The 72,089-nt window shown below is 39.8% G+C and overlaps 1 protein-coding gene across 1 annotated transcript; it reads left to right on the forward strand.

Annotated features, from left to right (window-relative positions):
* Window positions 1-14,704: 14,704 nt before the first annotated feature.
* SPCS3 (signal peptidase complex subunit 3) lies at window positions 14,705-29,950 on the forward strand. The gene is made up of 5 exons (XM_026508550.4): window positions 14,705-18,045; window positions 19,600-19,673; window positions 21,858-21,934; window positions 25,530-25,645; window positions 26,417-29,950. Exons 1-5 carry the CDS (start codon window positions 17,903-17,905, stop codon window positions 26,547-26,549), a joined length of 543 nt encoding a protein of 180 aa, XP_026364335.1. The 5' UTR covers window positions 14,705-17,902; the 3' UTR covers window positions 26,550-29,950.
* The last annotated feature ends 42,139 nt before the right edge of the window (window positions 29,951-72,089 follow it).

Below are 72,089 nucleotides of genomic sequence, written 5' to 3' on the forward strand. Positions count from 1 at the left end.
CAAATATTACACTGTATGTTAACTAATGGAATTTAAATAAAAACTTGAAAAAGAAAAAAAATTGGGGACATCCCACTTTAAATTCTAGAACATTACTAGTGTTTTGTGGGAGCAAAGTTACCCTGCATTCTAAAAGCAATTGATATATTCTGCCTTCTGTGGTCTAAAAGGTCTGTATACAGTAAGGTGTATTTCTCTCTAATGAATCCTCCTTGCAGTGCTTGTCACACTAGCATCCCCTGAGGCCCCACACTCTACAGACGTACCTCCAGGGCAAGCTGCAGCAACCTCTGCCCTGCGATTGTACCTTTGCTGCTGTCCCCATGCCTTTGCTTCCGAAAGATGCTGTCCAAGTGCTGTTTGCTTAGAGCCTTGCACACTTGCAATTCTCCCTTTATTAGGAACAGCCTCTCATCCATGAATGGAATAGAGAGGCCATAAGCTGCATGCACCCAGCAGGATAACATCTCCAAGCCAATTTAACTTAGGCCAGAGCAGTAAAAGCTGACTACACCACTGTGGATGTCTGACCAGTTTAATAAAGGCTTCTCTGGTCCATCAAGCCCGGCTGCATTATGCCCTGTGTGCCCTAGGCACTTCTTTGCCTTCAGGGACCCCTTATAAAATAGAAAAAATATCTTAAAATATCAAAAATTGTATTTTATGACTGCATTGGTAGAAAGACAAATACAAGGTGGATTATATCTATTTATTTTGTTCAGATTTTAAAAGAAGTGAAAACATTTTCAGGGGCCCCTACAAGTATCCTGGCTTTAGGCATTATGCCTACTGTGTCTACTGGGTAAATTGGTCCTGACAACAGGTGAACCCTCCGCACATGAAAACTGAAACCCTAAGCCCAGACTTCGATGACTCCTTGTTAGGTTTTATTCCTTATAACTTATTTCTCTGTTATTCTGGCCAATGCAACCAATGATGAAGTCCTGAGGGGGTCCAATAATGAACACCTTTATCCCTCCCAAGGGAAGAAGACAAATAGCAGTGAAGATGGGGTCAAAATATCACTGCTATTATCAATAAAGCCTAGGTTGGAGAATCCATTGACTCTTATACTTACTACAAGAACTGGGAACCATTTATCTGCCCAGTTGCTGGCAATTCTGGACTGAAGCAGACTGCTCTGTGAAGCAGGGGAGAGCTTGCTCCTGGAGGAACAGCAGAGAATGCCTCCTTCTGGTTAGAAGCTAGTTCCTAAGAGGTAGAACATAGAACGGAGGTGAGCATGTCTAGATTCTTTTCCCCACCCTTGACAATCAGATTAGTCACTCAGTGCAGGGACGGGAAAGAGGGGGAAGTCAACAAAGCATTGCGGGGAGAGATCACTTGAGTCCCTACACCTAGGAAAAAGCATCAGGAGAAGTATTCCCCTCCAAAGAGTCAATCACATGTTAAGAATATTTAGGAGTTCTCAAAGGACTGGCAGAATAGGAGAGAAATTATGCTCGGTTTTTTTGTTTGTTTGTTTTTACTTTTTAAGCATATTCTACAAGCAGAAAAATGAAGGACTGAAGCAAAAGCTTTATGTGTTGCAATAAGCCAGTAATAGTTCTTAAAATGGTTATGCCCAAGTCCTCTGAAATAAAGGTAGTTAAAAATACTTGAGGCATTTTGTTTTTCAATAACCACTGGGAATACAGTGATGAACACGGCAGTTCTTTGCCCTCATGGAACCTATGTTCTTGTATCTTAAAACAAAAGGCATTCATTAGGCTCAAACACTAAAAAAAAATTATGCCCAAATTTTGATCCATAGTTTTCTAAGACTAAACAAAAATAAAGGTTAATTGAAGAAAGTCGAGAAGTTAAGAGTAGCCTTTGAGTTCTTGAGACCTCCATGATTAATTAAAAAAGGATATTGATTGGTGATGAGTCACAAAGACTATTGTCAGTTGCTGACCCATTTTTCTCTTCCACATCTGCGTGTAGATAGAAAAGTACATCCTTATAAATCGACAGCAGAGAATTACCATAATCAGGTCACTGTCAAACAGGGAGCGACTTTATTCAATAGTTTAATTGTACTGAGCACAAATTAATTAATTAAATACCCCATAACATTCCATTTTAGAAACTGTCTTATATATAAAGTCTCGAGGCTTTTTCCTTCCTTAGTTTTATCTCATGATAATCCACTTTATCAATTAATGTCCAGCTGGGCCAAGATGCATATAGTTTTAGTGGAGTGTTGATTTGTTTCATCGATACATGTCTGGCAAAGTTTGCTAATCAGATTTATGTTATAGGCCTTGTACAATTGTGTGAGGTGACCTTGTAAGGTTATTATTTAAATTTCCTTCAACCGGGTATGCTTTCCAGTAACCACACACCTACGTATCAAGCTCTGTTTTTAATCATTTCTTTCTTCTTTCTCAATCTCGCCCTTGAACAATTCATTAGTAGGGATAGCTCCATCATTAATTTAGTTATTGTTATTATAATTAATGGCAACAAGATTGTGTATTTCTAGTAAGACAGACACTGTAATAATTCTTATACTAGTAATAATTACTTTAAAGTTGCTTTGATACATTATTAGTATTAATTATTGCTACGATGTCCCTGAAATACACGTCCTACAATTGTCAGTACACATGTAAACACACACACAAATGGAATTGGTGGATGATAACTTGGAAAAGATTCTTGCTGCAAATTCCTTAAACTCAACTGAGGCATATAAAGAAATAATGTCACAAACTGTATTTTCTGGCAACCCAAATGCTAAAAATCATTGTTACAATCCAGCTTTGAGACAAAATTAGGCATTCTTGGAGTAATTTTGCAAATGCATTATAAAAACAGGTTTTGTTTTCCCCGTTGGAACGATTCTCAGCTATCAATGGATTTTCTCAAGTTCCTTAGTTATGTCCATAAATAAATGGATTATACCCCAGTGATGGGTTATGCCAGGTAGGCTCACTTTTGGCCACATGATGGCTTCTCATTAAATATTTTATGTGATGCGCCCAGAGATGTCCTTCATAATGTGACCTTCCAGAGATAAAAATGTAATTTCATCACAAAAGGCAAAACTGCTGCAAACATATTAGATTCCACAGATGTTTTCTTGTGGACATTGTCTCCTTACCCCGTAAGACCAAAGCTAAGTTGGAATCCTTGCTGCCCTGGGCCATCCCCTTCGGACTGCCCTGAATATGTGACTTGCTTTGATCAGTGATATGTGAGCACATGTAGGTCACCTCCAGGAAGAAGCCTGTGGTGTCTGTGCACAATTTATCACGTTCCTTCTTTCTTTCTTTAGCAAATAATGGAAGCAAGAATATAAGCCTTGTGCAGCCTGGGACCTTGAATGAAGACAGCACAGAATGGAGCCTCCCACGTCCCCAGCAGGCACAAATGAAGGGAGCAGTAAAAATCTTTTGCATTTTTAAGTCACTGAAGTTTTAAAATTGTTACCACAGCATTTAGCCTGTCTGACTGAGACACAGTCAATTAGATCAGTCTGAGGTAGGCAATTATGAAACTTCCCTAATGAGAAAACGTGTTGAAGATTCACATTCATTCATTGATTCGGTAAAAATGTATTAAGTGCCTGCTATCAGCCAGCACTAGGTTACATATTAGCAAGACCAGTGTGAGCAAAACAGTGTTCGATTTTGTCATGGAGCTTATTATATTCTTGTGGAGAAGCCAAATAATAATAATTTAAAAGACAAAGACTGTGATGAGAGTAACGTGGGAAATAAACGCAGCTTCGTGACGAAACGTAACCGTGATGACCCACAATTAGGAACGTGAGGGGACACCTTTTGGAGAAAGTGATAGAAGCGGAGAGCTGAAGAACGAGAGAGCTGGCCACGTGGAGAGCGTTCCAGGCACACGAGAGAAGGATTTTGGCTCCCCGGGACCTGTGCCGGGATGAGAGGACACTGACGCGCTCGCTGGGGACAGTCAGCGGTGATGGGCTGCCCAGATCCCCCTTCAGGACGGATGCATCTCCACTCCGGCTGCCCACGCCTGCTGACCGCCCTCCGCTGTATGTCCTCCCGAGAACTGCCCATGAACCTCCCGACTCAACCTCCCTCAGGCGAGGCTCTGGCTCAGAGACTTCTTGAGGACCCCAAACTGCGGCATCGCAGCAAAGTACATGGGATTTTATTCTCAATTCAACGAAAAGTGTTAACCTGAAAGGTAAAACGGCCGGTCGTTTTACCAGCAAAAGATGGGTTAGCCTGGGACAAACAAGCTGCGGTCAAACCGTAGGCAAGTCGGAGGAACCAAATAGGAGCATGCCTTTTTAAGATGAAAGCCGGTAAATCGGGAAGGCTGTTAGGAACTAAAAGTCCACTGGAGTAAGCAGGGAGTTCGAGATGTAGTGGCTTCTCCCTGGCGGAGCTGTTGCCAGGTCAGGGATTTGAAGACAGCATCTCTCCCTTCTGCTGAAGGAGCGGACTGGTATCCACCAGCAAGGTCAAGTCAGTGTGAGGTTAAGTGCATCTATTCCTGTTGGGTCTGCGATGGACACGCAGTGACAGGGCGTGGGAGCGCCCCCTGCCGAGGCCGGGAGGTTTCCCAACTCTGACGGTCACGCAAGCGATTGGAAGGCTTTAATAAAAGCAAGGGAGGATAATTTAAGCTGGTGTGTATAGAATCAGAAAGGGCAAGAGTACAATCGGAGGGCAGTGAGGAAACTATTATAGTCCAGGCGAGATGGGGATGGCCCGAACGAGGGTAATGGAGGTAAAAATTGAGAGAAGTGCATGAACAACACATACATTGAGGGGTACAATTGAGAGAACTTAGTGATTAATTGGATAATGAGAGAAAGGAAGGCATTGAAGAATAACACCCAAACTATGGTGCAACAAAAGTCTGAATGTATAGTACCAGAAAATTGGGGCACCAGAATTCAACACTGCTTTGTGAAGCACGGATACAACTGTGTTAAAAAAAAAAAAAAAAGTACTGAGAAAAGACTCCAGTGCTAAACATCTTGTGAGATATTTGGGCTTCGTTTTAGAAAATTATCCCCATAGAAACACATAATCAGTGTACATTTAAAAACATGGTCACAGATTATAATTTCCCTATTCTAGTTTTGTATATCACGTGGTATTTGCTTAATAAATTGGCAATTAGTTGCCATCTAGCACTTTGAAACTAAGCTGAGCTTAAATACTGTAAAGAGAATTACCATAAAGTGAGAAAACATGGCTCATGTTCATTGTAGTGTATCGGGATAGGTTCAGAAGTCAATAATGACTTGATTCCAGGAAAAAAAGACTTGTACTGATAAGTCTAATGACACAAAATGACATTCTTAAATAGAAATTATATGAGGCCAGCATTTGTGAATGACTAGAATAAAAGAAAGTGAAAATTAAATAGCACAGAAAGAACTGTTAAGGGAGCAGCTAGCTACCTTACCTGACCTCAGACCTATGCTGCTTCTATGGTGATCTAGACTGTACCATTGCCATCAATGACCACCCAAACTACCCTAACTACACTGTGATTCCAGAAGCGGCTTTACTCACCCTCAATCTCAGGGATGCCCACGCCTGCAAGTATGGAGGTCAGTTCCCTGTTTTCTCTTGTCGTCAGTCAAATCAGAGGTTCATCAAGCTCTATCTGATTGGTGAAATCGAAGTCACACATCGGTACCCTGGCAACAAACAGTGCTGGGAAGTGTAGTTTCTTGGATCCTGCACTGGGGAGGCAGAATGCACAGTTTGGACAACTATCTCCATATGGAGAGAACACTGACAAAGATTTGGGTAGACAAGAATGACAGATGTCCGCCATAATTAACAACAAAATCTTCACTCAAGATTAAGCTCTATTGATTCCATCATCAATGTACTCAGTTTTTCACTGAATAGTAAGCACCGACCACTACAGTAAAAAAAAAAAAAAAAAAAAGGAACCAAAGAATTGTGGATGCTCGATTTAGAGTGTTCCCTATGAAAAATGATTATTTGAGAATCTGCACTAATATCTTCAGTAATGGGTCAGCTGTTAACCTGCCTTTTGGCAAAGTCACATATTAGAAAGTTATTTTCTCTCAATAAAAGTATAATTGATCTTTCGAACTCACTAGAGTGGGTCTCTGCTCAAGAGATTTATTTATGGTGTGTCAGATCTAAACATGACTGATAGTCTAATGAAATGCTTCTTTTCTAATTCCACTGGTCTTCAAATAATTTACTTCTAGACCGATCAGGCACAGTGAGGAATTTTTGCATGGGCCATGTTTTGTCACCACCCTCAGCAGGAAAGCTCGGTATGCTGGTGCTATTAGAATCTTCTACTTTCTTTGCTTTTAGAGTCCTCTGTGCATAGAATTTGCAGAAGTAGACTGACTGGCAGCAGTCATTCTAGTATCTTGCAAAGCAGCTTTTGGGGAAAGATCTACTACATACAATTTCTGGTAGGAGGCTCTATGTGAATCCTCTCCATAAAAATGGGGAATTTGCCTGCTATTGTCAGCTTTCTAACAGGTTTTCTTCTTTGTTACCAGACATTATTGTTTTAGTTAGTAATAAAACAGATAATGAACAAGTCTTCATTAAAGCAAGTCTTCTATAGAGACAAAATCCCTCTGGCAAAACAACAATCAGATATTAAAAAAACACAATGGAAATATCAAACCAGTGTTTCATGGCCTATAAAACAGACTACTACTCTTTAACATAGTCAGCTTAACCAAAAACTTATTATGTTTTGTTTTGACCAGTCTAATAAGGTACAGTTATATTTAAGAAAAATAATTCTGTTAGCTTATATTTATATAGAGAGGTATATTGCATTTGGATTTTTATGATGTATTATATATTAATATATATTATATGTATTATAATTATGCTAGATATATATACATATAGAAAATAGTTTCCAAATAATTTAAAAACACATTATCTTATTTAATTTTCATAACGCATTGACGATACGAAAGCATTATGTGGGCTGAATGTAGACTACAAATAAAAATGACAATTTAGCTATTCTTATACTACATTATCTAAAAAGTTCTTCTTCAATCATTTGCTATCATTAAATATTTTGATTTTACTTAGGCAACTATGACAGGCACTAAGAGGTATTTCTCATTTTGAGATCTATACTAAATATAGCTCTACTGAAAATAGTAGTGGTAGTCCACATCTGAAAATGCCTTATGAGAGTGAGCAGCAAAATGCCTCATAAAATGGTAAACATTTGAAGCAACCAAAAACTATCTTAAAAGACTGATAATGGCATACAACAAATTAGAGAATAAGTAGCTATCCCCACTACCTCTTACTCATTCCAGAGTATTTCTTTGGATCCTAAATAACTATTCCATACAGATATTCTATAATATTACATTGATGAACATACTCTGATCATGCCTATTTTCAGTGTGTCACATAATTTGTAGAGAAGTTTAGTGCATTTGTCCAGCTCTAGGTGTAAACTCAGCAATTTTAGTGTTTAAGGCAGTGGGTTGGTTTTCATGAAAGACTATATCTATAAACTACAATTATGGAAAGGACTCAAATTATTTTCCATAAAATTCTTAGAAAATTCAAGAAAATCAGGAGGTATGACTAAATATGATGGGGTATCACCTAAGTACTCACATTGGTGTTTCTGAGCTTTCGCTGTTAACAAAACTAGGACCCTTGCAACAAGTCTGACTTGAGGGAGAAGTCTATAGGATATCATCCTCAGAGCTTTGATTCCATGGGGTCTGGAAATCTATGTTTAAACCATTATATTGGGGGATTCTTTCGTAACCAATTGGTGAAGCAACATTTGGGAACCATTGTTCTAGAATTTCTTGGCTCTGATACTGTACATTGGAAGGCACAAGATTATTTGGAGCGAATCTGTACAAGCAGTTACTATTTAAAACCCAGAGATGATGAAGAAGGTGAATATAGTTTAAAATTAAATAGGAAGATTGTATATATCATAATTGTGTCCGTTGTGTCAAAGTCACAAAGTTAGGCCTCTTTTCTTTTCTGAATCTATAGATCAGGCCAATAATCATGAGTGTTATCACTGCTTGTGCTGGATCATTTTTTCAAATAATACTTACTATGACTTGTGTCAAAGATATTGTTTTCTTCTCAATTAATTTTGTATATAATATTGCCCTCCTCTGCCTTGGTCACAATAAAGCAATTAACTCATATTCTAAGTTTCTGTTTTCTTATAGACATTATAAACTGCAATGTCAAATTTTACATACGAGAATCATTGATTTGGATGAAGAATGACTCATTAAAGTCCATTTGGTACATGATTGTCCCAATAGCTGAGAGTTGGATGTAAGATCCAGTTGAAGAGGAGGGTAGCGATAAAATAAAAAAGTTTAGTCCTAAGAAAAAGGAACCCCAAATAATAACCATAGCAGATAACATTTATTGAGCACTAGAATATACACTTAGGATACATAGAAATCTCTCTATTTTTCTATATCCTAAAATATATTGAAATATTGGATATAAAACTTTATTCCAAGTGCTTTTCATGCAGTATCTCATTTGTTACACACACTACCCCATTATGAACTGAATTGTGTCTCCCCCCAAATTCGTATGTTGAGGCCCTAACCCCCAATGGACTTACTTGAAGATACGGCCGACAGGGAGGTAATAAAGATTAAGGGACATCATAAGGGGGAAGCCTTAGTCTGGTAGGAATGGTGTTCTTACAAGGAGAGGAAGAGACATTCTCTCTCCCTCTCTCTCTCAATCTCTCTTCGCACGCAGGGAAAGGCAGTGGGAGGACACAGCAAGATGACAGCCATCTACATGCCAGGAAGAGGGGCCTTGACCGCACATTGGACTTCAAGGCTTCAGCACTGTGAGAAAACAGATTTCTGCTGCTTGAGTCACCTAGTCTGTACCCATATCACACTTTGTGATAGCTGCTCTAGCGGACTAATACAGCCCCTATTAGGCAATAGTATTAATAACTCCATTTTACAAGTAAATATGGATCTAGGAAAGAAGCCCAGGAAATGTACAGTAACCTGCCTAAGGTCAAAAAGCCGACAGAAGAATTTTCAGCAGGCTGGCTGGCTGTAAGATCAGTCAAAGTCAGTTAGAAAAGATTTGAAAGTAAGTACCATAAGCAGGAATATTTATTTATTATTATTTTTAAATTGAAGTGTAATTGACATTCAATATGCTATTAGTTTCAGGTGTGCATCATAGTGATTAGACATTTTTATACATTACAAAATGGTCCCCATGATAAATCTAGTTACCATCTGTCGCCACACAAAATTATTACAACATTATTGACTAGATTCCCTATGCTGTGCATGACTTACTTATAAATGCAAGTTTATGCCTCTCAATCCCCTTCACCTCTTTTGCCCCCCTCCCCCACCTCTCCCACTCTCCGGTAACCAGCACTTTCCTGTATCTATGAGTCTGTTTCTGCTTTGTTTTGTTTGCTCTTCAGTATGTTTTTTAGATTCCACATACAAGTGAAATCTTACAGTATTTGTCTTTCTTTGTCTGACTTTTGTAACTTAGCATAATACCCTCTAGTTCATCCTTGTCACAAATGACAAGATTTCATTTTTTTATGGCTGAGTAATATTCTGTTGTTATATATATGTATGTATGGCTACCATATCTTCTTTATGATTTTATCTACTTGAATGTATTGAGGTTGCTTCCATCTCTTGGCTACTGTAAATAATGCTGAAATAAACATTGGAGTGCCTACTCTGAATTGGTGTTTTTCTTTTCTTTGGATAAATACCCAGAACTTGAATTGCTAGATTGTATGGTAGTTCTATTTTGAGAAGCAAGAATACTTAAACCATACAAGTATAGTTTACAACAACACAGCGAGATTCCTTATATAATAATTGTACTGCTGGATTAGAAATCTAGCTTGAGAGAAGCAATCTTGTAGGGACTGTCATGTGGTTCAGAAGAGGCAGGAATGGCCTTTTATCAGTTCTTTGAGGCTAGATAACCTTGGCAACTAACTCAGGAAGAATTTTCTAGCTTGACCTAGGGGAACAAACAAGGGAGTAGCTAGAAGATAAAATTTGAAACAACTGTAAAAGCCTGATGTCTTCACTAAGACAAAATGACGATGAAGATTGCATCCCATTGTATTTAGAATAAAGCCCAAATTCCTTAAAATGGGCTGTATTTATAGCATACTCTTAGAATTTATTATCTAAATCAGGACATTTTTGAAAGTTAAAGGAAATACATTACAATTTTTCTAGTTAAACCAGGACAGTCCTAGGCAAACATGGATACAGCTTTGCAACTCCTGCCCTGTCTTATGTTATTTTCCCCCTTCATTTATCATACTGACTTTCTTTCAGTGCTGTGAACACATCCACATCCAAGCTAATTCTTGGTCAGAGACTCAACACATACTTTCATTCTGTCTTACTAAACCCTTCCCTCTTCTCCTGGTTAACCAATCATCTTCAGTAGTGGTCACTGTTGGCCAGTCATTCAGCAACCTTCCCCCTTTCCTCCTTCCTAACTGCTCCTTGATTTCATCCATCCCTTCTTCGGGCAACCTCTGCACCTCAGGAAGTCTTAACCACATCCTTAGTTCAGGGAAGAGCAGGGACCAGAATAAGTCAATCAGCGTATGGCATTCTTCGGTCCAGCCAATGACTTAGGGAGAGTGTATTTTCTGGGGGCTGCAGGTAGCAGAACACGCCTCTAGCTCGTGGCTGCAGAGGCTCGACCATCATATTCACATTCAAGCCGCAGGAAGGAAGAAGGGACAAGGAAAGGCACACTCCCTCCCTGTGAGAATATATCCCAGAAATTACACAAATTACCTTCATTTACATTCCATCGCTAAAACCTGTTCACAAGGCCATATGTAGCTATAAGGAAACGCGAGAAATGTAATCTTCATTCCTGGTGGCTAAGAGCCCTGCTAAAAATTGAGGATAAGGGATGTTGGTGGAGGGGCGCCTGGGTGGCTCAGTCGTTAAGCGTCTGCCTTCGGCTCAGGGCATGATCCCGGAGTCCTGGGATCGAGCCCCACATCAGGCTCGTCCGCTGGGAGCCTGCTTCTTCCTCTCCCACTCCCCCTGCTTGTGTTCCCTCTCTCGCTGGCTGTCTCTCTCTCTGTCAAATAAATAAATAAATCTTTAAAAAGAGAAAAAAAAAAGGGATGTTGGTGGAAAACTAGCAGCTTTTCTACCAAGGTGGCTTCATTAGCCCAAAGGGAAGAACTTCGTCTAGAAGCTTATTTCTCTCATGCTGGATGTGAATAAAAAGCAAGTAATCCCAGTGAAGTGTGAGAAAAATAAGTTTCTATTGTTTGAAACATGACATAAAAAGACCCAGGCTTAAAAGGAAACAGATACTTTGGACAGCAGAGCAGAAAGGAGAACCCAAGCTCCTGATGACCCAGATGGGCCACTGAAACCATCCACCATGAAGCTCTACCTCACACGCCCTCTAGGGCACAGGAGAGACGACCTTACTGCATCAGCACTTTGGTTCTCGTCTTTTTCTTGTAGTTGAAAGCATCTTGCAAGAATTCCCTGCAGGCCTTCCTAAGCCCTCAATCTCTTTTACGGTCTCTCTCAGCAACGGCTTCTTTGCCTTCACAGCCCTACAATTTTGAATCATATATTTATTGTTGAAAGTCTATCTCCTCCGCTAGGCTGTAAGCCCTGAGCTTTGGGACTAGAATTCTTTTGTTCATTATTGCATACCTAGAAATGAAATGAAAAGGTTAACAATGCTAGACACACAGTAGGCCTGTAAATAAATGTACCATGAAGAGGACGCTAGTAAGCCTCACTTGTTCAAAGAGACCACCTTTTTCCCCCCAGAGAGATCACTTCTAAGGGTAGAGTCAGAGCCACCATAAAGTGCTGCGGGAGGACGGTGTTGGGGCATCACCCTTTCCTTTCTTCTTAGGTTTTTGTCATAAGCTATTTAATATTTCCGCTACATCCGACATCTGCTTTAGAGCTTTGGCACGACCTTAGATTTGAATACCGAGCCACTTAGGGCTCCAGCCTGGTCTGGAGAGGAGCGATGGCAGATCTGAGAGCGGCAGCTTCCCGGGCTGTGCGGTGGCTTTTGCTCGGGCGTCACGCGAGCCCTCAGTGCCTAAATGGGACCAGAGGGGTTCTATCCGTCTCTGCTGTCACATTGCAATGGAAGCGGCGCCTTTCCAGGTGCTGGAGAGCTGGATGTCGTATCTGCAGATGGCAGTGCTATTCATATCTAGCTTTTAGATACATGGCTTTCCTGCGGAGGGCGTGAATCAGGATGAGTGCTCTATTTTCTACTCTTCCTCCCTCCCCCAAACCTTCTGTCATTCTTCTACTTCAGGTAATAGCTAATAAATTAAACAATTAATAGGTTTCTATTTACAGGTGATCTCTGAAGTAGTTTACAGCCCACCCTGACATGTTGGTCTAACATCTTCTTTCTGTCTCATACACTCACGTCTTCGTAACACCTGTGGCATCCGTTGTTGATCAATGTTAACTCAGTGCTCTGTTCTATCTAAATGTGATTATTACATAAAAGCTTGGGGAGAAAGTATAACCATGACACTGAAAGAAAGTATTCTTTACTTTCAAAATGTATGTTTAGATAAAACTAACTTTTAGCAGTGCCAATACGAATAGCTATCCTTTTTTGAGTGCCTGTGTGATTCTGGCGTTACGATAGATAGATTATATAATGCAAGAGGCCAAATGTGTTTAATCGATGGGAAAAGATGTACTACAGGCTGCTCCACGTTCTACAGAATGAGTGGTTGGAATAATTTAATAATAGGAAATTATTTGAACTTGAAAATTTTCAAAATTATCTTGCATTAAGATAGTACTTGCCATATGATTATAGAGTAACTTAAATATTATATTCACAAATAAATTGAAAAGTTTCAAACATTTGATAAAGGCCACAGAATAACTGAGTTAAGAACAACTCATTCTTTATTTGTGTGAGTATTTTTTAGTAATTTTTTAGTAATTTTAATTTTTAGTAATTTTTTAGTAAATATCCTTCTATAAAAAGGTTTTGAGATTTGATTCATTGACCTCATATAATCATGGATATTTTGTTTTAAAACAGAAAATCAAAATAGGCATTTAATATCATGACACCCTCCCGCTCCCCATATCTTCTCCCTATGGTCCTCTGTTTCCAAGTGTCTTATGGCAATAACAGATGGCCCTCCCACCTCCCTTCCTGTAACCTACAGGTTCAATTCTGCAGCTGTTTAGTCAATCCTGAGCATGGTAAGAAAGATTATCAACAGTATCAATACCCCGTGCTCTGGAGTGCAGCATAGTTAATCAAAGATCCCCAACTGGAATCTGGGACCCAGCTGTGGCAGCTTTGCTCCTTAAGCCTCCTTAGTGACTTTCTGAGCCATGTTGACCCTCAAATTATAATATTCCCTTCCCATTCTCATCCGCATCTTAGATGGGATTGAAAATCTGCCATTGTCTCTAAGTTCAGCCTGATTATCCAATTTAGTACCTCGGAGTCTTACCTTGAATACCCATGAGCATTCTATAGTCTGCATGGACACACCTGTTTAATTAGCACTTACCTGCCCAACTCCTGAGTACGATTTCTATTACAAGTTCCCCAACATGGGGTTCTTCTCTTACAATCAGAAAATCAAGCCTAATGAGTGCATGTAATATGTCAAGATTATGTGACCAGAAAACCCAACTTGAGAGAAAAGATTAACCAAGAATTATCTCTGAAAGAATTAAAGTCAATGGTCAAGGTATATTCCCAGATATCCATCATCCATATGTTTTATTCCAGCAACTCTCCCCAAACTTTTAAGTAACTTTTAAAAGATGTTACACACAATAATTCTTACTTTAAAACCATCGATTTTAGACTTATAATTCTAGAAGAATTCTAAGTTTAAGCTCTCGAACCAAAGGGAAATAAAAGTGTTACGTACGTCCCTCTCTGGATTCACCTCTATATCCAAAGGCTTAATGAAGGCAGAAAGTGAAGAAACCTAATTTATAGATTGGCTAAAGGTTTGCTTTTTTAAATCTTGTTTGGGAGAAGAAGGAAGATACGATGTAGTCAATGCTTTCTTCTAGGGGTCTTTGTGTCAAGAATCACTTGGTGTCAGGAATCACTTGGGATCTTTCCCAGTAAAGTTGTCAGAAAAATTATCAACTGTTAACTATGGGAACTTAGAGTGAAACATGTCTTAGACAAATGAGCAACGCATGCAGAAAGGCACCTTAAGAGCTCACGTGCAACTCACATCTCGTATGCTGATTGTTTTTTGCATCGCCACTGTCCTGGGAGCACCACTGGGGCAATGCGTCTTGATTGCCTATGTGGTAAAATCAGGGTACATGGCAAGATCATTTTCTCGGCATCTGTTAACAGATCTCAGGCCAGGTCACAAGTCCTTTGCTTCCCCATTTGCTCTAGAAGACCCTACACTTATGACTAACTCTTGCAAAATGACACATGATTAAACCACAGAAGCAGAATTTCTGCTTCAAGAATTTCAGTTTTAGTCGGATGTTCACATCACTTGAATGATACTTCTTACTTCCTTCCAATATAAGGATTCACAGAAGTGTAATAGTGCAAAAAATTTAAACATATTCCAGTATCCAGGAGTTAAAATCTAGTACATTCTCTTGAAACATTTTTTCCCCCTTCGGAATAGACCTTTCAAAGTAAGGATATGAAGAATTCAGATATTTTCTTTTCCTTTTTTGCAAGTTACTAAGGTGGAATAATAGAGTCACATATGGGTTTTTAACTTTTCAGGTATTCTCAGTAGTTAAAAAAATTCTCAGAAAAAAAAAGTAATATCTGGTATTACTCAGAGTTTTTTAACCTTCTCTGTTATATATTGATTTTAAGTTCTGTTCAGCTTACATATATAAATAAGGAGCACGAAAGTAGTAATAAATCCACGCAAAGAATATACTTGACTGAGATAACAGATTTTGCCTGATTTGTTTCCCCCATGAGGTCAGATGAGTGGAAGAAGACAGTGAACAGCTGAATGAGTAAGAATAAGTAGTGAAAACATCTTCTCATCCTGTGCAGTGGACGTGTGTAAAAGCAGGAAACTGTGAAGAGCAATATTAAGTAGGTAATGCAAGGTCAAGAACCAAAAGAAATGTGTCCACATGAGTTAACAGCACAAATAGGACCTGCCACAGGCCTTGGGAACAGAGGGGAGAAGAGAATCTGAAGACAAGGCAGAATAAATGCAAAGCATGATAGGTCAAAATGTGTAAGCAGTACAGCATCCTGAACAAAACACTGGGCCCATTCATAAGACTTAGGATAAAAAAAAATTCCTACTCCTACTACTCCTTCCCTTACAGAATAGAAGTTTTCTTAGATTTTGGTAGAAATCCATAAGGACATTTTTATATTAAAATTTATGAAATGGGAGATGGTCTTTGTGTTGGGGTTCCCCAAGACCCCCTCAGGTTTGGTGATTTGTTATATAAGGACTCACAGGACTTAGTATAGAGTCATACCCACAACCAAGGTTTATTGCAGTAAAAGGATTACAGGGTGATATCAGTAAAGGGAATACATGCACGGGAAGAAGGCTGGAGGAAACCAGGCAGAAGCTTCAAAGACTCCTCTCCCAGTGGAGTCACAGAGGATGTGCTTAATTCCTAGGAAACATTAGACTCTGTGCCAAGGGTTTTCACTTGGGAAGGGTCATGTAGTCCCCCTCTGCCATTCCAAACTTCCAGAAGGAAAGCAGGTGTTTGGCATAAACCACATTGTTTCAATAAACAGTTTAGGTGTAGTTAGTCACTTTTATCATTTAGGAAAAGTTTTATATCAGTGTAGGGAACTGTTTACCAGCCAAATTCCTAGGGGCTCGGGGGAGACGGTGGCTGTGAACATGGTGCTGTCTCGGGTGAACTTGCTGTTTGCCTTCTGGCTGAGCCTGATGGTGGAGCTCACCTTCGGCTGCTTCATTACCACTGTCTTCAAAGACAGGATGCCGGCCAATCTTGCAAGCAGGTACTTCTAAGGATAGAAGTCTCAGACCTGTTATAGTAACCCTTCTACATAGTTCCCTTATTTTTCCCTTTTATTTCCATTCCAGATACAGCTGGCTCTGTTTGCCAATGAGTATCTAGAAACTTTCCTATAATAAGGATTACTCAAATGAGTTAAGGAAGGTAATAAACCTCACCAGGCATGGTCTGAATTTTCAGATCTTACTTATCCTAGAGCTTCAGTGGTCTGAATGTATTATAACAGGGTAATTCCCCAAAGCCAACCTCAAGGTTGATTGCTCAGCTGGGACTAGCATGCCTGGGACGTACATGGGTTCTCCAGTGACCAGATGTTTATCATGGCATGTACAAGACATGGTTTCAACAGTGCATTTCTGAGTGAATCGGAGGAGGCCAGAAAGAGCAAAGGTGATTAGGTTCTCAACCAAGAAAATGCCAAAAACTTCGCTAGCAGCCTTTCACTTTCCTGGGAAGCATAACATCTAGGTGATGTGAGCAAAGAAGTTGGACATTAACTGCCTAAACTATTCAAAGAATCCCAGCAAATGTGGATGTCTTTGATTTGTCTATGGAACATGGAAGGGCCCCTTGATCTGGTAGAGATCCTCAGGAACCAGTGGTCTCTGGTATAATTTCTGATATCCCCTCAAGGATGCTCAATAACTAGTCCGGCATGTCATGAGGAGCCGGTGGCAGTCATCAGATGAGCTAACTTGTCATGCAGGCAAATAGTCAAGTGCACACAGGAACCAAAGACAGTGGACTGAATGGCCAGATTCAAAAAGCAAGCCTGAGACAGGAGGGCCTGGGAATGAAGAACCAGAGTGCAAACCCAAGACACAGGGCCATTATGTATTGATGACTCGCTTATTTAAATTTTTTCTACACTGTGAAAATGTAGAAATTAAAAACTTTCTACAGTTGCTACATTCTACGTAGCAATTCCACAGTAATTATCTCCCTTGATCCTAAGAACCCAGTGAAGCCATCCTTTTAGTTATTGGAAATACCCCATTAAATGCAAAGATTTAAAATTGGTAACATCAATTTTAAAATAAGTTCGGGGCGCCTCGGTGGCGCAGTCCTTAAGCATCTGCCTTCGGCTCAGGGCATGATCCCGGCATTCTGGGATCAAGCCCCACATCAGGCTCCTCTGCTGGGAGCCTGCTTCTTCCTCTCCCACTCCCCCTGCTTGTGTTCCCTCTCTCACCGGCTGTCTCTCTCTCTGTCAAATAAATAAATAAATAAAATCTGTAAAAAAAATTAAAAAAATAAAATAGGTTCAATCTGCAGTTGGAAAGCAAAACATTACTAGGAACTGGACTAAGGTTGGACGTGGAAAGTAAAGTAAAGGCAAACGGCTTTTGGAGAACTGGAAGGCCTCTCTTTTTCCCTGTCCCATACTCTCCAAAAAATTGTTCTTTGACCAGATTTGACAAAGAGCAAGAGTTTTGTGAAGTGCTGCTTCCAAATGCGATGCCTCAGAATACATTCCAAACTACCTTGCCTTGCTGCTGGGTTTAAGTGCAAATTAATGAAATATTAGCACGCAAGAAGCCTCAGGGCTGACCACCAGACCCAAGGACCAAGAAACAAGGGTGGGCAAGCCTAGGGGCCTGTTGGAGAGGAAGCGAAGGCAGGGGGCGGGTCTTCCGTGGAGAAACCCCGCCCCTCCTTCTCGTCCCTGATTGGTGGCGGCGATAGGCCGTGAGGGTGGGTGTGTCCCGGGAGGCGGGTGCGCGCGCGCCCGCCCGCGTCGGAGGACCGGAAAGGAGGCGGGGCCGCGGCTGCGCGCGCTCCCGGAACGCGCGCGGTGCAAGCGGCGCGGATCGCAGGGAGCCGGTCCGCGGCCGGAACGGGGTCCCCGGTGTGCGTGCGGAACGGGGCTCGGGGAGGACGGTCGCGATGAACACGGTGCTGTCGCGGGCGAACTCCTTGTTCGCCTTCTCGCTGAGCGTGATGGCGGCGCTCACCTTCGGCTGCTTCATCACCACCGCCTTCAAAGACAGGAGCGTCCCGGTGCGACTGCACGTCTCGCGGATCATGCTGTGAGTGCGGCCGAGGCCCGGCCGGCGGGGCGGGGCGCTGGGACCGGGCCGGGGTGGGCGCCGAGGCCGGGCAGCCGCGCCGGGGGCAGCGGGCAGGGCGTCCGCGCCACCCCGGGGGCCCCGCTCCTGAGCGGCCGTCGCCCCCAAGGGCGGACGCCCCGGTGGACGTCGCGGGCTTCTCGGCTTCCCCTCGAACTCCCACCCCTCCACGGCGGGTTCCCGGGCTTGCCTTAAATTTTAATTTTGAGTGTTACTCAGGCCAGTGCCTCTGCTTCCTTCCTGTTCCTCACTTCCCCCGCCCACGCCTGGCCAATGAGGGAGCAACACAACAGCAGAGCCGCGCCGCCGCCCGCCCGCCCGGTCCGCCGCGGGCTAGCCCGGCTCCGGGGCCGGCCGCCGCGGCTCGGCTGTGCCATTTATAACCGGACTTGGCCCTGTTTGACGTGCCCTCTGCAGTTCTTGTCCTTCCTCGTTTGGTGGGCGGCACATACTCGCAGCTGCTTTGAAGTTGGCAAGAGAGGTTAGGATGCGCTGAGAGCATTCAACATCCTAGCTCTCTGAATCGCATCGGGTATTTTTTAACAGCCGCTTGAAGAAATCTGCGAAAATGCCCAAAATGGGATTTCAGAATGACGTTGTCATTTCGTTAATGCCTGTTTTATTTTTCCTTGATAATTTTTGTTCGTTAACACTTTTTTTTTTTTTTTTTGGACACATAGCTTTTTTTCTCGGTTCTCACATTCTCTCTATTCCATCTTGCATCAAGTTCACTCTCATTCGTCAACGTTAGTTTTCTTGATTTCTTTGTCGGAGTCGCCGACAAGCCAGCCATCGAATAGCCACCTCTGTTGTGAAGTGCTTCTTCCAAATGCCCCCCATTCCTTTTTTTTTTTTTTCCCTCTATTGCTGCTTGCTAGATACTGTTTTTTAGATTCAAATAGACACAGGCACTGTTAGCTGTTATTAATCTTGAGCAAGTTTCTTACCGTCCTGGGTCTTAATTTCCTTTTGTCTAGAATGGAAATAATACCCAACTCGTAGGCTTGTTGTGAGGATTATTTGAGATAATTATGAAAAATATATTGTTGGACCTGACCCAGACACACAGTAAGCGCTCAATAAATAGCCCTGCTTATCATCTTATCTTAGTTTTCCCTCACCGCCTGCAGTCGTCTGTAACCTCCTACACCTGCTACCAAATTGCTTTACAGCAAGTGTTCACACTCCCTTTGAGCAGTTTTTACACTCCCCGCCTCCCATTTTGCTAGGGATTCTCTTATAAGGTATATGCATATATGCATACAGACCTATGCATATGCTATATGCATAGATACACACCTAATTTTATATTGGATTAAATATTTTAAATTAAATATTGGATTAAAATTTTTATCCTCTCTTCACACAAGTTTCTCTGATTTTTACTTGTTTCTTTGCGGGATTGCCCTTCCACCTGTGCCTCCATCTAGATCCTGTGTTTCACTTTAAGGAACTATGTGAATTGTGTGTGCTGTTATGTTTAAAGGATGGTAAAACTTTTATCTTTATTTTTAGAAAAAATGTAGAAGACTTCACTGGACCTAGAGAAAGAAGTGATCTGGGCTTCATTACATTTGATATAACTGCTGATATCCTTTAAGAAAATATTTTATTGCTTTCTCTGTAGTGATATAATGATATACACATTGTTTAGTGATTTTGGGTGGGGATCTGACTATCCCTTGAATCAACCAAACTTCAGAAGTTTCTATATCTAGGTTGCCATAAGTAAAATAGTCTCAATATCTCCTCATTCACACCTTGAGAAAATTTATTTCTGGATTCTTCGGTTATTATTTTGTGAACCGACTTTAAATTTTTCACAGAAACATTAAATAAATTGGAAGCTTTAACAGAGTTTGAATCTATATTTCAGAAAAAAATAAAATCAGGTCATTTGGATTATAGAAAGGAAAATGTTACCAGTGCTCAGCCTTCCTAGATGGAATATTTCATGTACAATCCCAAGTAATATATCCATATATTGTAATAGCAGAGAGAAACATATGTCAAAAAAGTGAATCGGCATCTATTAAGGTTTAGAATGTCATTATCAAAACGATTATTGGTGAACCACATTAGAATTTTGCCATCATGGTTTTTTTTTTATAAGTACTTTTATAATAAGAGAGAAATCTTAACATTTAAAAGAGTTACTTTAAAATGGGGATGGTTTAATCTTTTTTATCTTGCGTTTCCACCATTTGATAACTGTCCATTTTGGCCAATTTAATCTTTTAGGGTCTTAGATTAATATCTTGGCAGTGTTGTTCCCTGCCACCTCCAGTATGATCACATCTGCCTTTTGAAGACCTCAGGATTAAAATTGGGTATGGTGATTGCACTGTCCGAACTTCTGTAAAGCAACTGTCAGAACAGTTGAAGCAGATAACCGACTCGGGGAGTTTACCTGATACGGCTCTTTACTGCCATGAAATTACTTTAACTTAATTTTTTAGAAATAAAGTGTTGGGTTTAGAAGTAGACTAGAAATTAGTTCTCTAGGCACTTTTTTTTTTTTTTTAGGAAATAGAGTTTAACTGTCAGAAGAGTCCTATGGGAAACTTGGTGTGTCTGCTTTTAAACCTTCAGTGTCGTTTTAAAACAATCTAGTATGAGTTAGTTTGGATCTCTTATGAAAGTAGTAACTTTATCTGGAGAATTACAGTGAAATTTCCTGACATCTCAGCTACTGTATTTATATATTCTCAATCTCATCATTTACAGTCGGATTTTCTTAATGCTGCTGCTGGAACTTGAAATTGGACCTGTTTTTATAAAGAGCTATCCTAGACTTCTCAATTCTACGATAGTGATTCTTAGCAGATACACGAATCTAAAAGCAGAATATAATGAAAGTTGCTATCAGTATGTGTAAATGTGTGTAATAAAGTGACCTAGCCATTTACATGTTATACTTAATAAAATCCAAACCCTAACTCAGTTCATTTTGCAGTGACACTGGTCTTGTAATTAATCCTTGTAAATTTTTTTTTTCACTCTGGTAAGCTGATGAGAACAAATTGATGTTCAGCTGCATATTCTTACAAAGTACATCGTGGCCAGACATTTTGATCTCTACTGGCATAGGTCCAAAAACAACGTGAACAATTTATTATATTTGGTTTAATTACGTGAGCTGTTTCATGTTTGCCTATCCGTAAATTTAAACTGTGATGATTGGCTATACTTTAGAACTTCCATGGAATTGAATGTGCTTGAAAGATTAAATCCTCTTTCTTTTAGACTTAGTTGATGTTACAGAAAGCTAAATTTTGTATTGCTCTGTTACTTTCTTATTAAATCGTGGTTAGAGGCGCAGGGGATGATGCTAATAATCTCATTGATACGTTTTTTTTTTTTTTAAATGAGCTGGATTTTATAATATTATTTGTCTTTTATATATATATATATATATATTTTTTTTAAAGATTTTATTTATTTATTTGACAGAGATAGAGACAGCCAGCGAGAGAGGGAACACAAGCAGGGGGAGTGGGAGAGGAAGAAGCAGACTCATAGTGGAAAGCCTGATGTGGGGCTCGATCCCAGAACGCCAGGATCATGCCCTGAGCCGAAGGCAGACTCTTAACCGCTGTGCCACCCAGGCGCCCCGTCTTTTATATATTTTTATTAAATTAGTGTCTCAGTATGTTTCTGGGCCACCTCTCTTTTTGTTTTTCTATTTTAGTGTTGGTATTGCTGTGGATAATTAAGATTGGTTTAAAAGTTGTATGCTGCTTTATGATTTGTATATTCCTTAATTTGTTTACATCTAGAGAATATATTTGATTGGAATGTTAAGCAGTTGTTTCTTTATTTATCAGCAGAATATTCAACAAAAAATAATGTAAGTATATATATGTGTGTGTATATGTATTTTAATAGATCTTTAAAATCTCATTCTTTATGAAAGGATATAAATCTTATATATTCAGAATATCCGACATGAGTTGTTTGGTAAAAATCACAAGCCTACAGAGAGGTGACTGCTAAGAAAACATCTCCTTTGGTTGGTAGCCTCTGTTTTTTTTCTGTTTCTGTAGCGCTCTAGTATTGTCCCCAGAATGGGGTGAATGTGCGGTAATCCGTAGGTATATAGGAAAATCATTAAGAGCTATTATTTCTTCTCTTACAGAGGTAGCAAGAGTTGCCAGTTTTTCAGTTCGTTGGCTTTTTACTTGATGTTAAGGTGGAGTGGCAGCTTCCAAGCTCCTGACATGTCATACTGGAAACGAGGAGTCTAGCTTTATATGTTTAAAATAAAAGGGAAAGAAGTTAAACTTTATGAATACTTGCAATATGGACTGACATGAATACACTCAGTCCCATGGTCAGATGGTCACATGTCTCCAACACATGCAGATTCTCTGGGGGAAGAGGAGGAATTCTGCAGGGCACAAGGTTGACCATGCTGCATGCATTTATTCATTCAAGTTCGGCATTTTGTAAAGTTGTGCAGTGTAATTCAGTTCAGTGGGTGATGTTACCTAGTTTTGTTTTTTTTTTTTTTTTTTTTTTTAAAGATTTTATTTATTTGACAGAGATAGAGACAGCCAGCGAGAGAGGGAACACAAGCAGGGGGAGTGGGAGAGGAAGAAACAGGCTCCTAGCGGCGGAGCCTGATGTGGGGCTCGATCCCATAACGCCAGGATCACGCCCTGAGCCGAAGGCAGACGCTTTAACCGATGTGCCACCCAGGCGCCCCAGATGTTACCTAGTTTTAAATAAGTGAATCCTCACAAAATTGGAAACATGCCTTTAAAAGATTCCTGCAAAGACATTACACATTGAAAATAATGCAAATGGTTCAACCACATGTAAGCAACAGGAACTCGGCAGAGCTGATGTGCGTGTTCCTCTTTGGAGCTGCTGAGCCACATTAATGGATTAGAAAAAGAGAGAACCTTGGGGCGCCTGGGTGGCTCAGTCGTTAAGAGTCTGCCTTTGGCTCAGGGCGTGATCCCAGGGTCCTGGGATCGAGCCCCACATCAGGCTCCCGGCTCTGCTGGGAGCCTGCTTCTTCCTCTCTCACTCCTCCTGCTTGTGTTCCCTCTCTCACTGGCTGTCTCTCTCTCTCTGTCAAATAAATAAATAAAGTCTGTAAAAAAAATAAAAAGAAAAGAAAAACTCGAACCTGGAAAGGTCTAATAAAAAGTTGGTTGAGAAAATTCAACATTGGTCAAAAATATTATTTGAAATGCAAATTTATATTCACTATCAGTGATGATATATCATCTGATGGTATTAGTAATGTGTACTACGCACATTTGTAAATAAAAATTGTGTTTTGGGGTGTGTGCTCAAAATAATTTGTGCTCAGAAATCTTTGGAGACCATTTCCAATGATTAGATCAGAAGGGTTGTTGTTGAATTATGAGGTACTAAGAAATGAGGATGTGGAGTTGCTGCGTGGGTGTAGGATTCCTTAAGCTAAAGTATTCTTTCCATAGCTTTGATTGGAGAAAGACAGCAAGATATTTGAATCAAATCTGTGACCTGTGTTTACAACTCTCATTACCAATATATGTAATCAAAAACTGTAAAGAACGAATTTTTGAATCCTGTCAGATTATTTTAAAACCCACCTAAATATTTGTATTTTTCTTTTGATACAAGCTGTTTTGATCGTCTTACTAAGCCATATATCTACAATTAACATCTCCATCTATTGAGAAATAATTTCCTTTGCTTTGGAGTTTTATGGGATTCACCAATTTCAGGACTTAGAAGTAGTCTTTTTAATCATAAACTAGAGTTTATCAGAAGTTTTGTCATTAAAAGCTACTAAACTAAAAACTGCTAAACACTTAAAATTATTAATTTGTGATTGATTTTATTGGTCCAGTCTGATTTAGAGCTTTTGTTGCAGATGAGAGTAAGGGCTGAGATATTTATACAGAATGTCGCTGAAACAGAAATCCCTTGAAAGTGTTAAGTGAATGATTGTGATAAATGAATTAAAATACGAAGGTAAAATCCAGGGAATTAAAATGTGCTTCTGTGTTGTTTTTACCTACGTCACCCTCATGTTTTTATCAGCATAGTCTGAAGGTAATTTGTAGTTAGAGATGAGTCCACTTCTGTGTTCTATTTGAACTGTATTCACTTTCAAGGGATGAAAAATTAATCCGCTTCATCTGTTGATTGGTTTGATTAATTAGCTGGAATTTTTAGTACTTCAGTTCATTTTACATTTATTTTCAGCATGCCTTTTATGCCAAATATTTCGTTAGGTACTAGGATTATTGGGTTGAATAAGTTTTGATTCCTGCCCTTGAGAATCAACAAAATGTTAAAAAGAACATATAGAAAAAGCTCTTCTGAAGGTAAGAGTAATGACTATACACACATTCCAGTCTATAAGTCTCAACAAATTATCTAGATTACTATGTCACCTTGGCGACAGGGTTCTAAATTATATTCATAATTCTGGTTTACCCCAGTGTCACTAGTAAGTAAATACAACTTGTAACTTGACAGATCATTGCTTTAGTGAATGAATAAATGTACATAAAAAGTCATTTCACTTTGGCATATGTTAGATTATATGTTCTGCAGTCTTGATGTTTCTGTTCAGTGTTAGAGGCTTTCTGGTGAAGATTTGAACCTTCTTAGAAATAACGTCCACATTCCTGCTCAGTGAATGTAGTCACTACACGCTGAGCAATTGGCCTCACAGGCTAATAATAATGGCTGATAGCTTAATAAGAACAGATTTCTTGGGATTAATAGTGGTCACAAATGTGTTTTCTCTGCATTTAATGCCCCTCATTTTCCAAACAGAACTTGTTTTTGATATGTCAAAATAGCGGATTAAAAGAATTGACTTCTAGAATGTTCTATAATAAAACAATGATGTGTTTATGATTAATGTAAAGGAAAAAATCTTTAGAAGGCTTCATTTCCTTGGTGATTCCCTGATAATTTAAAGATCTTGGAGATACATAAATATTCATGACCTCATCTGGCAGCAGAGACCTGTATCAACAGTGTGATGGAACAGGAATGGTTGTCTCAGTTTCCCTGACACTGTATAGAGTCCACAGTGCGCTGGGGTCTCAGATATTTTACAGGGAAAGGGATTTAGGAGAATGCTTTCTTTCCTTCCGGGGGTTCTAATCCCTTTTGTTTCTCCACGCGCCTCACTGTGGAGTGCACATGGGTCCAAAATCTTGGGGTAAGCTTTGAAGGCCCTAAGTAATACAGGTTCTTTAGCAAAAGTAGTGATTTCCTTTAGGGAAATAATCTTTTGTCCCAGAAAAGTTCAACTTCTTGTATCTATCCACTTGTTCTTATTTTGTATGCTTTAGGATTTTAGCAATTCCCTCAAAAGTTGTATTCATTAATGTAAATTAAACTATTTGCATAGCACTGCTTTTAATTTGAAGTGACAAAGATGCAATTTCTGATGAGTTGTCTAATTAATTTTCATTTTAATGTAGGCTCTGAACCAAGTTGTCCTTTGGGACAAGATTGTTCTGCGAGGTGATAATCCAAAGCTGCTGTTGAAAGATATGAAAACAAAATATTTTTTCTTTGACGATGGAAATGGCCTCAAGTGAGCAATTCTTTGTCATTCTTTACATGTAATTAAATGTGAGGGAGAGAATGATATAATGTAGTTTTTGTTTTAAAGAAAGTGATTAGAGGGGAAAAAGGAAAGTTAAGAGAGAAGAAATACAGATCTGAACTGGAAGATTGGGTAGAAACACTGCCATAGACATGGGTCTAAGATGAGCACTCAGTTCTCTTGCAAATAAGTGAAATGAGAAAGGCCCTTCGCTGTTGCCACTGTGACATGTGCAGGGGGCCTGGGCTTGCCCACCTGGAGGTAGGACAGGACTGCCGTTGGCAAGAAGAGGCTCTTAGAATGGGAGACGAAGTTGTCAGGGAGCCCATTGGGAAGAAGTAGTGCATCTGTCTGGATGCTGACGCTGAGCATTCCGGCTGTGCTTAACTTCTCTGAACCTCCGTTTCCTTTTATGCACAGCGAAGGAATGAGAATAACTGAGGTTTGGGGTCATTTTAGCTCATAAGCTCTTTGAGTAAACCCTGGAAAGGAATTTAGGGGAGAACTGTTGTAACCAAACATCTGGTTGTGCGGATGAAAAATTGCCGGTCATGAGAGATGGGGATTTGTTGACAGTCCAGATAATGAGAGAATTCGATTTCAGATTCTTGCCTTCTGATATCTAGCTCAGATCTCTTCAGGTATTCTCTCTGTTTTACTCATTGAAGCTTTTTGGCCCATAGCTCTGATAATGTTTTTATTGAACTAAAAATGTTTCTGCTGACATCTAATAAACATGTTTATTCTGTCTTTTTATAGGGGAAACAGGAATGTCACTTTAACCCTATCTTGGAACGTTGTACCAAATGCTGGAATTCTACCTCTTGTGACAGGATCAGGTCACGTATCTGTCCCATTTCCAGATACATATGAAATAACGAAGAGTTATTAAATTATTCTGAATTTGAAACAACGTATTTTTATACTTAATGAATCATATCTCGTTCTTCTCTTCCCTTGCATCTTCATTTGGTTGTTACTTTTTGGGGGCTGGGGTGTAAGAACCAACATAAAAGGCATATTTGAAGGGAAAGGTTAATGTGCTACTTAAAGTTAATTTTACAAACAAAACACACAAAAAGCCACCAGAGTGGAGTATTATAAAAATAAGACAACTACATAATAAAGATTTGTAAAACAATTTATGTTTGAGGTATTCCCTATATGTCCATGCTTCCTTACGGCATATACAGTGAGCATGAAGAGTAGTTAAAACTTGTAGGTGCCTGTGGAGTTAAAAGAACTGTGTTGTATTCCTTGCATTCATGCAAGTTCACATTAGATATGATTCAGAAATGGACATTCTCTTTTAGGGTATGTCTCATTACTGGAAAAATTAAAATGGTTATTCATAAGACACTTGGTTTACAAAATAGCCAAAAGTGATGGAATTTTATTCCATTTGTCTTAGGAATGCCCCATTATGCTTGTTTTTCTTACAGGTGACTAGCAACTTTCTCCACTTAAAGACTAAATACCTCTTTATAAGCTGTAAATCATTCTAACTCATTTAAAAGTCTCTTAAGTCAACCAAATATGTGTGTCTCAGTGCTTTCTCTAAAAATGTTCCTTTGTATTATATCTTTGTGTGAATTTTTAGCATTGCCATTGAAAGTTGAAAATGTTTGCATGGTTTACCTTCTGAGTTACGTTTGTTCTTCTGAGCATGCCTAGTGCCACTGAGTGGTAATTATTTAAAATTTTCTGTAGGTCCACATTTTAGTAATTATTGGGGTAACAATAATAATAGTTGGTGCGCTTTTCCACTTACAAGCACTCTCCTATATTTTACTATGTGTTATCCTCGATAATCTAATGAGGGAAGTAGTACAAATGTTAGCTCTTTGCAGATGAAGAAACTGAAACCCGGAAGTTTATTGAATTGCTTTGAGGTCACATAGCTAGCAAGGAAGGGAGTTGAAACTTCAGATTAATTCTCTAAGTTTATCCTTTCGCTCAGGTTACAGACCAATCAAAATTCACTTACAATTTTCATATATTTTATGTTACCCTGGACACACTTGAGCTGCCAACAACTTATGTAGAGATAATGTCTCATTTCGTTCTTTGCATCAGTTAATTTTACATATGTTAAAAGAATCCAGATGTATGTAGACATGATTTAAGAGATTAAATGCAGAGTAATACATGGTTGAATATATGATCATATTTAACATGATTTTTTTCTACACTGAGTAACTAAGCATCTCAAGGAAGCAGCTACAAATCAATGACCCTTTAAAGCAAGACCAAACACTGTAGTTACACCATCAGCAGTAACCAAAAAGGGCTAATGTTTTCTAAGAATAGGTTTAAGCTAACAGTTGTTGTATTTACCTCATAGGAAATACATCACCATTTAATTACGTTGGTTTTAACAGCTATTGTATGTGAGAGCATGTGTTCCTGTCCAAGGTCAGAGCTGTCGTATCGTGAATACCAGACTGGGTTTGGCTCCCAGCTTTTTCATTAAACTGTTCAGGGTCTTGGTTTCTTTATCTGTGAAATGACAGAGTTGAACTCATTAACTTAGTGGTTCTTCTATACCACAGAAGTCTATAAAATTTGTGGTATCTGTTCAGCAGAGAGATTGAAAAGAAAAGCACCTTAGTAACGTGAAGTTAGGAAGATGACCGAAAGACTTAACACATAACTATCCATGCTGATTTGACTTTATTTCTGTTAGATTTTATACCCAGAACACTTAACTTCGTTTGCACAAATATAACACATGGAAACTTAGTTTCTGAGATGTCAAAGCTGAAAAATTGGTAACATTCATTCAGGGAGGCATGCACAAGAACCCAGCAGTTCTGACCAGGTGCAGGCGCTAGCTTAGTAATTCCTTATCCCTGGGTGAGCAGATCCGACAGTCTGCTGGAGATGAATGTTGACATTTACTTGAGTTAAAGTTTACCTGACAAGCCCACCTGCTCTCTTGGAGTTGGGTGAGGAAGAGGAGTAAAAGGCCCAACTAGCACAATGGTTAAATAGTGTTTTGTTTTTGCTCAACTTCGGGAAACTGCTCGGGACGTGAATGCTCCAACGTGGGAATAAGGAATGTCTGTCTCAGGAACTCATTTTCGGGTGCGCACAGCTTTGCTGATGGACCACGATTCAGCATGAAAACAGATGGCCTCCTGTTCAGTTTGATAAGCATATCACCTACCTTTAGTGTCAGTGTTTTCAAGAAGGCTAGCAAAGTCTCCACACAGACCCAAGGCTTCAGACTTACAGAACCCTAAGTGTTACTAGAAACGTCTGAGCCCAGACATTCCCAGGATACCGGGAAAAGAGAACAATTGCAAGATACTTGTCTAAAAATACTTAAACGGGTAGAAATGAACTAATTTTAAATGTGCTCACACCCTCCTTTTCTCTAGCAAGTTAACCTAGACAAGCAGCTCTGTCAGTGTTTTTTATTTCCCCAATTGATGACGTTTGGTTTTTTTATGCAGAAATTCCCAAGGGTGTAATAAGAAAGCGGGTTATTTCAAATTTCTTTTTTTGGAATTGTTTTCCAGTTTTTTGGTGGGTCTGGCCAGCCTAGTAATAGCACTAAGACATGGGCTTCAAGGTTGTAATGAACATTTTTTTTCACTATTCTCTCTAAAGCTTAGTGATCTAAAGCTTTGGATCTTTGAGGTATAGGTTATTGGAGGTGCTATTTTATAATATTTTGAATTTGACACGAAATGGGTGTAGGGAGAAAAACCGTGAGCTGTGAACTTCGGTAGTAAACAACACCTATTCCTTTCAGAAGCTTTCCTTTTAGCAGAGCCTGTGTGCGTTCTGTGTGACTGCCAGTGGTTTAAAGAGTTCTGTTTCAAAAAGTTGCGCGTTTTGATGCAATTTGGGAAATTGTTTACTTCACAAATAACAGATTCATAAGAAAAAATTCATGAAAATACTGAAGAGATGTTTGAGGATTTTCTTAATTGCAATAAACAGCATTTTTTCTAATGAAAATGAATTTTGTTTACGAGTAACAGTGTGAATTTTAAAAGACTTTCAGATTTACGCTTTTTACGTGAAGCTGCTAAACTAAAAAAATGGATGAAACCAAGTCTAGTAAACTTAACTGTTTTTCTTTTTTTTCCTTTTTTTTTCTTCTTGTGGGGTGGGGGGAGGTGATTTACATCTAAAATATCTTCTCCGGACACTGTATGCTCCTATACTAGACTGTAAGCTCTTTGAGGGCAGTCTTGTCGGATTTATCTTTGTATCTTCCCCAGTGCCTAGCATAGTGCCCTGCACATCCTAGGCGCCCAATAAATACTGATGATGAATGAAGTCCTTGTCTTTATAATGTGGCCAAACCATGGGGGTTGCTTTGCAGTTAACGCTCTTCTTCCTTTATGAGCCCTGCCATGTTCATTCTTTTTTCTTGAGCTGCTGGGGATGTTCGAACTGACTCTTACTTCCTCTGGAGCCCACGTAGACTGCTCAGTCGTGGCAAATGCTGCTTTTCTGTTCCTATGACCTGTGTTTTTGCAGTCCCAGCTTTTGATCATGAGAGCGCCAAGATCATGAGAAGATCTGTAGAGTGTTTTACTTTAACAGAAGAAAACCACAGCCTCGACCTGACTTAACACCGCAAGGTGCATGTAGCTCATGAAGAGGTGAACACAGACACAGCTGCCTCCATCTGAAAGTGCAGTGCGGAGCCTCCAGCATTTGGGGCGGATGGGCTGGCGTGGCCCACGGCTCTCACATCTGGCCCAAGGGGCTGCACTGAATCTCTTCAGTGTTGTGGACGTTTCACTTTTCGTTTTTATATCAGAAGAGATAGGAGTTTCTAGCAAGATCTAGAACGTTTACCAGGGAACACAAGACAACCAAAACAGAAATACTCCTTCGAGGGCAGGGAATCAGCTGGGTTTAGAGGGTACTTTTTTTTTTTTTTTTTTTTTTAACCTAAGTGTCTGTTATCTGGGATGATAAAAGAGGTCAGCTAGATTTTGCTTTTGCTTTTGTTTCCTCCAAACCTGGGCAACGCTGTGTCAGAATGTTAATCCTTAGACATTTTCCCTCGTACTCTTTTTATCTTCCTACTCTCCAGGTGATAGGTTAAAGCAAGAATTCGGGGCTCAGTAAACAGTTGCCTGATTAATGAGTTATTCCTGCAGAAAGAAAATTGATCACTTCAATAGGTGTGCCCTATTCTATCTGAAGAGACCTCAAGCTTAAAGTAGCTTCTCAGCTGGAACTTTCCTTCCCACCTGAGGAAAGCAAAGAGGCATTTCCCTTCCGGAGTATGTGTGGTTGATACACATCCCACCGGTGCACGTGTTGAGTATAGTTGAAACAGGCATCTGGGAGTAGAAAAGTAAAGGTCCTGTTCAGCGCTGGCTACCTGAGACAAAAAATCCTCTGCTTTCTTTTTTTTTTTAAGATTTGGCAGAGAGACAGCCAGCAAGAGAGGGAACACAAGCAGGGGGAGTGGGAGAGAGAGAAGCAGGCTCCCAGCAGAGCAGGATGTGGGGCTCGATCCCAGGTCCCTGGGATCAGGCCCTGGGCCAAAGGCAGACGCTTAAGGACTGAGCCACCCAGGCGCCCCAAGCCTGTATTCCTTCTAAGGCCACCACTTCCCTGCCTTCAGCCCCACTCCCTTGTAGGCCCCGGAGGGCTGTAACTACCTGGGAAAGGAGGTGAGTACAAAGGGCCAGAAGGAATCTGATGGCTGTGAGTGTGGAGGAAGTGGATTCTGAGATGCTCTAAAGGATCCCAAACTACCTCATTTGAGCTTAGAGGGAACTAGATCCCATTAGAAGAGGCCCCCAAGTTGTGTGGTTTGAGAAGTTTAGGGCTTGTCCCATTGCTGCAGCCTCCCCTGCTGCTTCTAAGACTCCCCTAACTGTGAGGGCGCCTGGGTGGCTCAGTCGGTGAAGCGTCTGCCTTTAGCTCAGGCCATGATCCCGGGGTCTTGGGATGGAAACCCGCACTGGGCTGTCTGCTCCCTATTCCCCTGCCCCTTCCCCCTCTGTGTGCTCCTCTCTCTACGTAAATTAATGCATACACACATACATACGTAAATACATACATAAAATCTTTAAAAAAAAAGGACTCCCTAACTGTTGTTCTGTGTATGCAGAGACAAGCAGGGACTATAATACTGAGTGGGAATCGTGTTCACCTGCTCTTAAAAGTTTACAAATGTTATTATGTTGGGAGAGGCTGATTGCTACCTGATCGTTGCCCTCAACATTTGAGAGCTCAAGTACTTTGTATTAATTAAAATGACACTAACTGTTGTAATAACCACCAAAATTTGAGTAGCTCAAGAAAATAAGAGTTTGCTTCTTGTCCTTGCAAGGAGCCAAGATGGTGTTCAGGCAGCTTTCCACGTGGTGTGACTGAAGGATCCAGGTGCGTCCCACCCTAGGACGGCCATCCCGGGGCTCACAGCCCCCCACCTGGTTGATCAGGGTTAGGGAAAGTGGAGAAATCTTACCTGATTAGCTTGGCCCAGAAGTGTCACAAAACCACTGAGTCAGATTCCAGGGGTGAGAACCAATGGCAGGACCATGCATAGATCAAGGGGCTTTGGGGAAAGACAATGTTCCCTTGGGCGGTCACTTCTCAAAAAGAACTATGAGATGGGCGCGGAGCATAAGTCTTTCTTGCATAGTCAGTCATCTGTCACATTTTGCTTATGATCCCCAGCATCCCCTGACCAGCAGCCTGCTTGATACCAACCAGGGAATAACCCAGTGATTCTGTTGCACATTTTACATATATTTTTGTCTATGTTATCTATAGTGTCTGGGCATTCAGGGTTTTCTGAAGGTGAGCATATTAGGTTTTAAGAGTTAGGTTTTAAAACAACTTAACAGGCATTAGAGTTACCGGACGAACCTAATCTTTCTATCTAGTATTTCCTCCTTAGAGTAATTTTTATTTCTTAAGTTTCAGTGAAGGGGTACCCAGGTTATATTGATTTTCTTTTTTTTTTCCTGGTTGCTGCTGTTTGTATCACTCAATGCAGTTCAGATATGCAAAAGATCTCCCAGTGAATGCTGCTCAAAGCTCTTGCCCAACTTTGATCTAGTGTCGTCCCTGCCATTTGGACTGGGAAGAGACACCTGGGAGTCAGACTACTGAGTACAGGTAATTTTAAACAGTTGAGACCCTCCAAGCTGCTGGGACGCCATAGCTTCCATATAAGGAGCATAAGAAGAATTTGGTTCACTGAAAGCACACCACCCTCTCTCTCTCTCTCTCTCTCTCTCTCTCTCTCTCTCTCTCTCACACACACACACACACACACACACACACACACACACACACACACACAGCTCAGCCACCACTGACTACCTTGCTGATCCTCCGACTTGCCAAGCAGGTTCCTGTTGTGAACGCACTTCTTTATTCCTCTCCCCGGATTATTTCCTCAGATCCTCCCCAATCTCTTTATCTTTCTCATACATAACCCCATCTGCTCCCTGCCTACCTTCTTGAAAATCATGCTCCTGTCATTCTTTGTCCTTTTCCTTTGCAGCATTATTACTGATAGCGCTTGCTGCCAGGAGATGTGTGTATACATATATATATATATATGCAAATGTATGTATACATCAGTTTCATGATAGGGAGAGCTATGTTTATTTTGTTTTATCCATATGGGACATTTAATACATATTTATTGAATGAATTAATGAAAAGCAAGAAAATGAGTATGATGGTATAGTTGCTTAGACAGTATTTCAGTAATATCACTTGATAATGCTTAATATTAAATAATGGTAAATAGAATAGGGGTCGGGAGTAATTTACACTTGAAATGAGGCAAAGGACAATCAAATTCTTATAAGTTTGTGTCTTTGCCTGTCTTACATTTTTAGTTGGAGAAAAGGAATGCAGAAAAGTGCACGAGATACTTGTATGTAGTTCACTGAATAATCACACAGCGTGCGCCATAACCACTCCCCCGAGCCTCCCCGCCCACCTCTTCTGGATCACAACTCCTCCCTCTCCGCTGCCTTCACTTTTGTGTCCTTTTCTTGCTTTACTTGAAAGTTTTAGCATCTGTGTTACATCATATTAGTTTTGTTGTCATTACGAACAATAGCAACATCTCACTGCCTTACAAAAACAAACCTGTATTTCTTGTATTGATGAGGTTTTATGGTTTGGCTTAGGATAAACTCCTCATGTCTCTTCATTCCAAAATCCAAATTGAAAAGGACTGTTCCCTTTGAAACGGCAAAGAGCAGGAGAACAGGAAGAAATTCTTGATGCCTCTCGGAGCCTCTGGTTGACCGAGACAAGCTTCATGTTTGCTCATTAATTGGCTCAAGCATGTCACATGGCAAAGCCTTTGACCTGAACTCAAAAGGGTGGAAATGTAAATTCAGTAAGGAAATAGTGCAAGTCCCATGCATGTCATAATCCTCTTGTGGGGAAGGGGGAAGGAAATCTTGCGAGTAATGACATAATTTATGACACATCCCTAAGCAGTATAATTTAGTTTTGCTTTGTTATGAACATAAGTGAATCTTAACCGTAGGAATTTTTTGTGTCTCGCTGCTTTGGCTCAGCAGTAAATTTGAGAGATTTTTTTTTTTTAAAGATTTTATTTATTTATGTGACTGAGAGACAGCCAGCGAGAGAGGGAACACAGCAGGGGGAGTGGGAGAGGAAGAAGCAGGCTCCTAGCGGAGGAGCCCGATGTGGGACTCGATCCTCTTACGCCGGGATCACGCCCTGCGCCGAAGCCAGACGCTTTAACGACTGCGCTACCCAGGCGCCCGGCTACCCAGGCGCCCCTGAGAGATTTATTAATATTTTTGTGGGAAATGATAGTTTATGCATTTTTGTTGTGTAGTAATAATTGTAATATAGTGATGCATAACAATCCATAGTCTGCAAATTTTCTTCATCTGTTCTATTGATGGACAGTCGCTGTGAGTATTCTTACACAGGTAGCCTGGTGGATGGGTCGGTGTTTCTCCAGGAAAGAGATCTTCAAACATTTTTGCTTGCATAGCATATAGAAGATTTGTGGGGGAAAAACAAGAATCACAAATATTGTTAGACATCTACAATTTTTCATCTTGTCAAAATAGTAGAAAAGATGTAATTTTTGGCATATTGTAAACCTTGACATCTTAAAGTACAAGCTGTTGGATTACTTTAAGAAATGTGTCTAAATGTATCGGATGGAATAGAAATACCATAATGATTGATAGTCACAGCCATTTATTTAGCCAACAAATCCTTCCTTAATGTTAAAAACTTTATCATTCTTTTTTCTTCTTAAAATCATATTTACATTCTTTTTTCCCCAATAAAATTTAGCCTAACGGGTATTAGTACAGATAGTTCTATTTTCAAAAGTCTTTTATTGGTAACTCTACCCCTCTTCTTTGCAGTCAAAATATGTACATACAGTTTTACAGAAGACCTCAGCTTCTGCAGGGCCACGTAACAGAACGACTTATCAGCTTTGAAGTCAGAAGCATCTGGGTTTGGATTCTGGTTCGGTCACTTTCCAGCGACGTGACCTTGGGTAAGTGGTACTCACTTTCCGAACAGAGTGACTTTGCCCACGGGGCATGTCTGATAATGACTGAGTTGTATGTGCCTGGCATTAGTACGCGTGCTTGCATAGATTGAACTCCCCGTTAAGTGAGCTCACAACAGCTCTATGAGGCAGATGCTATTATCATTCCCATTTTAAGGACAAGAACACCGAGATCAACTTGCCCCAGGTCATGAGGGTACTTAGTGGTAAAGCCAATATCCGGACCCTGGCGCCTGCACCAGAGAGGGAATGCTCCTCCATAAGGGGGCGCTGTCTCCTCAGAAACATGGGGATGATCGCGACTTTCCTTCGAAATTGCTGAGAGAAATAAGTATGGGCGGGAAAAGGACCTTCTAGCATTCTCGGCATATAGCAGGTTTTTATTATTTCTATGAAGTGTCGGGCATGTGGGGGAGTTGAGGGAACAGAGTTAAACAGTTCACAGACTTTAAAGTGCAAAGTCTCAGCAAAGACACATTTTTTCCCCTCTTACATATAATTATGGAACAAATTAGGTAGTTATTTCACTTGATGCAAAGTGGTGAGTCCGCTCCAGTGTTTTTCTAGTAAAAATTGAAAAAGATCAATTTCTTAGCTCAATCAGATAGATTAGTTTATCAATGATCATGAAAAGTGTGGGGAAATCTGCTCTCATTTTAACCAGGTGAAATAAAAAGCACCAGAAAAAAAAAATGAAGAAATAAAACTTTGGCTGGAAGTTGGTGTGCACGACAAAATGCACCAGCCAATGAAGGAGATGATTTTCTTCTGGCCATTGTGGTTGGGGGAACATTCGTTTCTGCAGAAGAATGTCTTAAAGAAAAGGAAGAAGGCTTGGGGTTTTAGAGGGTGAACAGGGTAATCATGAGCAAGGGTGGAAGCCTTCAGTTCTTGGAATGTGTGGGGAGGTGATTCCTTGAAGTGTAGCTGCTTCTCAGAACTTCAGAGGTAGTGAGATTTCTTAACCACTGCTTCCTTCTGGGAGCAGTTCAGAGAAAGTTCAACACTGTGCTTGGTATTTGGAGAGCGAAGAAAACTGCAGAATCGTCCGACAGCACCACGGGTCCTTATCCGGGAAGTGACAGTGGTCAGGGTAACGTGTTAGAAACCTAATCAGGAGACTAAGAGATGAGGAGCCTGACGCTCAGCTTGGTCACGTGATTTATAACGTCCAACTTAAAATCGATAGTTCACAAACCACCAGCTCTTTACGCTTGATTATCTCACAGCAATAAAGTCAGTTAAGCCAGTATGTACTGAATATCTTTTGCATCAAGTCGTAAATATTTATTTTTATTTAAGTCAGTGCATCACATTATTTCCCTCCACTGGTCATTTGTCTACTTAAAATCCTCGATAACCTTTGTGATAATGAAATACACCTACAACACTGTTAACAGGTCCTAAAATCTTCCTGAGTGCTCATCTCTACTAATTAGAAAATCAGTAGTGGGGCACTTGGGTGGCTCAGTGGGTTAAGCGACCAACTCTTGATTTCCGCTCAGGTCATGCTCTCAGGGTGGTGGGATTGAGCCCTGTGATGGGCTGAGCACTGGGCGTGTAGCCTGCTTAAGATTCTTTCTCCTCCTCTGCCCCTCCCCTGTTTAAAGAAATAAAAAAGAAAATCAGTAGTCTTCTCTTATCCAGGGTTTGTTACCTGCCAGGCAACCTTGTTCCTGAAGCAGAAGCTCCTCCCTCTCACGCAGTGTCAGAACGTCAGTAGCGGCCTGTGGCTACATCATAATACTAACGTCATAACACTGACGTCATAACGCTGACATCATAATGCTGAGGTCACAATGCTGACCTCACTCCCCTCCATCTTCTTGGGTAGGTGTTTTATCTCACAAGAGGGGTGAGGACAGTAAAATAAGACATTGTGAGAGTGGGAGAGAGAGAAAGCACATTCACATTTGTTACGGTAAAGTTGTAATTGTTCTGTTTTATTATAAGTTATCATTGTTAGTCTCTTACTGTGCCTAATTGATAAACTACCCTTCATCCTTCATGTATATCGGGAAAAACAGAGTATATACGGGGTTCAGTGCTAGCACAAAGAGGTCCCATGTATGGTACCTTTGCCCGGTTTTGCCTCCTGGTAACATCTTACATAGCTGTCAGTAGAAGAAATCCAGGCCCAACAAGCTTTACAAAGTTTAATAGAAAAAGAGAGAAATGTATCCAGTGTATTGCTGTTTCAATTAACTATTTAGTGAGATGGCATGGGAAAATAATTTTCTATATAAATGAAATATTTTTTATTCAATGTAACCTGTAAAGTCACTGGATAGGGAAGTAATTTTCACCAATAGAGTTTTCCAAGTTTCTTGATTTTAAAATTTATTTCTTTATGGTAAAATGTTTAGTACCAAATTATTTTACAAAGAGCCTTCAGGGCGTGTGCTCTGTGCAGATTCTACACCTCGATGCCCTGGAATTTCATTTCACCCTCACGAAGTGGACATTCTTCATCCTGCACAGCTGTATTCTTTGAAAAACTTTGGAGAAATCCAATCATTGTAATGGTTTTTTCGCAAACGCGTGTCTATTGCGGATTCCTGGAGCTTTGGCGCCCTCTGGTGATGCAGTTGGGAAAACAAGTAACAGTTCACCATTTCCTGCTGCGTCACCATTTACAACACTGAGGAGCGTAAAGAAAAATTACCCGTGAGAACGTGCACTTGTTAGTTCATTTACTCTTACCTCACATAAAAATTGCTAAAATGAGAGTGTCGAGGCAAGAGAAAGCAATATCTAATCTCATAAGCTGAGAGGAGCCTCAGGAACCAGTGATAGAGAAAAAAATTGCAGATCTTGGAGAGATACTAAGAAATAAATCTGTTTTATCACATGTGTGTCAGTAGTGCCAATAAATCCCCTCTCATGGAAACGAGGCGAGTAAATTTTAAAACATGATCGAGGGGCGCCTGGGTGGCTCCGACGGTGAAGCATCTGACTCTTGGTTTCCGCTCAGGTTGTTATCTCAGGGTGATGAGATTGAGCCCCAAGTCCGGGTCTGCGCTGAGCGTGGAGGTGGAGCCCGCTTAAGAGTCTCTCTCTTCCTCTCCCTCCGCGCCTCCTCCGTTCTAAAAAAATAATAAAGAAAAAAAATGTCATTGAAAATTAGATTAGAAACAAACCCACTTAGGGCATAGAGAAAGAGGTCTTTTCTGGGCAATCTGAACTACAAACTGTCAACAGTAGATAGTATGTAAGCATTTTACTTTCATCCTTTTTACGTTCTTAGGTTTTAGAGAGATCTCTTAAAGAGCATAAAGACGGTTTTTAAAAATGCAATCTGAAGATCTCTTTTTCTTGGTGGGTATACGAATGTTAATTTAATTAGACTTACTTTCTTCTTTGTCCTTTATGTATGATCTATGCTTATTTTCTGTGCTTATTTTTCCTCTTATTTTATTTTGAATTGATTGAGGCTTTTTTTTCATTTAATTTTAAATTCATTGATTTTCAAAAAATCAGGTAAACCATGAAATATTACCATACATATGTAACAATTTCCTAATGACTCTTAAGTTAATACTTAGGAATGTAAAGTCTAAAAAATGTGAGCTCGGCGAGAGCTGGGGGTTTGGTCTCTGTCCACTGCTGTATTCCCAGCAGCTGGAAGAGTTGCAGGCATGCACCGGTCAATGAACACCAGCCATATTCACCTGCTTGTGGCCTGCATGCTGTTGCTGTCCATCATTATCTATTTATTTTTTAAATTTAATAACATAAATGTGCTATCACCCTCATCATCAGTACAAACAGCTTTGTTTAGATTGACTGATATATTTACCAGTTTCTTGACCAACCATTACTTTGTACTTTATCTTCCTGAAGTCCGTCTGTTCGATGTTCCTTTGATGAAGGAAGGACTGATGTTGGTAATGCTTGCTCTTAGTTTTTATTTATCAAAAAATATGTTGTTTTGTCTGCGTTGTTAAAAAGGTGTCGCTGGATGATTGATGCCAGATTGACCGTTATTTTCTCCCAGCACTGTGAAGATACTTGCTCTAGGCTGAATTCTTCTGTTGAAATCCTAATGCACGTGATGGTGTTTGGTGAGTAGGTCACGAGGACAGAATCCCCTGAATGAGATTCGCACTCCCGTGCCCCCGCTGCCCCGTGAGGATACACAGAAAAGCCAGTTACCTGGCAGGGGGCCCAGATCTCAGACTTCCAGCCTCCAGAGCTCTGAGAAATGCATCTCGGTTATCCAGTCGGTGGTGTTTTCTTGCAGTGGCCCTAACAGACTCAGCTGGATTATTTCTCTTCTTTCTGCCTTGCCTTTTTGCTTCTGAGAATATACCTGTTGGTCTAATCATTTTATCTTATGCTCCATTTTCTTTGTGGCTTCTTGTAAAATCTTTTCTTTCCTGTGATAGAAACTGTATTTTCTGTGTCTGTGGGTTCATTTCTTTTATGGATTCTGGAAGACTCCCACTAATTGTCGTACTAAGTACTGCCTTTTTCCTCCCCCCTCCCCACCCCGTGGGATTCTGGTGGACTTATGTTACACCACACCCTGTCTTCTAGGGCTCTTCAGCTTTTCATTCATGTTTTGTTCTCTTTGTTCTCTCCTGGTTTAGTCTGGATATTTTCTTCAGATCTGTATCCAGATCACCAATTCTCTCTTAACCTGTGGCGAATCTGCTATTTAACCCACCTATGGGATTATTGTTATTTTATTTCTTAAAGTTCTAGTTTGTTCTTTTATAATTTCTGTGACCCTTTTATTGTATTTTTTAAAAATGACTCTATTTATTTGTTTTGAGAGAGAGAGAGAACATGAGTGGAGGGATGGGCAGAGGGAGAAAATGAGCCTCAAGTAGATCCCATGCTGAGCAGGGAGCTCCGACCTGGGACTCAATCCCAGGACCCTGGGATCCTGACCTGAGCCGAAGGCAGACACCCAACTGACTGAGCCACCCAGGCACCCGTGGAACTAGCTTAAATTTTCTTAAGGGCTAGGAATTTGTTTTACTTTGTCTAGGACCTAGTTGTACTGCCACAGGAGGGCCTCTTCGGGGACCTGCTTCAAATAAAGATGTGTAGGAGAAAAAATTTGCAGGAACGAAAAAAGAGCCCTTAGCAACTTATATGGAGCTGTTGATCTGGTAAATGAATCTTTGTCTCTTTTTCTTTTCCCCAATACACAGAGAACACCAGAAGCTTGCTTTTACACTAAACTACATTTTACTATCTTGCCTTTGGGCATCAGTGTTCCTCCCCGCCCCCCCCCCCCCCCGACTATAATTTAGTCACTAGGGAATCTGCTTATATCACCACTTTATAAGATGGATAATACTGATTTAGTACTTTGGTGACGTTATGTTGACAGAATTTTGTGATAGCCTATTTATATATGTGCATATGCTGGGGTGGAAGCTTTTTCCTATAGATTTCTGGGACCTGCCCCTATGGTGAGGTGTCCAGGGATTCAGAAAACTGGGTCATGATAATATATCTGCCCGCACCCTTTCTTCTTGGACATCTTTGGTTTAGGAGACAGCGTATACCATATTTAGGTCCTGCTCCAGACCAAATACTCAATAAACCAATAACTCAAAGGCTGATCACTTTGTGGCCCAGAATCAAAGAAGACCCTTCAGTTTGCTCAGTTGACTCTGCGTGCACTTCTGCCCATGTTCTGGTGGGTCTGGTGGTGCTGGGAGAGTCTGCATCTGACTGGGATGCTGTGGGAATCAGGGTGGGGGCCCCCAGGGTTTGGGAGCAAAACTGTGCTCTCTTCAGGAAGTAAATATTCTTTTGAGAATAATTCTTGGCTTACTATCAGGTTTTGAAATACCAGGTAACTAGGAGATTTGAGAGACACATCATAAAATAAGTTTTTTTCTGATCCTTGAAGTCTCAAAATCATTACAGTTCCCCAACATTAAACTGAAGGGATTGTATGGGGATCTGAAAAGCCCTGAATGGGCTAATAAGCTCATTTCCATCCACCCTTTTCTCAATCCATGTCTGTGACCTTATATTGAGTTATCTGAGGGGGAAAAAATGAACTTAGTTTATAGATGGCGCTACGTGACCTTCTGGCATGAGTCAGGAGTGATAAGCTTTTTGTGTGATAGTACTTGGCCTTCGGGAGGGTGGAGGAGGAAATCTCAGTGACCCGATATTTAAGCAGCCTATCTCATGATATGCTTGGATGGAGTGCAAGAGGTATGGATTTACACCAATTCTTGGGGACTTGCTTATGGTTTGGATGGTCAATCAGCACCTGGAAGAAGTAAAATTGGAAAATAGGAGACAAGTAAGCTTGGGAAGACTATATGGCGAGACATCCAAGAATGTACAGAGAATGTGGACACATTAGTGACTCGAGTAAATGCTCACTGAAGGGGTCTCACTGAAGACGGAGCTCTTCATGACCCAGTGTAAAGGATGACTTGTCTTATAGATGTTAGTTCCGTCTTTACCTTCTCCAGTTCTTGTTCAGTGGGTTCAGGACAAAGTGGCCATTGTTGGCAAGGATGCTGGTTTTTCATGGGTTCAACCACAAAGATCCCTTGTGCTTGCCAAGTGAGAGGTGGCTACTACCACTGTTTTTTGCTCAGAGTGCCAGTAGTATTGATCAATGCATGGCCCCCAATGGCATGCTATCCCAAGGAGGATGGGAGGCAATCTTGACACCTCGGTGGTACTTAGTTGTACTGGACCACTTCCACTATGAAGAAGGCAGGGATTTGCCATCACTCGAGTGGAAATTTATTTTGAATACAGCTTTGCGTTTTGATACCAACTGAATTTTCTGAATGCCTAACTCACAGTATGAGTATCATTTATGACACCATTTATGAATGAGGACATTGTTTTAGGGCAAAAGAAGTAAGGCTGAGTTTTGCGGAATAAAATATGTTTCTTGAGAATAGTTGGTCCTTTATAATGGTGAAATGGCTTTAGGAGGACTAATTTATACAGCCACCTGACATAGAACATTTGCAAGTTGGTCATACTTTCTGGTAGGATACAATACATACTCAGAACCAGCGTTCAGTCCTGGTTTTCATGGCCATAATCAGGGTCTAGGAATGAAGAGGGAACTGTGAGTGATCTTTCATATTTACACTCATGACCCACTGGTACTTCTTGTCCTTCTCATCTCTGTTCTCATGACTTAGGCTGTCCTACTTTCCAGGGGACAAGTGCTCCCCCCCTGCAGAAACCCCCTACCCGCCTGCCCCACTGGCCAAACTAACCAAGATGGTTCTGTTGAACCAAAAGTTGAAAGAGCACCCGGGCCCTTTTGGGATCCTCCATGACTGGACACACGTGCTAGGAGGCCGCTACTCTTCTGACTGAGAATATTTATCTTAATTATCAAGCAGAAATATGGTTGCAGATCCCCGATGAAGCAAGGCAGGAATGTGAGGTCAGAGAGGTTAAATATCCACTGACTCTGGGGCCTTTGTTCGATCATCGTGTCAGAAAATGACAGGCACATTCAACATACACAGGTTCCTCAGGAAAGGTGGCAATTCCACGGTGCACAGAGACAGGGCAACACCTTACTTGCTCTCAGCGTATGTATTGCTGTTTCCCAGTTAAGTGAATTTAGGAGTTGCCCTAGTTATTTCACATTTAACTCTTTGTTTCCATGACGTTTGTCTGGATTATGCTAAAATACAAAGTATCCCCAATAACAATACGTATTTATTTTTTACTGATAATCTAAGGGCGTCCAAGAGAGTGGAAGGGATTTTCAGTTTTGTAATCCGAGTAGGAGAATTGTTTGTAACCTATTCCTGGAAGACAGTACAAAGTTCTCAGTCCAACTAACTTTCAGGTCTGAAACTGAAACTCCCATCCATCTCTATTCTCTTCAATCTTGACCACGGTTGTTTTCAGGGATAAGGAACAAGTCTGTTCCTGTCGGGGCTGTTCTTTCTGGTGCCACTTTATCAAGAAGCCACTTATTTATCTTCACTAATTTGGCCCTACCACTTCCCAGAATTGGCTTAGAAGAGAATTTGAGAACTACACTGCATAGGAAGGGACTTCTTTTTAATACAGTGGCAGGGCTGCGGCCATAGGGAAGTGAGGGCAGCATGAGCCAGGTGTCCTGGATGATTCAGAAAGCAGCATTGATAGCAATTGCAACAAAGAGAACGGTGGTTGTAACACTGGGCTCAGTTTTCTGTCAGTGCACAGATTAAACCAGATACAGGGATTTGTGCAAGGCTGCTGTGGATAAACACACAATGGCAGAAATAGAGAATACAAGAAACCCTAAATTAAGAACAATTACTAATGAATGAATGGGTGAAATATATACATATATTTCACACATATATATACACACACATATACATACATATATAGTATATATACTATACTAGCATGTAATTTATATATAAATTATCTTATATAATTAATATATTAATATAATAAAATTATATTATATAATAACATATATTATATATTATAATATAATAATGATAATAATATAATATATAATTACATTATATATAATAATATAATCTATATAATAATTATATATAATATATGATAATAAATATATAATATATAATAATAAATATATATAATATAAATATAATATAATAATTATAATATAATAATACATATTATATATAATATGTAATGTATAATTAATATTACTATATAATTTGTATATATAGTATTTGTACACACACACACACACACACACAAAATTTAACCCCTTGCAATAACACTTATCAATATCTTGAATGATGAGAGATTGAGTGTTAAGAATAAGCTCACAGATTTTTATGTTTTTATAACATTCAGTTCGTTCAGTATATTTCATGAGTGCGTTTAAGTTTTTCTTAAGCCAGTAACATTTTTGGTCCAAAAAAAAAAAACTTATTGCATGGATATTCCCTCCAGTCTTTGACCACTGGGTTAGTTATTGCTGGTCGCTGGGAGGAATAGCAAAAGAAAAGCAGCGTTTTTGGTTGATTTCCACTAGATGGCACTATTTGAGTTCAAGATTCAACGTGCGGTATATTTTCATGCAGGAGTTCGGCTAATTATAGAAGACATTGATACTGTGTTACTTTTCTCTTCTACATTAGTATCAAAAACAATGTCCGGACCACTGTTATCCATTTTGAAAGTAAAATAATCACAATTTTTAGCCACTGGAAATTTGAAAACGTTACTTCTTAGGAGCTAATATGATATTTTCATTATATGTGGTATTTTTATTGTAATTTATAGAAATGACCTTTTTATCATAAAACACAGTTTTTTGGTCATCTTTACATGTGTTGTAAGTTTGGATCATAGATATTTTCCTTTCTGGATGAAACAAACATTTTCAAACCACTTGAAAGACTAGGGGCTCCATTTTCCAATTTTTTTTTTTTTTTCACAAGGCGAGAAAACCTCTTGAGTGGCTATGTTTGTATGTAAAAACAGACTACCTCTGAGGACTTAGTTTCACTTCAATTGTCAAAAGACATTATAACAAAAACAAAATTCTGAACAATAAATAGCACTTCTTTCAATTGCGGAATGGGGAGTGTGATATCTACTGATTCTCTGAGTGTGTTATTCCAGAATAGTGAGGAGCCTGGCAACTCTGCCTGTTTTTCTTTGCTGTGAGGACGCAGCTGGAAGAAATCTTAGGAATTACCTAATCCATCTCAATCATTGTACAAGCCCAGCAACCGAAGGTCCAGAGCCCATTTTAAAGCGTCCTTGGGAAAGGAAGGAAGGACGGGCTCTCTTGACTCCTTCCTGAGTACAATCCGACTGGGCTGCAGCGCTTTACAGAACGCTTGCTGGTAGACAGTGTCCAAATGCAGAACCAGATTATGAGCAAAGAATCAGGGTCTCCAGTCAGTGTTTACGGACAATTCCTATTTAGTAAAAGTCGCACAGTTAAAAAGTGGCATGAAATGGTCCCGGTGCTGGAATATACAGACCTGCCATGTCCCTGGAATCAGTTTGTCCAGTGAGAAGTGCAGATCTTCTGGTCAAGTGGAATCGGAGAGCTCATTACAGCTCCTTCACTTACAACCTGTGTAACCTTGGACAAGCCACTGTAACCCTCTGACTCAGCTTCTCCATAAGAGAAGTTAAATGTAAATACCTACTTCTGGGAAGTGTCATGCAGCTGAAATGAAATGACACGGTAGGCTTTCAATAGCCATCCCCTTACTTCATTAAGAAATTGTTTTTAAAATGGAAAACAAGTTTGGGGCACCTGGGTGACTCAGTCGGTTAAGTGTCTGCCTTCGGCTCAGGTCATGATCCCAGCGTCCTGGGATCGAGCCCCGCATTAGGCTCCCTGCTCAGCGGGGAACCTGCTTCTTCCTCTCCCTCTGCCGCTCTCCCTGCCTGTGTTCTCTCTCTATCTGACAAATAGATAAAAATTTTAAAAATAAAATGAAATGAAATAAAATAAAATAAAATGGAAAATAAGTTTAAAAGCCCAATTTAAGCAATGGATGAACAAAGTCTGATGTCAGGGATCTGTCCAGTGAGGAACTAAGTTGTGTTTTGACTGTTCTAATGATTGATTCTGATTAATTTCCTAGTCCTAGATTTGCAAAGCTCATTTGATTGATTGCACAGACTAGATAGAGTCAAGCTGATGGGAACCCATAGATAACAGAAATCAAGAATAAGATACAGAAAGTTGCAGGTAACAGAAACACAGTATTTATAGAGGGGTCTGAAACACCTTAATTGGACCTACTATCACGTAACATCACAGAAACACACGTTGTCTCCCTCCCCTCACACAGCAGTACCCTTTTTTTCCTGAGGATTTATATCAACCTCGTTTTGTTCCAGATTGTAGACATCGATGGATTCCAGAATGGTTAAGTGTGAGCATTTATATACTTGATTTTTTTTTCTTTTCATTTCTCCTGTCATCCAGCAGATGTCAGTCATTCTCTTTAGTTCAGCTTCACTTCGCGTCAGCTGCCCAGGACCAGCTGAAGAGAAATCACCTTTAGTTATGTCAAAGTGACGTGTTTGTTGAGCTGTAACAATAATAATCCTCCCCATTAGCCTACCAGAAACTGGAGGCATTTTGTACTCAAGCAATGATGAATTTTTATTTTCTCACTTAATTAAAAAAAAAAAATCTCCATCTCAGTTTCCAAAATGTATAGCTGGGCAATAAATGAGAAAACAGGGAAGGCAGGTAGGGAATTTAAATTTGTGGTGAAATAATTTGTATGTACATGAGAGAAGGCAAATCACTCCTTGGTGTCGATGTGGGGTTATGATTTCATTCCATAGTTTAGAATAAAAAAAGGTCGTACAGTTTGTGGTGTATATTGTGTGTCTAACAAGGCACTTTTAAATCATTCCTGCAACAGTAGCAGTCATTACATCCAGCCATTGCTACTGGCATCGTACTTGTTAGTTAAGGGCAGATTTTATAAAATCAGAGTAAAACAAGCTTAATTTATACGAGGTAAGTTTTCTCCCATTTCTAAAAGTGAGGGATTGCCTCCTTAACGGAAAATATATTACATGCAAAAGTTCATGTATCCTTAGGTATTTCTCAAACTTGTGTTTTAAATCCACTTTTTCCTTTTAATAGGGATTAGCGATTTATCCTCAAAGAGTATGTGCATTAAAGGGAGTAATATTGCCCGTCTGTCTTTCTCAACAAATCCTGAATTTATTACGGGAAGCTGATAATCTCTCTGCAAGCCTGTGTTTGACTCTTGTGCTTCAAATTGGTTCATTGCGACAGTTGGACGGACTGCTATATTTCAATACAGGCATTTATGCTCGTATCTGGCGGCTCTTCCGGATGGAGGGGCGCTGAGCTTCCCAGGGGATCCTAGTGTAACCTGCTTCTGCCCCTCACCTAGATCCTCGCTGTCTACAGGCCCTTTGGAACCAGGAAAACAAAATTCACCCAGTTTCTCTTCGTTTTACTTCTTGAGGATTTCTTGGCTGCTATTGTCATTTATAGAGCTTTTATTTTTTTTATTTTTTTATTTTTGTTAAAGATTTTATTTATTTATTTGACAGAGATAGAGACAGCCAGCGAGAGAGGGAACACAAGCAGGGGGAGTGGGAGAGGAAGAAGCAGGCTCATAGCAGAGGAGCCTGATGTGGGGCTCGATCCCACAACGCCAGAATCACGCCCTGAGCCGAAGGCAGACGCTTAACCGCTGTGCCACCCAGGCGCCCCCAAAGTGTCAGCAATTTCTATCCCACAACGCCGGGATCACGCCCTGAGCCGAAGGCAGACGCTTAACCGCTGTGCCACCCAGGAGCCCCCATTTATAGAGCTTTTAAATACAAAAGCCAGTTTTCAGGGATGTATATTAAACGGTAGTTATTCATCAGGAAACAGTCAATGACAAAAAAGATGCCCAACTCATCCAATTAGGAAAAAAGAAACAAAGTTTGATACCAAACAACTATTTAACAGCTTGATGAACCATAGTACGGTTTAATAGTTTGATAGGAAAGTGTGCCGCTATTGTATTTTGAAAATCTTACATGCAAAGAGTTTCACAACAGAACAAAAGGCCTCTTCCTCAAGGTCTCCAGTAGGACGTAAACGTGGCACTATCGATGCACACATCAGAATTCACAAGGTTGAGGAAGAGGACACCACTCTTGTACCTCTTTTATTCACACTTGGTCCACTTCACGATCCAGTGAGTACTGAGTTAACTAACTGGCCATGTGGGGAAGGGAGCAGCCCATAACACAGGAAGTGCAAGGACGGAGCAGAGGAGGGAGAGGTGCGCGCTCCCTGGGAGGTTGAAGAATGATCGAGTTTTCTGGCAATAGCTCTGCACCAAAATTCCCATAAAAAGCCACAACGGTGACCACGGTATCAATGCACCCTGATTTTTGCAAGCATTTGCATTATTCAATGCCAGAGATGGGTACAGTGGCGGTAAATAAATCCTCCTCTTCCCATTTTCCCACATCCCTACTTTGGAATAGATGTCAGGGATCCCCTCATTGTCATAGTTGTATGAGACGTCAGGTCCCCATGGTTTATTTTTTTTCAGTACCATTTCTGAAATGCAGTAATTGAGAGAGCTCTTGACTTTTCAATTTGCATTACAAATGCTAGTGATGCGAAAATTTGGTTCAAATTCGTCCACACCAGGAAATAAGGGTTTTTAGTGTAGTGTCTATAAATTCGAAATTTATATTTCATTTGAAATACTGCTATCATTGTTTAAAGAATTTAAAACGAATTTTCGTATTTTAATAAGCCTTCTCTAAATGTTTTGCAAGCATAGTTTACATTTCTGGTGACTGAGAATGTAGGAAATTTGCTTAAAACAAGAATGGCAATCGGAACTAGGGTCTCTTCTAGGTTGAACATTTTTTTAATTCCCTCTGCCACCTGTCAAGAGCTGAGCTGCCAGGTGTTGGAGCAGTCAACACAAGCCAAAACGAAAGTATCAGGCAAGACTAATCACTTTCTGAGGGAGTAGAAGCAACAGGAAAACTTCCCCTGCAGCACAGCACTGGGCGAGGATGAGATGTGGCATCACAGACAGGAGGGGGCGCTGTCTCCTCACCAAGGAAGCCCTGAACAAAAGACTCCCGCCATTTTGTGGCCCGGAAAAGGAGGGAGAGGGAGAGCACCTGGAGGAGGAAGGGATAGGTGTGGAAAGGGTCTGACTCCTGGGTCAGGGTGGAAAGAAGTGTCTTCAGGCACCCCCTCCCCCAGAGGTGCCCGAGGAAGGTTTCCGTGGGAAGGGCTTGGATAGAGAGGCCTCTGAAGGGAAGGGCTTGGGTTAAAAACGCAGATACATAGAAAAGCAAGGCTGGCCCGGGGAGTAGAGTCCTTGACAGCAACTCCCTCGCAAGACTGCAGTGCACTGGCTGTACCCCCGGCCCTCTGTGGGGAGGACAGCCTCCCCCGGGGGAGGCCAGCCAGGTAGAGCCTTTGTAAGCCACTGTGGTCAGGCCTGGAAGATTGTACATAGGGTTTTGGCCAGAAGCTGGACCCCTCGCCACCCTCCTATTTCACTGACCTCTACTTCTGGGATTATTGAACTTTTATCCATGCTCCCCGCCTGCTTAAAGATTTTTATTCTTAATATAACCCATCACACCATGGATTGCCAGATGGCTTGTTGCTATTAAATGGCTGGTTGTACTCCATTATTCCTCTGCTCTGTGATCTAGTCTATACTGTCGTGTGTATACTGCACAGACCACTCGGGTTGGCCTCCAAGGTGCTGTTGGGCTGCAGTTTCTTTAGGCAACCCCGTAGGCTACTCCTCTCCAGGAAGCCTGCTCATTCATCCTGGGCTGGGACAGTCTAATGTTTTGTGCGGGACTGCCCCTCTCGGCTCTGGTCTATCAGGCTTAGAACAGCTTTGCCTGCCGACTTGGCCAGGTGACATACTCCATTTCCTTCAATGCCCAGCTGAGGATGTCTCCACAGACTCAGTGCCTTGCCCAAGCTCACGCTTTTTGTTGTTGCTCCAAAAAGTCTTTGGTCCCTCTTCACTTCTCTTTTATCACCACGGTGCTAAAATATAAGTAGTTGACAGTTTTCAATTTTCCTCTAGGTGTTTATTTTTTTATATAAGATTTTATTTGTTTATTTGAGAGAGAGAGAGAGAAAAAGCTTGAGTGGAGGGAGGGGCAGAGGGAGAGGGACGAGCGCACTCGCTGAGCAGGGAGCCAGACATGGGTCTCTACCCCAGGACTCCAAGCTGACGACCTGAGCCGAAGTCACACGCTCAACTGACTGAGCCATCCAGGCGCCCCTAATGTTACATTATAGCCCCATTTAAATGTCAGGTGTTGTATCCCCATCTTTGGCATTATATTCGGGGGTCTCTCAGGTGGCAATGACAGTGCTTGGGATTTCCATTTTCATCACTGAATTTAATTTTCACTGGTCTGCCAGTTATGGGATCTTTATTGCGACCATCTACGTGATAAAACTGCATCTCAAGACGTTCACATGGCTTTGTCATGAGCGAAAGACTGGGAAACTGATGGTAGGGAGGTCTTTCTTGCTCCATCCTTGGTGTTCTCTTGTCCAAGCGGCTGCCTCTATACTGGAAATCCAGTAGTGGCAATAAGTGAATGAGATGTAATGCTGATTTATGGTTATACATTCTCTGTCCTAAGAAAAAGCATCATTGATAAAGTTGTTGATTTTAAGGTTTTATTATCTAAAAATGGATACTTAAGGAGATGTTGTTAACATGGATGACAGTGAGACAGAGAGGCATTGTCTTGCCCTTGGACTCCCAAGTCTTGAAGCTTTGCCATGCTGTGCCCTTTTGTTTGAGTTGCTGAAACCTGTGGGCCTGGGTTTCCTTGTTTGTCATATGAGAAGGTCAGATTACTGATCACTGAAGTCCATTCTAGGGGTAAGATTCCATACTCTTCTTTATTGCTGCACTCTGGGGTTGTTTTAAAGGAGTCCACAGGCCTCTCTCTCCAGGATCACCTCTGTGTATGTACCTCCCATCCTGGTGTGGTCCTTCTGTGAGAGAGATTTTGATCTGATGAGTAGAGTATGACATTTTTCCCCCTCTTTTCCATCATATGGCTTGAAGTATGCCATCTTTGCCCCTGAATTTCTCTTAAAAGGTGCCATGGAAGTTTTGGTATCTCTACTTAAAGGGTTAACCTAAACATTTCTGTGTTTGGTGATCAATCTCAAAGTCATAGGTGTCATACTTTGTCGAGTCAAATAAAAAAGTTACATGGGGCTTCCCATCTCTTCAAGTTCTGAACATATATTTTTTAAAGATTTTATTTATTTGAGAGAGAAAGAGAAAGAGAGAGAGAGAAAATGAGCAAGGGTAGGGAGAGGGAGAGGGAGAGGAAAAAACAGACTCTCCGCTGACTGGTGAACCCGACATGGGGACTCGATCCCAGGACCCCGAGATCATGACCTGAGCCGAAGGCAGATGCTTAACTGACTGAGCCACTCAGGTGCCCTGAACATATTTTTCAACGTATCAATGCTATCATTGCCATTTCTTATTTAAAATACATTAAAACATTATCTTCGTAGCAGATACACAAAAAGACTCAAGGACATACATTCAGTAGTAGTAGAAATAAGAAAAAAAAATCTATACACCTCTTTTTCTAGCTCTATCAGAAGGGGAAAAGTAATGGGAATTTGCTAATTATTTCATTACATGAATAATATAATTCTTCACTTGAACACGAATTGTGCATGAATTTAAAATATGTGCTACTGGGAAGTCACAGCAAAATGAGTGAATTTATCTTAGTATATTTCTCAATCTATGTTCAGTACATGTTTTAAAACATTGATTTTTCTCCTTACTGATTTTTCTTCTTGAGAAAAGGGAAATGATGCAGGATGAGATGGTGAGAAAAGTTAAGGAAACAATAGTAATGAGTCATGATGGGAGTCTGGGTTTCGCAGATTCCCATGTTTAGCAAAAGTGCTTGTAGAGGGAGATGAGAGGGGAAAAAAAAATCCCAGCTGTTTTTAAAAATATTATAGTAGCCAAGAAGAAAGTTCAGATTTTAAAAAGCAAAATGAGCGTCCACGTCATTACATACTGCCCCGTTTCCTTGAATTATGGCCGTGTGAAATTGATTTCTGGGCAGATTGGTTTCACTGGCAGTTTCCTTCCCTACAAGGCTCCACAGTTCCTTTTCCCTTTTTTAAAAGAGCAAAAATGCCCCTCAGATTTATTAGAATTCGTAATGTCCATCCTTATAATACAAACCAAACTGATATGGCATTTGCTTTGCTGAACAGAGGTAGGCTTTGGAGATCTCCCACTTTCCTTTTTAGCTTGCTCACTACTGATAAGAGAGGCTGCCAGCCTTTAAAACAATGTAGCCCACGTCTACACTGGCAATTTCCTCGTCGGTGTGGAAACGGAGCTGCACCCTCTGTTGACTAGCGTGCCCCCCCCCCCACGAATCTCTGAAATCGCAACCTGGCTAACAAGCATTTCTACTGTTGCTAAGGTCAAAATCTCCCTGGGCTGCCAAGTGGAAACAGGTTTCCTGCTTGGGAACCTGCACCTTGACAAGTAGAGCTCTTCTCTCCGTGGCTAGCCTCCTCCCCTTCCTACGTACGAATCTCATTAGGAAGAAGCATAGCACTGGAGACATTTATTGTCTGATAAATACGGTAGCTGTCATACGAAAAAGTAAAGTTTTTAAAAATTATCTTTCTCATGTTAATCATCTTGCAGTGATTACAGAGACTCATGAGCAAAGCTGCCTGTCTACATGGATTAAGCCCACCATCAAGAAGGCTGCAGGTTTACCCAGACATTTTCCTATTGCTGTGTCACGGCTTTCTCTCTGCCTTGCTAAGCTCCTTAATTCTTTTAAGCAAAAGAGATAAACGACTCTAGGTTTAGCTGTGACTTATTTATTTATTTATTATTATTTATTATTATTAATTATTATTCTTTCTATCTCTATTATTTCTCTTCCCCTAACATGAGCAGGCTTTGGGGTAAAAGTATACTGGTAGGCCCACATAATGTTTGGCTAGGTGTCTAGAAATTATACACCAAGCTAATGGTATGTTAAGTAAAATATGTTCTATGCTCCCATCTTAACAAGGTTACCTTCATTATGAGTTGGACGTGCAGGTTTGAATTTAAACTTCTTGGACCACTCCAAGTTCTGGTATGGAAAGCAATGGCAGATGTTGGAGCTGGCCTCTGGCTTATGACTTGTCCTTTTCTCATGCTCAGCTCTGTCCCCCACCAGGAGAAGCCTGATATGCTCAGGTGTGGACACTTCAGCCCAGATACATTTCTAAACTCCATCTATACCTTCCCCATCTAACGAAAAGATGGCGCTGATCACGTCCAGGGCATCACTGGCAGTCCTAACTGGGTTACCATTGACCCTACTATATAATTAAGCACCGATTACAACCACTTCCTGAGGTAGGTAGTGTTATTAAGTGCACTTTACAGAGGAAGAAACTGAAGCACGGAGACGTTGCAGAGCTAGCAGATGATGGAGTCAGAATGGCCACCCATGGGGTTTAACACTAGCCTCTAATTTTAATAAAGACTCTGTTCTTCCTTCTAGGGAAAAGTGCATTTCCTGACCCATAGTAAGAGCTCAGTATGTCGTATGAGAATTATTGTTATTAATTAAACTTAAGCAAAGGGGAGGCAGGAAAGATTTTACATCAGAAGTAATGGGTAACTGAAACTTCACAGAGGCATGGGAAGACCAAGCCATTTCAGACAGAGGACACAAAATGGAAAGGGCCAGAAGAAGGAACAGAGAGTATTGAGAGACCGATGGGACCCGAGTGGATGTTGGAAAGTAAATGGGGTCTGAACTCAATGAAGGGCCATTTTTACCAGACTAAGGAATTTGGTCTTTATTGTGTAAGAGATGGAGGAGGGGTCATTTGACAAACTTTAAACAGGGAAATGATGTAATCAGGTGACTTCCTGACTAAGATGATCATCTGTCATTATTAATAGGAGATCATTTTAATGAATTACAACTCATGTATAGTGGACCCATTTAACTTTAAAAGTTGAAGGTAGTGGCTGCAGTCTACAAGTCAACCATCCACTAGCAGGAAAACAAAAAGATTTCTGGCAATATGGAAGCTACATGTCCTCTGAACAGTGAAGCGGTGGCTATCAAGGATGTGTCCCATGTTTTTGCTGTCTGAGGCTGATTCCTTGATGCATGGCTTCTTTTTATTGAAGCCCCCAAATTCAGATGGTATCCTAGGGATGCACTTCAATATTTATGTCTGTTTGGATTTTTATCTCTTCCTGTATTGAAATATATTAAATTCCATATAATTCTTCTAGTGGACTTGCTCTAAGTGTGCAAGAATGCAATTCTTGATATAACATCTTCCTCAAATACTTCCGAGGGTACTATCAGTGCCAGTTGGTATGCTCAGTCTTGTGGAGGGAAAACAAGACATAAATATAAAAGGCTGTAAGTTAAATAACCATTTCACGTCATTATGCAATTTTTATAATTCAAATGGGTCCTGCGTATTCTCTTTTCTCCTTAGCTCAGACTCTTTCTTGTTGTAATAATCCTGAAAAATAATTTCCCGGTCTTTCAAAGTATCTATTACTTGCCCCATCTCCCATATCTAATGTAAAGCTAAGTTGTTTATTTAACAATTAGGTGTGGATTCAGTGGATTAGTATAATGGTGTAAGGCTGTTCCAAGTGTTTCCCTTAGGGTATGTATCACAACAAGAAGATTTTGGCAGACTTGGAGTAGTGCTACTACTTTTAAAGTCCATGTTTTGATTTTTAGAAAACTGTAGTTCAGAAATCTTGCTATAGCATAGAAAGACTTTGTAAAAAAATTTCTACATGTTGGATTTCTCTCTGAAATGGATCTATTGAAAGTCCAAATTTGTGTGCTTTAAATATTAAAATAAGTAACTCCAATATGTATGTACACTATGCATTTACATGTGTGGCTGTGGCAGTGGAAAAATTGTTTTATCAATTCTGGCTGACTTGCCCTGTTAAAAACTTGGATTGAACTTCCTTATGAGGTCCATTATTCTTTGGCGGAATTAATTTTATTGGCTAATTATTGTAGTGTTGTGAACAAACAGTTGGAGTATATATTTGTACTTCATGTTCAGAGTAGAGGCAACAAAGGCCCTGTTGCAACCATCCTAACATCTGTGCTGTATTCGACTTTACAGTTTTCTTTCCACTAGACAGACTTGTAAGTTTCTTCTTGTCAGTGCTATCACTATGACCCCAATCTGGTTGTTATATGAGATAACTTCTTAATAATCCCCTTAGTAATCATATCCTCTTACTTTTTCAGCAAGACCACTTTTGCAGGGTCCCATTTTCAGGCCCACTTTACTGTTGTGGGGATGGGACTTAATTAGAACTGAAGGAAGACTTCACCGGTTTAGAGCTGAGGAATTTTCAGTGGCTGTTAAATCGAATGTAGTTGGTCATGTTGATGGCTTCTTTCTGCTATGTTGGGTTAATGATATCACTTCTACTGTTACTATTATTTATTGAGAATTTGTAATGTTCCAAGTTCCATGAGAAAAAGGAGGCTTAGAGTGATTCAATGTCACGGTCAAGGTCATCCAACTCCTAAACGACAAAATCAATGTGAACATATGACCGTTTTACTGAAGAGCAATTGTGTCTAACAATGAAGTTAAAATCTCGTCTTTGTGATCTGATATAGTTTTGCTTGTGCCTCTGTCATTTCTTTGAGCTAACCTTTATAAAGCCCCTTCTCTATGCCAAGTAGGTAACACACACTTTATAATATATTAACTCATTAAACCACAGAACAATTTGTCATCTAGATACAATTTTTTATATGATGAAGTGGAGACACAGGGAGGTTAATGAACTTGGCTGATGTCCATTTCATCACCATGAAAGATGCTCATCTCCTGTACCACCTCTGTTGTTTATATGCCCCTTTGAAGACAAACTGATTAGTCATGACTCAAGACCTAATTTCACATTATTTCCACAGGGCAAAATTAAGCTAGCTGAATCTTCACCTCTGAACATTGTAACGTTATGTAAAATCCAAAGATCAAATGCAGATGGCAGTAAGCACACATAAAAGGCAATGCATGACTTACAGGGAGTCACTTCTTAATTTTTTTTTTCAAGATTTTATTTATTTATTTGACAGAGATAGCGAGAGAGGGAACACAGCAGGGGAGTGGGAGAGGAAGAAGCAGGCTCATAGCGGAGGAGCCTGATGTGGGGCTCGATCCCACAACGCCAGGGTCGTTCCTGAGCCGAAGGCAGACGCTTAACCGCTGTGCCACCCAGGCGCCCCGTCACTTCTTAATTTTGATTATTTAATCAAAGAAGAAAAAATGATGTTTTAATCAAAACCATGCTGAAAACTGTTATTGCTAAGGCTTTGAAAGTTAGATTATATTTTGTTTTAAGGTGTTTGTGAAATTCAGCAGTCTTGAGGTTTTGTAATCCTCAAATCGGCTTTAATTAATTTATCAAATCCTTTAAGCAGAATTTGTTTCAGTGTTTTTGTGCACCTACCAAAAACAGAGCCTTATTAATTTTCTGTAATCTTTAAATTAGATTTGCTCATATGACTTAATACTGTGTATGAATGATCTAATTTATAGTACCCCCAACCAAAAGGGGAAACTTAAATCCTTTATTTTAATTTCTAGTGTGATTGGTCCCCACCACCCTCCTCTCCCCAAAAATGATGCCATAAATTTATATGAATAATATAAGATATAACCTACAAATATGTCAAGATTAAGATTTAATTGTTCTATTTCACCTAAGCACATATCCAATAAGCAGTGGTAAAAGCTAACACTTTTGCTTTAAAATGTAGTCCACTTAGAGTAATTTTATTTAATATCCCAGATTAATTCACCCAACCATTCACCAATCCTTGGGGGTAAGTTTCTTATCATGCCTTAAAAATCCCTCTGATGTTAGTTCTTTGATTATTCTGATCAGTTCTTTTCTTCAGTAAAAGAATGGAGAATGCCAGACTATATTTACAGTCAAATATATTACATTACCCCTAAAAAATTATTTAAAAAGTTAAGTAGAAAAACAAGTAAAAAGGCACCATCGATTTATTTTAACCTTTCCTCCTGATATCTTAGACACCCTTATCAAAATTTAGTTAGAACGAAGTATTTGAAAATCTATACCTACAGGCAAATAATACTTTTCTTGAGTTGGTTGTAATTAAAAAATAGGTATTGTTTGCCAAGTGAAGAAGAAAGATGTTTCATTCAGATAAATAATATGAAGTGTTGATTTGATCATGTCAGAAGATCATGGCTCATTCAAAAGTTGTTTGTGTATAGATCTGAAATAATGGGTTATGGCTTCTAGACTGAATACAGAATAGAGTGAAGACTAGAGATTGATACCTTGAGAGAACAAGAAAGCATCCTGGAGCTGAGGTTCAAGAGTTGATTTGGTAGGAACAAGAATTAGGAAGGGGAGATTATTTTTAAAGGGTGTAATATCAGAATATGCCATTGTCAATGGAGATACTTCTGAAGGTGACATGGCTTGCCTACATTCCTGATAGAGAGGATGTCAGGAATGTAGGTTTTGTGAGATTGATTCCCATAGGTGTGGGAATCATGAAGACGGGTCGTAGGAAGGGAAAACCATAAATCAGGAGTCCTCTCCCACAAGAAACTTACTGCATCTCCAATGGAGGGTTATTGATCTTATGTGCTGAAACAAGAGTCTGAAAATGGCACACAGTGTAAGGAAAAGTGCTGAGACTTCGGAGGATGTGGGTACATTTGCAACTTGTATCCAAGAGAGTTTGAAAATGAAAGTAGAGTCAACAAGGGAAAGTTAAGTTCCAGAAAAATCAACTGGAGAAAAGTGTGTCCTTTAATGAACAAAAGCTTAAAAATGAGATGATTTGCCTTCATGGTCAGTATAATAGAATTAAGGAGAGCAGAGTGGAAATGGCTAAAAGGAGGTGGCCAGGTAGAGGTGGCTCAGGGAAGAGCTGAACTGGCTTCTGATGAGAGCATAGTTCTTAACTTTGGTTGGGGAGTGACTCGAGATCTAGGAATAAGAAAAAAGGAAGAGTTGAGACATCAACTGGAGGAGTGTTGTCGCCATCGGGAAGGGGCTGTGTGTGGAATCAAGCCACACATAATTGCAGGTGAGGGAGATCTTACTGGACAAACCCAGAGCACTTTAGCCTTTCTTGACATGAGGTCTTATGCCAATAAAAACATAATATTAAAGAGATACTATATGCCTGATATTAGGCTAAGCTCTTTAAATTCACCGTTCTTCCCAAGAAATATTATCCACATTAATCAGATGAGGAATCTGGTTAATAAAATTTAAATGACTTACTCAAGAAGACAAGTTGTAAGGGCTAGAATTTGTAGATGGGTTGGTTTCACTCCAGAGTTCAAACTCGATGTCACTGTATATGCTACACCGCTAGGAGAGCATTTATTGGGATAAATGTCATGCCACACAGCAACTTTTCACCCTTTATTAGATTTTTATTGCTTATTGCCTACAACTCCAAATCATTAGTGTCATATAATGCCCTTTAGGATGAGGACTTAGCTACTTGGGAAGACTCACCTTCCCCAGTGCTCTCTTTCCATCTGCACATCAGCTTTACACCTTATGATCTCCTCTTCCCTGGAATATTGCTCTCCTTACTTCTTGTGCCTTTCTCAGTCATTTCTTCTCCCACTAAATAGTCAGTGAATTTCTTCAAGACTCAGTTCAAGTTCCCATTTTCTCTGATACCTCTCTGAAGACATCTTATCTTCTGCTTCTGCTATTTATATTCATTCACTGACCAACAAATACTTAATCAGACTCCTACGGACAGTATAACTGTAAATGAGACAATATCTTTGACCACGTAGATCTTACATTCAGTGAATTCGGAATGAAAGACACCATAGTGCCACCTGTATAGAAATAACCACTGAAAATATTTTCATGTTTTCCATCCTCCTATCCATCCATCTTTGCAGCAAACATAGATTTCAGGACTATATAAGAAAATGGCTGAATTATTACCATGGGCCTGTTAAGAAATAAATTCATCACCTTAAGTGTTTTCAATAGTAAATTAAAAAGTACAAAAATAAATGAACTAAGCATCCAATAAAACATTACAAAGAAAAAACAATAAATCTAAGGAAAGCAAGAGAAAGAAAACATTAAAAATATATATAAATGAAAAAATTGGGAAAGTTTTTCAAAACAGAAATCATAAATCAATCCAAGATCAAGGTCTTTCAAAAAGCAAATGAAGAATATGTACTATGGTGACTCACATAATAATAATTTAAAAAATGTGAATAACACATTCTTCAAGAAGTAAATAAGGGCTATGTAATAAAGAAGCAGAGGGAAAGAACCAGAAATGAAAGCAAATTTTAAAATAAGGTGACATAAAGTTGGATATAACACATTTGAGAATCTTGATTCAACAGATAATTTTGGAGCAAAAATATAAATTATAAACATTGATTCAAGACAAAAAAATGTGAGTAAAAGGACAGCTATGAAAGAAATTGGAAATTTAGGGAAAAAAGGCCCCCAAAATGGCTCTATGTCTAGTGTTTAAGTGAAATTCTTTCCCAATCTAAGGAAGAAATAATTCCCACAGTATGCTAAGTAATATTTATTTTAAAAGTATATTCTTTTCATGCCACTTTCCCTGATCCTATATTATTTAAAACTCTTTAGTTGGAGTCTGTTATTTAAATATTACACAGGTTCCTAGTTTTATTGAATTGTGTATGTGTGTAGCCCATAACAGTTCTAAATTGGGGATTTTACTATATTTCCTTGGTGCTTTATGATATAGTAATATTTTTATAACACTCATGAACGTGCCTGCCCCTACCAATAAAAGCTTTCTATTGGAAAAACAAATAGAGCTACTCTTCTTTTTCCCTCCTGTGGCCCCCCAGTCGTCTTTGCCCTCTTCCACGCTACAGATCCTTTGACGTTAATGCCATCAATCTTTATCATCCTCTATCTTCCTGCCCTCCAGATGCCGCCTTGTGTTGTAAACAGACCTGTCTTTTAGAGAGATTGAGAAGGCAAAGAATCATCCACATTTACTTACTGATTTGCCATTTCTCGTGATTCTCATTCCTTTCTCCAGCATCTAGTTTCCAGCTTCTGTCTGGGATCAGCTTCCCTCCACCTGAAAATCATCTTTTAGCATCTTTTGTCCTGCAGTTGGGCCGGTAACACATTTGATCAACTTTTGTTATCTCTGAATGCTTTATTTTTCACCCTGGCTTTGAAGATATTATTGCGTGATGCAGACCTTGGGGCTGGCAGTTCTGAGTTTTCAATATGGTAATGATGTTGTACTGTCTTCTGTCCACCATTGCTTCTGATGAGAAGTCAGCCATAATTTAGATTGTTCCCCTGTTCTGCAATGTATCTCAGCTCCAAAGCCCACCTTTGGGTTTTTTTGAGGTTTTTATTTACCTTTTGCTTATAGCCACTTGATGGTAGTATGCATAGATGTGGTCGTCTTTGTATTTATCCTGCTTGGGTTTTACTGAAATTCTCAGATTAATATGTCAAAAATGTTTTGACTATTATTTTCTCAAATAATTTTTTCTTCTTCATTCTCATTTTCCCCTCCATCCCCTCTCTGGGTTTTCAAATGCACATGTGTTAGACAGTTTGAGATTGTCCCATGGGTCACTGAGGCTATTTCATTTTTCTTGATTTTTTTTGTCTTTCAGATTTGATGAATTTTATTTATATGTCTTCCAGTTCACTGACCTTAATTTCTGTCATCACCAGTCTCTTATAAAGCCCAATCAGAAAAATTTTCTTTTCAGTTATTGTACTTCTTTAGTTCTAGAATTTCAACTTATCTTATGTATATACACACACACGCAGAGTTTCCATTTCTCTCCCAAGATTACCTATTCATTCATTAAAACCGTATTTTACTTTGTCTTTGAACATATTTATAAAAGCTGTCTTTGAAGTCTGTCTGATAAATACAACATCTGGACTATCTCAGGATTGGTTTCTATTGTTTCCTAGATTTCCTGGCGGTAAGTCATATTTCCATTTTTTCTTTCTGGCAGTTTTTGATCGTATGACGATAAGTTGTAGAGATTGAGTTTTGTTATTTATCATTAAAGTGTTGATTTTTGTTCGACGAGGCAGTTCAGTTACTGACTGATCCCCTTAAGCTTTTTAAGGCTTGGTTTTATGCTTTTTAGGGGCAGATGTGTGTGGTATCTTACTCCCCCCCCCCCTTGGCATCACCCAGGCTATGTCACCCCTTGGATCTTGTGGATGTTTGGTTTTAGGCCTGTTACAACAGATCTAGAGTAGGTCTTACTCTTGAGCATGGATCTTACCCCTGAGAAGCATGGATTTTGTGGGTTTTCAGGCTGAAGGCCTGTGGTGTTAGCAAGGCCTCTCCACTCTGGCTGGCCAGACCTGCAACATCCCCGGCCCTGCTCAGCCTCTGTTATCTCTGTTCCACACTCAGCCCTTACGTATCACCAGCAGTGACAAGTCACGCACAGGCTTGCTTTGTGTACATGCAGCCCAGCCCTTGGGCAAAGACTTTCAGAGGCCCCCTCTCCCATCCCCAGACTTCCGCAGAGTTCCCCTGTGCCACGCCCTCCTCTCCCGCACTCTTCCCTGCAAACTCCCACTGGTTTGGCATCCCCAAACCCCAATCTGTGGGACCACTATACTCTTCTTGTTCTCCAGTCTCTGCATTAATGTTGGGAGAGTATTCCTGGGCAGAGAGCAGGGGCAATTGTGGGGCTTATCTCCCGGATTCCCTTTCTCTCAGAAATTGCAGTCTTGCATGCCTCTTGTCCCATGACTAAAAACATGTGCATATTTCTTATGGCAGGAGGCTAGTCTGGTATCCGTTACTCCATCACAGCCGGAAGTAGAACATCTCTGACATTGCCTTTTATAACTTTATAAATCTTTTAAAAAATAAACATTATTTGAAATAGCTTTATAAATCTCTTATAACTTTATAGTATTTTGTGTATTTAGATCTGGTTCACTGTTTTTCTCCACAAACTTTTCCTGCCGTCATTCTCGGTATCTTCCAAGTCCGTATGTATTATCCATCCTATTCTTCTTATTACCTTGACCTCGTTGGTTGGAATGATCTTTTTCTCCATGCCACTCACGTCCATGGTTCTGTCCTAGACATCGTCAGCACCACCTCCAAACTCTGAATTGTAGACATCCTACCACCTGTCTATTGAGCTCCACCCTTCCTGCTCATTTATCCTGATACCCCAAGCTAGCTAGCTACTCTTCCACGCTAGAGTGGTCCCCAGCGCTTTGTTCCAAGTACTGCTTTACTGTATCCCACTTCCAGAATGTCATCACCCTGCTCCTTGCATGTTTAGGTCCATGGTTCGGCACTCACCTCACTTCTGTCTGTCTGTCATCCTCTCCATGGTTCTTGCTGCCAAACTATCTGGTTAGAGATCTGTCTGTCCTGCTCCTGCACTGAAGCCACTTCATCTCCGACACCTTCCTTTCTTACTTTGTTTCAGCCACACTGACCTCCACATTGTTCCTTGAACACACCAGACTCTTCTGGCCTTATGGTCTTTACGCGGGCTCCATCCTCTTCCAGGATTGCTCTTCCCCAGCTGCCCATGTGGCTTTTTGACCTTCAAGTCTCTGCTCTTCTAAGTGAAGCCTACATTGCTCACCCTACTTATGGTTCTATCTATGACCTCCATCCCTAAATCCCTCTACCACTCCTACCCTGTCTTATTTTTCTTCTTTGCACTTATAAACTTCTTATATACTCGGCACTTTTCTTATTTATTTAGCTTATTGTCTCTCTCTTCCCACTGCAATGAAAGGTCAGGGAGCTCAAAGATTATCATCTATTTTGTTCACCGCCGTATTTCCAGGACTTCGAATGGCACCTGGAACATAGAAGACAATTATCAGTAGTTTTTGTTAAGTGAATGGATGCTGAAAAAAATTACATATCTGCACTGCCATGTCTTAATTTAAATATAATGAACAAAAATTTCAAATGGGTGCTAAACAATATCATTATACTTACCTACAAAATTGATTTTCCCATCCTCTGAGATGATTATTTCACAACTCTTTCCTCTTGCATTCAATTACTTCTGCCCTCTTTCCAAAATTTTAACTAATGACCTAACTTCATGGTTATCTAAAAAATAAATGTAATTAAAAATACCTCGCCTTCCCATTACCAAATCCACCAGCATACATGTATCTCTTCCTTTGTGCTCTGCCTTCTTTCTTATACATTTGGTACTTACGTTGACTCCTCCATTCATGCTCTGCATCTGTCTTAGTACACATGGACTTTGCTGCTAAATTCATTCCCTTTTTGCATTACAGCACTGATTTCTCTGTCTCTCACAATCATTTCTGTTTACATGCGAACATTCTTTAAGATCACTCCTGCAAAAAACCCAGTACCCTCCCAAAAGTCCTTCTCCAACTCTTTGTGTTTTCAGTTAAATGCTTTGAAAGAGTTATTTATATTTGTTGTCTCTACTTTTCCACATATCTTTTTAGTATCACCTTGACCCAACTCCATTGGTCAATTGTCTTTACCATTCGGGTGAAATGGTTTATATTAAAATCACCAGTGACTGCAATCTTAAAATAGATTTAACTTGATTTTCATCTTGGCAGCCTTCTGAGAAGCATCTGGCACAATTGTTCTCTCTTTCCTGCTTGAAATTTTTCTGTTCTTTAGGATCCCATGACATCACTTTCTCCTGTTTTTCTTTTAGTTCGTGTAGTACTCCTTAGATTCCTTTGTTGGCTTCTCCTCTTCTGTTGGATTTCTAAATGTTAGTGTGTCCTAGCGTTGTGTTCTTGACTTTCTTCTGTTCTTTATGTACTCTTATGAATGATGTTGCAGTGAATATTCTTAGACACGTCTTTTGGTTGTAAGTTTGCATAGTATGTAATATATCTTCCAAAAATAATTGATAAACATGTTATATTGCACAGCATTAAATACTGATTTCCATGACATAAACTATACATTTTTATTCAAGATGATGTTAATCCCATAAAGTTGCATCCTTTCTGGCAAATTAACTATTGATACACCTAATTATATACTATTTATTTTGTCTATAATTTTTCATTTAGCTACAATAGGCATAGGCAAACTTTTTCTCTAAAGGGTCAAATAGTACATATTTTAGGCTTATAGGACATTCCGCTCTCTGTTACAAATATTCAGCCCTGCTCTCGTAGCACACAAGCAGTCGTAAGCAATGCGTATTTGAGTGAACGTGGTAGTATTCCATTTAAACTTTAATTTCAAAAACAGGTTGTAGGTTGGAGTTAGCCTTCAGAGTACAGTTTGCCAAACCCTGGTCTACAGGATTAAAATGATAAATTTTATCTACTGTCTTACTGAAATCCAGATATAGTATGTCTACAGAACCCCCTTGATCAACTTCAGAATCTACTGATCTGAAAAATCAGAAATGATGGATTTGACACATCTCTCTGTAGTGCAGCCTTGTTAAGTAAGTTGTGGTTATCACGGTTTCCTTTTTAAAGTAGTCATATTTTATCCTCTATCGCTGATTTTGTGAATGACCAAGACGAATATCAAGCTTCCTGATACATAATTTGTAGACATTAACACCTCCTTCACCCTTCACTTTTGGGTCATTGAAACTATATATTTTATTTTTCCTTGCCATTTTCCTGGATTACACAGAGAACACTAGTTGTACCTTGAACATATTAGGGTCTAATTCATTTGAATGAGAAGACTTGATCGTTTATAACATCTAAATTGTATAGTATCATCTGTTTCAGATTTCAATTACTTTTCTTCTAACCTCTTTTTCAGCTTTTTTGAAATAAAATTAACAAATTAAAAACTCTGTATATTTAAGGTGTACAACATGATGTTTTGATAGATAAATTGTGAAATGATTACCACGATGAAGGTAATTAACACCTCCATCATTTCACTTTTCACATAATTACCTTTTTTTTTTTTTTTGGTCATGAGAACACTTAAGATCTACTCCTTTAGCAAATTTCAAGTAGACAGTGTAGTGTTATTAGCTACAGTCGTCAGGCTGTACATTTGATTTCCAGAACTTTTCCATCACACATAATAGAAACTTTGTACACTTCAACCAACATCTCCACATATCCCCCATCCTCCAGCCCTTTTTAGTATCATTAATTTTTCTATTGTTTTCCAGTCTCTATTTTATTTATTTATTTCTGCGCTAATCTTTATTATTTCCTTCCTTCTGCTTTTGGTTTTAGTTTCCTTTTCTTTTTCTAATTCCTTGTCGTGGTCAAAGTTGAACCAACATCCAATAAAGTTTATGGATGACTTTTGTTTTTATTTCTTTTGATCTAGAACATTCCTCCCACACCTTTAAATTCCTTTATAACATTGGTTTTGGGAGATACCAGGATATTTTTGGTCAAATATCCTAAATTGGTAATGTACAGAATTGGGTCTTCTAACCCTCGCATCTCCTGATAATTGGAAATTAGCTCTAAAACCTTATTTATGTACAGATTAGGCATTTTTGACATATATTGAACCCCAAAACACTAAATATATAATATCGGGATAGCCCACAATGCAAAGATTGGCCCTTTTGTTAAGGTTGTGTAAGTAATCTTTGGGTAACACACTTCGCAAATATCTTGTTCCCCAATATCCCTCAACCAAATGGTTTTAGCAGGCATTGCTTGAATAAATTATTGATCATTTTTACTAATTTTTTTTCTCCGCAGTTTGAATGTCATTATAAAGGAGAGAGAACAACCAAATAAAAATAAAAATCTGAGAGGTGTTTTTATTTCTTTCCATTATCCATTAATGTTCAAACAACTATTTCTAGTAGGGTCTATCCCTTTCTTGTTTGTGTTTTCCTTAGCATTTCATAGTATAAGCCCTCCGCTATCTTGAGGTTTTCACCTTCTTGATTTGTCCAAGCCAGACTCTTACATGACTTGTAAGATGGCTTTGTCCTCGTCATGTGCTCGATCTTCCTGCTGTTATATGCATCTATTACAACCTTAATTTACTGAGAACAGCCTGTGGAACTCACGTATTTTTTCATTTGCCCGTCAGTTTTCTACCTCATTGGGATAATTAGCTATGCTTAGACAATTACATTTTTAGAGCTTTCAAACTCTCTTAATCCATCTTTCTTAAGAAAGAATCAGAACATAGAATCAAATCCTTTCCTTTGTATGTGAGGTCTGCCTCAAAGAATTATACAAAGGAAGCTCTCTCCATTCCTCTGAAATGACTTACCTATTTTTGTCTCATGGTAATTTTTCCATTGTTAATGTGTTTCTCCCTGTCGATTAGAATTAATTCTGCTGTGACAGTCTCTCTCCATGCTGCTTCTGACTTCAGATCAATGAAAATATCAGCAAGGTCAAACCTTGATAGGTGTCCTCCTTTGAGCTAATGAGTCATTGTCAACTTTCTGAATGGATGAAGTTTCCCATAACTGCTATACATTAATTCTGTTCAGCTTCACTGTCCGCATCTCCCTTCATTTAGCTTTACCCAAATGTGCTCTAGTAATTTTCTTTCTCCTGTAAGTTTATCACTTTCTAACGGGTAAATAATTATTGACAGACTCTATCTTCTCATTCAAAACATCTTTTAAAAAATACTCTGTATTCTTAAAGCCATGCGATATTTTTTAAATTGAATATTTAGTTCCTATAAGGGTATGTCAGAATAGTGAGAAGATATTCTTTTATATTGCTGATGAGATTTTGCTAAAGCTGTGATCTTATTGGAGAACAATTTGGATATCTATCAATATATCTATCTGTAGAGACAGAGAGAGAGAGACAGAAGAAGAGAGAGAGACAGAGATAGACAGAAGGAGAGATAGAGACAGATATGGAGACACAAAAAGAGAGAGACAGAAGGAGAGACAGAGGGAGACAGAGAAGGCAGAGATGAGAGCACTCATTAAAATGGTTCATATACTTCACTCCCAGAATTTATTTAAAGAATATTATGAGAGATGGAGACACAGACTTGTGTAAAAGTATTTCTCTCTTTGGTGTCATTTATAATTATGAAACTATAACTTTAACACTCAGTGATTATGCCATTGCAGCATGTCCAGATTATGGTGTAGTATATTAAAAATTATATTCTTGCAAGTTACTTTGTCTTGACAAAATAATTCATGGTATAATGGTAAGTAAAGAGAGGGATGTGAAAGACATTCGATGCCATCTCAGTGCTAATTGTAACTAGGTTCCCTATCCTGTGAGCTAGGAAGCACAGGAGGAACTTTTTTTAAACCTCTGTTCATTAAGGCATAGATCATAGTTTTTGGTAAATGGCTCATTTGTCATTTTTCATCCACATTTCACCCTGTCTCTGTTTAGGGTTTTAGAAATGAGGGCCTATAGAACTGAAAAGATACCCAGACCCACTTTTTTTTTCTAAAGAGGACAAGGGAGGTGACAGGAGAATCAGATCCTCTTCTGACTTCACTGCATGTCCTTCGTGATGACGAGGCATGCACCGTGGTTCTTCCCTGAGAAAGGCCTCCGAGTCAGAGTAGATAATCTCTTGGACCAACTTCAGAGTACAAAACTGGCGTATAACTAGACGCAGTCTATTTTTCTGAGTTTACTCTAGATTTACTCCCTCTGTCGTAGCTGCCAGGAGGTGTCCACAGGATTCCACGTGTGCGAATGTGCCACTGACAGGACTGAAGAAGAACCCCACAGAGTTATGCCTGTTTTCAACCTTGTCTTCAGGCCCTCACACAGCAGGACAGCCAGAGGATTGCGCAGGTCCCCTTTTGCCCTTGGTGTCATCCCCTGTCTGTGCACCTCAGCACCACCGTTTGGTTAACAGAAGAGCAACGGACGCTCATTGCCTTGCTCTGCAACCAACTACTTCTCCATCTTCAGTTACCCACTTCCATGGTCATACTCTAGAATTTGTTACCACCACCATCTCTGTCACCTCCATAACCTTAACTTCAATTGTCTCTTCCTCCAAAAACTACATCTTATTTTCCCCATTCATTTCCCCAAAATGTCTAAGATGCCAATAACTTGCTGACTTCCCAGGGAACTCCAATCCATTGACCTTGCTACCTCCATAGTGCTATCCCAGGAAACCGTCACTCTTCCTTAAATCTTACTCTGAATGTTCTGCCCTGATACCTAAGTTGCTGACCAAGGCTGGACAAAAACACACAATTGCAACAACTTAAAAAATATAGTAATGACCGCTGATCTCCGGTGGACTCAAGCGTTGCCAGGAAACATACTGAATTTCCCCAACTCTTTTGTTCTCTCTTGGTATTAGGCCATTATTCCACAACTTCCTCCCAAACTCTCAAACCTCTTTCTCAGTTATCCTCAATTGATGGTCGTGCTATGTATTTTCCTGAGGAAGCAAGCAGACAGAAGAGATCTTCCACACGTTCTTACCACCGTATCACCAACGTTCCCCCATGTGTACCATATTCTCCTCCTCCTTATTACAGTGATTGTACTGTCTGTCCTTCTGACTAAGGCAGTCCTTCTTATGCCCTGTACTCCATCCCGCTCTCTGCTCTAGCATCACTGTCTTGAAATATCTCCCCTTCACTACTGCATTAATAATTTTTCCTATACAACTATATCATAGTAGCTCCCACTTTAAAGAACCTGCCTTGATGCCACAATCTCTTTACCTATTACTCTAATTCTCTGTTCCCGTTGCAGCAAATCTCCTCCAAAGTGTTAACTATACTTAGGATCTCCACTTCCTTTATTCCTCTTCTCTCTTGAACTAACTCCAGTCAGGTTCTTGCTTCTCTACTGGATTCGAACAGCTTGCATTAGGGTTATCAGAGGTGCTTGCACTGCCAACCCCATGGTCAGTTTTTTAGCTCTCATTGTATGCAAACTTCAAGTGGTATTGGATATGATGCATGTCCTTCTTAAAATATTTCCTTCACCAGGCTTCCAGAACAGTTTTCTCTCTTCCTGCTGCCTCGCTGACTGCTTCTCTTTAGGCTCTTTCACTCTTCTCCTCGCCTTCTCATCTGTGCACCCACAGGAGTTAACTCCCGTATCTTTTCTCTACTGACACTTACTTCCTGGGGGGATTCATCGTTCAAGGACTTCTGCTGAACTCAGATCTCACGTATCCAACTGCCTATTTGACATTTCCATCTGGATATGTAACAGGCTGCCCAAATTTAGCATGTCCAAAATCGAGTTCTTGATCTGCATGCTCCCCACCTCCACCAATGGGATTCACTCACACTCTCCCATCTTGTGTGAAAGGTATCTTCATCTTCCGGTTTCTCAGGCCAAAATGCTCAGGTATTCCTGGCTCCCCTCAGTTCCCACAACCAAACTATCCGTAGATTATTTCAGCTCTTTCTTTGACATATGACTAGAACAATCTGACCACCATGAATATAACTTCCACTCTGATGACCCTTTCCCAATTCACCATAAATCCTCACTTGGACTTTTGCAACTATTTCTTGTCATCCCTGTAACTGACCCTGCCTCTTTATAGTGTATACTTCACACACTACAAGAATAATCCTTTCAAAGCATAAGTCAGATGATGATATTATTCTGCAAGGAAGATTTCAAAGCTCTTCATCGAGCAGAGCAAACCCCGTCTGAACTAATTTCCTCTCACTTGCACCTTTGCACTCTTGCTGCAGCCATGTGGGCCTTTTTGCTGTGCCATGACCTGGTAAGCATACGATCCCTCAGGTCTTTATATGTGCTCTTCTCTCTGCCCAGCACCCTCTCCATTGGTTCTTTCCTCTTTATCCTACTTTGGTTTTCCCCATAGTCCTTACTGGCATCTGGAAAATCATGTTTCCCTTATTTCCTCCAACAAAAAATAGGCTTCATGAAGGAAGAAATTGTGTTTTGTTCATTGTTGCATTCCAAAGATCTAGAATGGTATTTCACTAACAAGTTGACTGACTAACTAGTCATTCAAAATAATTTGAGTGAATGTACATAATTCACAAAAAATTTAATTATCTACAATCTAGATCAGAGAATTAAGATACTATAAGCTTATTTTCCTTCAATTTATTCTACATTCTCACCCCAAGTAATTATAAACACTTTCTTCATACATTTCTTTTATTCTCAGGATCTGGTGGCTAAACCAAGGCCCACAGAATATTTGTAGCTTTCTGAAGGTCAAGGAATTGGTCAGGCATGGAGGAAAGACCTAAAATAAAGATTTCCTTCATTCAACCCAGTACAAAATTCTTAAAGATTTGATATTTCTGTTTAGTGATGATACCATCTTTACATAAAGAAGATAGCCCATTATGTTGGCAGGCAAATTGAAAATAAGCTTTGCATTTATGAGGGTGTAAAATTAAATGTAATTCTTTACCTTGAAATGTAAGTGTCAGCTACCAGTGTCTCAATTTTACAAGATATGTAGGAGAGACACAGATGTTCTATTACTATTTCAGTTAATTTCCCCTTTCTTTCTTGAGACATCATTAGCTTCTTGTCAGAATTATAGCCTGTACCTTGGGAAAGATAAGACAAGGATACTAATTTCAACCGAAAGCTTTTCAGTTAGTTTCCCAAGGTGATAAAATTTTTGAAAACATGAGTGTTAAATAACTCAAAGAGTTGTTTTTAAGGATGATTTTCTCAAAGTATTAGAAATGTGATGAAAATTTGATATGGCCTGATGGTCTAGGTTCAAGAGGAGAGTTTGTTAGCGCCGGCTGTTATGTGACCTTAGGGACATTTCTGAAACAACCAATCTCCTTCCCTGAAAAGTTGGTAAAACTGTACCACCCCACAGGAAACTTTGAGGATACAAGAGGATAAAGCACACATGCATTTCGCGAACTGCAGAACATCATTACAAATCTTATTAATAATAGCCACCCCAATATCAACTATGGGGTGATAATCTTACTACAATCCCTAGATGTTAAAATGGGAAGGGACTTTTCAACCCTCTCGTACAGATGAGGAAGCTGAGGCCCAACGAGGTAATTTCACTCAGTAGCAGAGTGGAGAGCTCAAACCCAGAGGTTTGGTTTACGCAAAGTTCTCTGCACTGCCCCAGGCCTGCAGCTTGCTTCTGTATAGTCTGTTCGCTAAGAATAGTTTTTATATTTTTCAATTGTAGGAAAAAAATTAAAATAATATTTCATCATATGTGAGAGTTGTTTGAAATTCAAATTTTGGTGCCCACAAACAAAATGTATCGGGACACCTCTATGCTTGTTGGTTATGTCTCATCTATGAGCGCATTTGGGTGACAACGGCAGAGCTGAGCAGTTGTGACAGAGACCATATGGGCTCCAAAGCTAAAATACTTACTGTGTGTCCTTACGCAGAGGAAGCTGGTTCACCTCCACAGTACGTCGTTCAGCCTTCGTGTTGGTATCTGCTGATCACTCACCATCACTCCGCTGTTAACTAGTAACTTTAAAAGTAAGAGGATGACACATGCTCTTACGTCTTACACTAATCTTTTGAAATGAATGCTGATAATTAAATCTATTTCAGACCAAAGCCTCAGTAGATTAAACTGTTTTGTCAGAATGAAAACTAAAACCAAATCCTTAACCTAAGTGTTCATTTATATAGTTCTTTTATTTCTTCCCCATTTGCTTCTTACTTTTTTGACTGTATGTATGTACACACACACACACACACACACACACACAGACACACACACAGCAGCCATACCTCATTTTCAGCTATAATATATCTAGCAAACAAAACAAAGAAAGAAACCGAAGAAAACACCCCAAAATGTTTTAATTTCAAAGGAACAGAAAGGGGAGACTTCAGATTTTGAGGTGGAATTTCTAGGGAATATTTGTTTCTGCTATAATTTTAAGAAATGAATCAATATAATGTCTTACAAATTAAGTGTGATACTCTAAAATTAATTTAAAAATTCTTTCCTTCTACAGTTTCTATGGTATTTTGCATGGAACTATGTTAAATAGCTGTGTAACTGATTCTGCTCATTGAAATTATTAATAGTGTAGGGATGGGAACTACAGTATTTGGTTTTCTTTCAAGACAGAGGTTGTCTTCAGTCTTTGTCAATCTATTACTTCCGACTTCATATCAGTGCCTAGGTTATAACATTATAACATCTTTGAAACCTTTCACAGTTTTGAGATTTAAAAATTTAAAATTAAAAATTGCTAAGCATTGCCCCAAAGCAGCCAGTTCTAATACCTGTAAGCCTACCATGTTGTTAGTGCTTGAAAGGGCCACCTCAGACAGCATTCCTAGGGCAAAACAAAAGGGCTGCAAGTCTTGAAACTGCAGATCAGCTCTAGAAACGAGGAAATGTATGTTGACGATGTATTTATGTATGTGCAAATATTAAGTGCAGTCAAAGAATCTGTTTATCTGGTTAAAT

Source organism: Ursus arctos, unplaced genomic scaffold, assembly GCF_023065955.2.
Source record: "Ursus arctos isolate Adak ecotype North America unplaced genomic scaffold, UrsArc2.0 scaffold_27, whole genome shotgun sequence".
In the NCBI taxonomy this organism is placed as follows: Eukaryota; Metazoa; Chordata; class Mammalia; order Carnivora; family Ursidae; genus Ursus; species Ursus arctos.

Coding starts and splice junctions, on each gene's coding strand:
- SPCS3 (XM_026508550.4), top strand. CDS start 17,903: ATGAACACGGTGCTGTCGCGGGCGAACTCCTTGTTCGCCTTCTCGCTG. Junction 19,674..21,857: donor TACATTTGATATAACTGCTG/ATATCCTTTAAG, acceptor TAATTTGTTTAC/ATCTAGAGAATATATTTGAT. Junction 21,935..25,529: donor AATATTCAACAAAAAATAAT/GTAAGTATATAT, acceptor ATTTTAATGTAG/GCTCTGAACCAAGTTGTCCT.